This window comes from Typopeltis vanoorti, chromosome 19 (assembly GCF_054136105.1).
Source record: "Typopeltis vanoorti isolate ZY-2024b chromosome 19, IOZ_Tvanoo_1.0, whole genome shotgun sequence".
Classification (NCBI taxonomy): domain Eukaryota; kingdom Metazoa; phylum Arthropoda; class Arachnida; order Uropygi; family Thelyphonidae; genus Typopeltis; species Typopeltis vanoorti.
This window is the reverse complement of record NC_143567.1, coordinates 93,100,480-93,172,568: the sequence shown is the minus strand read 5'-3', so window position 1 is coordinate 93,172,568 and position 72,089 is coordinate 93,100,480. Positions and strand designations below refer to the sequence as shown.

At 35.3% G+C, this 72,089-nt stretch overlaps 3 protein-coding genes across 4 annotated transcripts in view; all 3 read right to left on the bottom strand.

Annotated features, from left to right (window-relative positions):
- The window catches only part of LOC150096353 (cytochrome P450 3A29-like), a 9,233-nt gene extending 6,659 nt beyond the window's left edge, over positions 1-2,574 (bottom strand). The window contains exon 1 of the mRNA XM_090409411.1: positions 2,345-2,574. The gene's annotated coding sequence lies outside the window, so the exon portion shown is untranslated. The remainder of the gene's footprint in view (positions 1-2,344) is intronic.
- An 11,925-nt stretch (positions 2,575-14,499) lies between these two features.
- Positions 14,500-38,981, bottom strand: LOC150096352 (cytochrome P450 3A2-like). Its single transcript, XM_090409409.1, has 2 exons — positions 38,832-38,981; positions 14,500-16,193 (listed from the first exon to the last, which is right to left on the bottom strand). The coding sequence occupies exon 2, from the start codon at positions 16,185-16,187 to the stop codon at positions 14,646-14,648; it is 1,542 nt and encodes a 513-aa protein (XP_090265535.1). The 5' UTR covers positions 16,188-16,193; positions 38,832-38,981; the 3' UTR covers positions 14,500-14,645.
- A 5,440-nt stretch (positions 38,982-44,421) lies between these two features.
- On the bottom strand, positions 44,422-61,823 carry LOC150096351 (cytochrome P450 3A31-like). 2 transcript variants are annotated; one of them, XM_090409661.1, is made up of 2 exons: positions 61,736-61,823; positions 44,422-46,274 (listed from the first exon to the last, which is right to left on the bottom strand). In XM_090409661.1, exon 2 carries the CDS (start codon positions 46,259-46,261, stop codon positions 44,729-44,731), a length of 1,533 nt encoding a protein of 510 aa, XP_090265787.1. In that variant the 5' UTR covers positions 46,262-46,274; positions 61,736-61,823; the 3' UTR covers positions 44,422-44,728. The 2 variants fall into 2 exon arrangements, with proteins under 2 accessions (XP_090265787.1, XP_090265788.1); XM_090409662.1 differs by having other exon boundaries at positions 61,723-61,807.
- Between the last annotated feature and the right edge of the window lie 10,266 nt (positions 61,824-72,089).

Here is a 72,089-nt window from a genome sequence, read left to right as displayed (position 1 = left end):
AAAGTATAAACATAAATGGATGGAACACGTTCAAAGAATGAAAACAGAAAGATTACCAAAACAAGCCTTAAAGTACAAGCCATTAGGAAAAAGAAAACCAGGACGTCCTCTTGAACGATTCAACGATGACTTCTAAGGTCGGAACAGGCCACTCTAGGCTTAAATCCTTGATAGGCATGAAGATGATTATATTTCAGTAGAGATCCTGTGCAACATTTTACTTTTAAATGCTCACAGACATATCGTGTGATCACGTTTTTGGGTCTGTGTATGTGTGTTAACGAATGAGAGTAGCAAACTGCCTAAGATGACAAGACATGGAAATAATCATCACAGACGATCATAAAAAAAACGATTGGATGAATTTGATCATTATAACTGCGACTGAAATACAGGTCGCATTCTCTTAAAGTTATTTTACTAGAATTTACGTATAATACGAAATTTCATTGAATTAATCATTTATTCAGACTGAAGATATTACTTTGTGTTTTCGAAACTTTTTTTCCAATACAAAGGTCCGTTTAAAACCAATAATGAAATGGGTGGATAAAATTTTTTATAAATTTTTGAAACTTAAATATAATTTTTTTGAAAAATTAAATGTTTGTAATGAGTTTGTAAATGAGCCTGTGTAGCTCAGTGGATGTGGCGTTTGCACACCACCGCACTAGGCCGCACGAAGGAAGTCTTGGTTTCGAGTCTAGTCGGCGACTAGAGGAAATTTTTCTAAAGCCTTTTTTCGACCGGTTCCCGAGTTAGTCGATCTCTGGCATGGGCAAGCAGGTTTTTCCTCCCGGAAACTCGGGTTTTTCGTCCTGTAAACTCAAGAAAATCGACCGTAGAACCCACATTATTTCAGACATTAAATATATCGCGGACATATAATTATTAATTAATGTAATTTATAAATTACATTCGGCATAAATTACGATAGTAATTTATGCCGAATATAAGTTTCTGACATAATACTGTGCAGTACTTAAAAATATTTCGTCCTCTCAAGGTTTCTGCCCAGTCAGTGATGAGAAACAACAGTTCGAATCTGCTGTCATGTCTTGATCAAAAGCTTTATCAAAGACTAATAAAAGGTGAGCATACGGACTCCTGGGCAGAGTTCATGTTAAATAGTGCAATACATGGTCGACTCACTCCAATGCCGCAGGTTAGTGTCAATTTCAACTAATTGGCTACGAAATAAATATAGATGCTTAATCTCCTTTATTTCGGTGATGTCGTTAGGTTTTATTATTATTAGATTTGTTAAAATGCAAAATAGAATAACTGGCTACCTTCATTTTTAACAATGTGCATAATAATTATAACTTTCCCAATTTCGAGATGTCCTCTTCAGTACCTCTCGTACTGTGCTAAATTATTTATTGTTTGATAATGAATGTAAAATTAATTTCTGGAATTTTAATAGTTGGCGATCTCGGTCTTCTGCTGCATTTAACAGATTTTCATTTGTCATTCCATTTTTATTTTTATTTTTTTTCTCTTTAATTGTACTCACTGAAATGATCCTGAAAGAAAACTGAAAATTCTGCTCTCTCATCAAGTGATTTATTTTTTTTTCCTTAGTGAATTCAATATCTTAATTACTAATAGTTATTCATAATATTGATAAACGCAACAACATCAACTGTCCTATCAAGGATTATCCCCATATAGGAAGTTGACTCTTTTGATGTACGAAAAACCTGAACTTCGTGGAGAAAAAACGCAACACTTTCGTATGAAATCAGTTACCTTACCATTTGATTCAAAACACCTGATAAAAGTTTCTTACCTCTTAGACGAGATTCGATCCAACCAAAGCCTTTCCATTATTAATGCTTGCTAATTAGAATAATAGGATATACCAGATGTTATGCGTTTTATGGCAGTGTATAATTTGAATAATTTTGAATAGGAAAGCGTTATGAGACACTCTTAACAGATGTTGAATAAAAGCTAAACGTTGTTCTAATTAAAGGTTGTTTTGGGAACCACAAAATGTTTTCTTTAAGACCGCATAAAATATAGTCTTATGTTTTTATGATATTGTAGTTTGTTTAACAGATCTTTAATATAGAAGTAGCATTTCTTTACGAAATGAGTTGATATAGGTACTTGTTACCTAGCCATGTCCTAATACTCAAATCGGTATGCGATAGCTGTTATTGAAACATTAATTAGCAGATTATTTATTTCTTTATTATTATGCACGAGTGTGCTTTATCATTTTACTTAGTAACCAAGGCTACGGAATCATCTTAAAATGTTCTTGTTTAGATTTAATCAGTTTAAACTTTAATCTAAATCTACTTTGATTAAAGTTTGATTCAGAATAAATACTCACTGGTGGGGAGAATTCAGATTTTCTGGTACGATGTGGATAATCTTAATGATTCCTATTCAGAGTATGAATTATCCTTTTTTCCTACAATATAATGTTCCTCAAAAAAGAAGAGAGATGATCTTTAAAAAACGTTTCGCTGTTTAGTTTTCAATAAAAAATATACACGACAATTTTATAAATCTTTATAAAAAAAAACAACAAGGGATGTTAGAATTTAAAATAATGAAAACTCTACATCTACCTTCGAGTACTTATTAAGCTTGCCACTTGCGCCGACGCGAACTGTAGAAAACTTTACGTAAGATTTAATATCAGTTACATAGAAATCCAGAATGGTCAGTTCGATTACATAATCGAGCCAATAGCTGTTCACGCGACAGTTTTATAAATACATAGTTACCAGATAAGAAAGTTTACCTTGACACTCATTCACAATGATGTCTGAGACTGCGTAAATCCTATTGGACTAGAAGGTATAAGTAACTTGTTTTGTGAGATGATTATATGCAACAAATAATAAATGTATACGCTGTCCCAGACAACTGTGCTATTCTTAAGTATAAGGCTACAAAGATACAACAGACGTTCCCCTCTAATCAGCAAGCAGTATAACTGATATATAATGAATATCAGAATAATCACAGAAGAGTTATAAAGAAAATGTCACAATACATGTCATTAATAAAAGAAATCATGCGATTTAAATAAAATAAAGGGATCTTTCTAATCATTTTAAGGTATTTACACAGTCATTTTGAAAAACAATATCGAAATGGACAACATTGCATAAGTATAAAATTCTTCTGAGGAGATAATGAAGCTAAATTTGAATTTGAATCATTTAAATTACATCACCTTCTGATGTAATCACAGGAACAAAAATCCATATTAAGGCTGAGACCGGCTAACTCACTTTCAAAATTGAAAGCCAAATATCACTGGGTCTTCACTGATGTTCTATGGATCCACTAGCACAGTTAACCGCAGGAGTAAATTAGAAAATGACGTGGATATAATGAGGTGTGTGTGTGTGTGTGTGTGTGTGTGTGTGTGTGTGTGTGTGTGTGTGTGTGTGTGTGTGTGTGTGTGTGTGTGTGTGTGTGTGTGCGTGCGTGTGTGTGTGTGCGCGCGCGTGTGTGTGTGTGTGTGTGTGTGTGAGAGAGAGAGAGAGAGAGAGAGAGAGAGAGAGAGAGAACGCTTATAATGCTATTGCGTTTCTTAAATCCTAAATAACTTAAAAGTTATATTATCATTACCGCTAGTTCTTAACAAGTGAATTTTATAACTGACATCAAAATTCTGTGGTTTGTAATGTTCATAATATAAGTTCCCGTGTTAGCTACAATTAAGAGGTACAAAATAAAAAAATCATTTTATTCTAGTTTCTTAAGCAGTATTGAGTACTTCATCAGAATTAACCGTATTATTAATATGAAAACAAATCACACCAGCAAGATTTATAATAGATAAACTGGCGTTGATGAAAGACTTTTTAAATAGCGATTGTGCATATCGTGTTGCCAAGTCGTAAACATGATTCATTGTTCATCGCACTATGTAATATTTATCATAACGTAGTTCCAACTTTCTTACGTTTATGCAGGCTAATCATGTCGGTTTAAGATAGTAGGTATTCTCCAGCATGTTACGTAGCAAAGTATTTAACGAAACTTGTAATCCCTCATGTCAAACAAACTCGCCTTCCTACAATAAGATCTAAGAGCATTTCATGTATGTCAACGGACATATATGAACGAGCTTAGCGACTTAACGAGTTTCCTTTACCGTTGTTCATAGAGAATATACGATTTTACCAGTAGTAGATCTTTTTCCGTTGAAATTTTTAAATATTTCCAAAATAATAATTTATCTTTAAATCTGAGGGCATACTATGAACAGAAAGAAGGTTTATCAATAGGTGCCTCAACTTATCCCATTTTAGAAAATATATATGGAATACGCCAAATATATGGCTACGTTATGTGGATGATAATGATCTTATCACGCCGGAATCTACTGTAGTTTATAATAACTGCCTGAATATCCTAAGCAGTAAACTCTCTTTCCGGCGTAAATTGAAGAGAAGAACAGAACACTTCCTTTGACCACTGTACTGATCTTTGTCACTTGACATGACTAGCAACAAACTATATTTCTCTACAAAAAAAAAGTTCAACACAGACAGTATATATATGCTACTTAGCAATATCCCCTGAACTCAGTAACGCAGTATCATAGAGATCCTCAAGAATGAAGAATGTACCGTATCTAGTGAAAACAACAAAAAATGAAAATAAAATAAAATAGGTAAACCCAGAGAAGTGCTTCTAAAGAATGGCTAAAATTTAAGAAATAGCAACAACATTTTGATAATTCTTAAACCGGTGCCATTCTTTACAAAACGAAGACAAATTCACCTTCATATATGATTATGCATACGAAAAAGAGGGCGGATGAGATAGGGATATAATTGATTGTTGAGGAAAATCTGAAGAAACAGCATCTTCCGCCAATATTGCGCAGTGAATTCTAGAGAAAATTTACAATCCATTTACAAACAGTGGAACGCAGACCATGAGATGGCAATTTACTGAGAAGTTCTCGATGTAGGGCCCTATCAAATAGTTTGGAAATCTGAACCGTAATAGCAGAACTGTCACCTAACCTTTCCATAGCACCAAGCTAGATGATGTGGGTATGATCTGCTGTGAATCTTGAGTCACTGTATCCACATAGATGGTCTGATTAGATGACTATCCAGTTCTTAATGATTACTGTAGGTGACTTCCTTTATTACTTTAGACAGGACTGAGTGAGTGAAGTAAGTTTATAGTTGGATAGTAGACACATGTATTTATATATTTATTTATTTTTGGAATTGAATGTAAATGGACTTCTTTCTATGCCTGTGACGTGGAATTTCATTGTAATAATATATAGCAGTGGTGTTCAACCTTTTTTACTACGCGAGCTACTTTTCTATAAAAAGTTATTCGGCGATCTACTCTCTTATATAGATCACGTTCCCCCAACCTGATATCTGATTACGCACAAATAAACAACTAAAAATAAACAACTAAAAACTTTATTTGTGTATTTATAAATTTATTTATCAATTTTAATTAATTTAATACAATGAATATTTTAATACAACAAAAAAAAATAAATTAGAATAAAATATTTATTTCTCTATTTTGGAAAACCACAGTTAGAAAAAACAACAGATTGATTACAAACTCACAAGTTACAGGAAATGCTGATTGATTAAAAAAAAAAAAAGAGTTAATGTGAAATTTGGCATTGTTTGGACCTCGCAATATTTTCATAGGCAAGTTGATATGAAGAAGTGGCCAATCGCAGACAATCATCCAAATGATCATTTGTAATTTAGTTCCTAAATTGATTTTTTATGAAAGTCATATTTGAAAAATCGGATTTTGACAAGTATGTCGATCCGAAACACGACAGAATTTTTCGCGCAATATCAGTTAATATTGGGAATTTTTCATGTGCATAGTTCCAAATGACTTCATTGTTTGTTGATTTTAAATGTAAACTATTCTGAATGTTTATTATCTCAAGTTCTACTTCAGCTTAGTTTATATCGAACAGCCCACTAATTTTATTTGAAATTTCTGTGATGTTCAAGTTTTCTTGAATTGGGTTATTGATAAAAGATACAATCATTTCAGTTTTATTAAAATCTTTAAATCTTCAATTTATTTCTCCCTCAACTAATTCTATTTCAAGAATAAATTCTTTTAAATCATAGCGAAGCATTTCTTGACTTTGTTCAAAGAATTTTAATAAATATGGGAAAGGTCTAAATTCGCGGTCATTTATATTTTTCTTTAATAAAAAGTAAGTATTGTTGGAAAGTTTTTATTGAACTTAACATATCTATTAAATTTTTATCTCTACCTTGTAACTTTAAATTTAAATTGCTTAATTTCGTACAGAAATTTACTAAAAATTATAAGTGTAACAACCATCTTTTATCACTCAATTGTGGATAAATATACCCTTTTCCATCAAGAAAAAAATTAATTAATACAAGAAAGCTTTCTAAAAATTGACTTCTGCTGAGCCAGCGAACATTATTGTACAGCAGAAGTTCCCTATCATCGTCTGCCTGTAATTTAAATAGCCGCCGTTGTAGGGCTTTTCCTCGAACAGAATTTACAATTTTAAATGTAATATCCAAAACATCTTTTTTTTTTTGTTTAATCTTTTACTACACCGTACTTGTTGGTGAATAATAATGTAATAATAACGTTAAAAAATCTGGATATTTGTCATCGTCTTTACATAATGAATGGAAGCCTTTACCTATCATTGCAGAGCACCATCAGTAGTAATAGACACAAGTTTAAAAAGCGGAAGTTTGTGTTGTTTCACAAATTCATCAAATGCCGAAAAAATGTCTTCTCCCCTAGTCCTTCCCAATAATAGTATAATTTTCAAAAGTTCTTCTTTACTTGAATAATCTTGAAAACCATGAGAATAAATACCATTAACTGAGCAATATCAGTGAGGTCGTTTGATTCATCAAATTGTAATGAAAAAGCGCACTGGTGAATGTCTGACATTAACCTGGCCTGGAAACTTTTCTCCGGCAATTGGAACTTTTCCTTTCGGTAATTTGAAACCTTGTCTGCGGCCTGGAAGTAGTCTCTCTCTAGCGACGTCTCGAAACGAGAAGCTCCTTTCTGGAAGCGGGAAACTCCTCTCTCAAGCAACGTGGATCCGGGCAGTCTCTCCGACAGCAATTCTGGAATCGGGACCCCTTCTGCTTGCTTCAGTCCCGTTTTCATTAGGCCTCCTCTGAGACCTCGCATGAAGTTTGGCAACCCCAAAGAATCGGTATGAGTCTTTCATCTTAAGTTTCAAGTTCGGCACGCCTTTTGTTCTCCTCCGCTTTCTTTTGATTGTAAGTTGACGGCTATCAGAAAGTTGCTTGAACTCTTTCTGACTGACTTCGGAGATGTTTACACTTAGAGCCTGCAAGCCTTTCTCATACATACACGTTTCAATAATAATCCTTCTAATGCCACCATGTACAGCTTCGGCGACAAAACATTGGCTTTGTTTTTAACACTAACATATTCGTATTAAAGTAGTATATACAGTTAGCTTCAAGAGAGTTATTTACAAAAACATCTAATACAAATTATACGAGACAAACAAAGTTTATTTTTTTACAATAGTCACATGGGACTTAACCTAAGTAAATGATCGACGTAATGCGGTTTGGAATATTTAATATTTAAGCTACAATCGAGTTTTTACACTTTGCTTATAATCGTATTCACTCGGCTCGCTGTTTGACTTTCACTGATCCAAATTAATTCATTTACCCGGACTTATAAGAAAATTACTGATTTGACAATTTTAAGGAAATATAAATAAACAATAGCAGTACACTTAAAGCGAAATAAAAATAATACAAAATAATGATAAATAAAATATATTTTGAGTTTTAATTAAATTTGCATGTAAGGAGGAATACACAAGAGATCGACCAAAAATCGCTCCGCGGTCGATCACAATCGACGGGTTGAACACCCCTGATATATAAGTTACAGATGTTGAATGGCAACGTTAATTCAAGAACATATCTCTTGAGCATAGTCGCTGGAATATCATCATGAGCAGATTCTGTATCGAGGTTATTCTTTCTGGTATAAAGTTAGAACATGCATTACACACTGTTCCTGGTAAAGATGGAAGTGATTTTCCTTTGTAATCTATTCGGAGATGGATGAGAATAATGATGCCAAGTGGCATCATTAGGTCCACTTTATCATTAGGTGATATTTCAATAATGTAATGTGGGTGAGTGTATGTCTGGACTCTTGTTTTTCCCGCGGGAAAAACGAGAGTCGAGAAGGGCAAAAGTTGCACGCAACAACTTCTACGAATGACAAGAAGGCACCACAGCGATTCGTGAAGGTAGGAGTTTTCTACCAATAGCCCTTTGGAAGTCAGACATTGAACTGTTATTGACTCTTTTGCAGGTTTAGCAATCATAAATTTAGGCTGTGAATTAAGTCAAAGTTTATCATTCAACATCCACGAAATGTTTCTGATTCAAGGTACAAGAAATGTGCCAAGAATATCCAAGAAAAACAAGCGACATGAAGTTTGTTTTTCTTGCAACTTCTGTTTTTCACACTTATTGAAAAACTACGACTTTCTGGGCGGCACAAAACTGGGCAAAATTGAAGCGAATGAGGCACGAAGGCCTTCATTACATCATTAATTTCAGTTACCCAACCCCCACTCTCTGGATCTTCTCACTTTGATGGAGGTGTATTTTGTTTATTACCTGCGATGACACTATTTCTAATTGAGTTTGCTCTCATATTCTGATATAAGTAAAAAAAAAGCAGGGAAATAGAGTTCTTGCTGCTCAAAAGAATACGAAGTTGTAAAGGATTAAAGGGAGCGGAAGTTAGACTAGAGATAAAATGTTTATAATTTTATGATTTGAGTTACTAAGAGTAAAATTAGTAAAATTAACTTTAACAATGTAGCTGCAGGAGAACTAGTTAAGAAAAGATTCAGATGAGCGGTGTGGATTTTCCATTGTTTTAGTTTAAATGAACAATTTATTTGAAATCATTGCTGAAAACAAATAATTCAACTTCACTTTTAGGCTGGTTACAGGAATTGGAATGGTGCCAGTTGGACTGGGGGACATTGAAATCATCAAAAAAGAAGGCTTTACTACTGGAGTTGTTGGATTGCAGGACATGAAACTTCAAGGATAATAATTCATAATGTGAGGATCGAAGGAACGGTAAAGATTACAGTTGAATGGTGCATCAGGAAACGAAATGCTAAGCCCCAGAAGGCGAAAAAGAGAAAAATTCGAAATTGGACAAGGAATTTCCGTCCTAATAACATCTACAAGTACCACTCTTGTATTGGACGAATCACACATAGTGTAGTTTGGACAATGAAAATGAAGTGTGGTTGTTGTAACAGGAATTTTGGGTTGGGTTAAGAAGAGAGAGAGAGAGATCAGGTGGGGTTGTCTGTAGATGATGGTTAATATTTTGGAGTGGAGATTTGTGAAATTTTTTATTAACATTGACAATATATGTAATTATGTCTGCTCTCATACTGTTGATAAAAGTTAAAGAGAAAAGCGTGAGGTGAGACGATATATATACTCTTAGTGATGCCTCCCGAATACAGAGAGCGTTCCTTTGCTGTGGTATAAAGCGGCCTCGACAGTGCCCTCTCTCCCACATATCACTACTTGCCTCGAAATTAACTAACCAGCTCATCCCTTATTTCTTAAGGATTTTTAGAGATATCAAATTCTGAGTGCCTTTTATTTTTTATTTATTTTAAGTTTAACTTTTTGTTTTTTAGCAGGAAATTAATAATATAGAAGATATTTTAAGCAATGTCAGTTAATTATTTCATCATAATAATATCAATCTCTGTAATTGGGATTACAGAGGTTGATATTCTTATGACAAGCTGAAATAATGTACAAAAATCAATGAAAGAGTAATTAGGTATCTGCACTTTCTCCTTCTTCTTTTTCTTTCTCAGATGGTGGGTTGAGTCGTCTATGTGCAAATCTTTGCCATCTTGCTCTATCTCTGGCCATTCCTGTCATCTCTGTGAAACTCAGTAATTGTGACCTTTCCTTTAAATACTGTAGCCAAGTTCTTTTTGGTCTCTCTCTTGATCGTCTTCCTCCATTGATTCCATTCAAGATTACATTTGGTAATCTCTGAACGGACATTTTCTGGAAGTGTCCATCTTAATTGCTGTTTAAGAATTATATGTACCATATCTTCTCTGTGGTTTAATTCGTGTTTGCCTTGCTCATTTGTTCTGTGTTCTGACCATGTAGTCTTATTTATATTTCTTAAGCATTTCATTACGAATGCTCTGATTTTCTGCATTTCTTTCTGTTTAAGTCTCCATATCTGAGCTCCATATGCTGCTGTAGTCATAATAACGGTTTTATGGAGTTTTCTTTGGAGGATTTTTGAAATCCTGTTATTTTTCCATATTTTGTTTAATTTATTCATATTAGACCACCCTATGTTGGCTTATTTTACTGTTTCTGTCTTTTCTAGGTGTTGAGTAATGAGACTGCTAGGATAAGTACATTGCTTTATTTGTTCAAGTATACGATTTTCTAAGTTTACTGGAAATTTATTCGTCTCTTCCTGTTTTTATTGTTTTAGTTTTGATTAGATTGATTTTCATTCCAAACGCTTTGTACTCTTCATTAAATTTTTTATTGTTCTTTCCAGTTGTGCTTTAGATTTTGCAGTAATAATAATATCTCCTACATCTCCACCGCTACTACCATGATGATGGTAGTAGCGGTGGAGACAGAGATTGTGAAGTAGACGTCCTTCCTCGATGAGTCTGGACTCCCTGGAGGTGTCACGTAATAATAATAATAATAATAATAATAATAATAATAATAATAATAATAATAATAATCTTTAATGTGGTTGAAATTGGTGGCATTTATTTGTAGACATGGTTCTTCAGCTTTGAAAATATATGTAATTAAGTTTGCTCTCATATTGATAAAAGATAAAGAAGAATATATGCGGTGAGACGATAGTAAATAGATAGTAAATTCCGTAGTAAATAAATTTGGTGAGAGCGGACAACCCTGCATGACTCCTTTGTCTACTTTGAATTTGTCAGTTTTTATTTTATTTTATTTGACAGTTGCTTTCTTATCTTTATAATAATTTGTAATAAAGATTTGTAGATCTGTATCTAATGTTCTAGATCTAACACCCAGTGCTTTTCAGACAGGCGGTAACTGTAAAAAAACTATAACAAATTAACTGGAAAAATATGGTTTATAGTAGACCTCTTAGATCTGAAGCTTGATTGGTCTTCTATTATTGTCTTGTTCATTACATTCTGGATTGTATTTTGAATAATGCGAAATTGAGAAATGATGGGCTAATCCTGAGGGGTCTGTTCTGTTGTTGTTGACATCTCCGATATGTTCTTTTTTTCGGATTTCTAGGCTACGTGAACAAAAAAAAGAACATATCGGAGATGGCAACAACAACAACAGAACAGACACCTCAGGATTAGCCCATCATTTCTCAATTTCGAACCATTCCATTGATTGGGACAACAGCTCCATGCCGTACATTGAAGAATATTTCAAATGCAGAAACTTTAAAGAAGCTGGTGGTACTCCGTACAGGAGACATTATCAGTAGAAATCAAGCCATGATATTAAAAGACATTTGGAAAACTTAATAAATTCACTATGTTTATCAGAACTGAATTACGCGAAAAACTATAAATCGCGATCTACTAACAATGATTAATTCTCCACGCTTTATGCTCTTAATGTCGCGCATCCTTTTCAATTTTTTAACTGATTTTAAGGTCGTTACTGCATTAGTTCATTCATTTAGTATAAAAAAGGACCAAATATCAACAATAAAAAAATAAAGGCAATAAAATTATATTGTAATGATGTAACTGATTCATCACGATTTATTGCTAGAAATATGCATTTTTGCAATTGAGGCATCTCTAGTTGTAACAGTTTTCGGAATGTGAAAATTTGAAATGAAGTAATTCGAAATTAAATTAAAATTGGAAAAAAATTCGAATTTATGATTCGTGAACCTAATACTGCAATATAAAAGCATAATTAATTTTACACAATTCTGCCCCTTTTTACAAAAATAAAATAAAATAAATAGGTAAATAAATAAAAATTATTAGGTTAGACTTGCGGGCCTAACGTGTTAAGGGAAGGTGGAGGTACTGTTGATAAATTTCGTGATATGAATTTGAGAAATTGAGAAAGAATGCACTTTGCACATACAGTATGTATGAGTATCCTTAGCGCTGCCCCTCTTTGCTCAAATTCTATGATTTTTTTTTTACATGTTTATCATCACTACTGGAAATTACCACATTCATATTTTTAAATACATACACAAGTCATGCGGGAATGTTAAATATGATTTGCCTGCCAAATACGAAACATGCATATTAGATTTTGTAGAAAAGCTGCAGAACATCGAATAAAGAAAATCTTTTTTTGGAATTTATCTATTTTATAAAACAAAATACCAAATAATAATAGTAATTACCACAACGCGACACTGTGGTACTAGATTAAGCATAGAAAATAGCTAAAATTTAGAAAGAGAGGTATTTTTCTGTTTGAAGAAACAGTGTTCTGAAGTTAGGACTAGCCCACTAAAACTTACCAATCTTGTCGCTGTAATATATTATTGCTACAGCATAGATTTGGCAGTTCTTAATCCCACTTTAATGTATTTCTTTTATCAAAAGATTGCATCTTGTTAGTATTATCAATGTGCAGCTTATCAGTGTACACTATATATGCTTCCCTGGTTGGCTGCTGTCCACTCGGGACAGCATATCCATTGTCCAGCCAATTGGATATGGGTTCAAATCCCACCACGGATATAAAGGTAAAAGGTACCAGATGAATATCATCCTCAGGTGTGAGATTATCACTGCGGCTTGAAAAAGTTCCATGTTTGGTCTCTGGAACAGTTTCCGGATTATTTAAAAATTTTAAATAATAATAATAAATTTAAAAAGGAAACTTAGCTTACCCATGGTGCGAAAGGCTTTAAGCCTATCGTACCAAGGGTGGGCTAAGTGTTTTTAATTAATTAATTAATATTATTTTATTAAAAATTCTTGCCTTAATAATTGCATTTTCCGTGTGATTCGTAGAAATTATTTCAGTTTTCCAGAACTCACCTATACCTACCATTCATTAACAATATTTCCGATCGTTTTGAATCCTCGTGATAATGGGCTTTTACTGTTAAGGCTATCTTCCTCATCTGTGTTGGAGACTTCAGTTGTAAACGCGAGCTTGGTAATCGGGTTTTAAACCAGTATATCATTTTCCTGATGTTTCAGAAACATAATGTTCCTCTATAAAGTTTGTATATTACTATGATGGCATCCTGTGTGGTAGCATCCTTGGGGCAGGGGTGGGTGTATATATGAGAAATTGACAACGATTGTGGTTTCTGAGTAAAATTATAACCAGGAAAATCTATTGTTATGCTCTTGAATCAATGGCTGGTTTAACTGCGAAAATTACTGTGGCTCCCACTACACCATTGTCATGAGAATTAGGGAAAATGCCCTTGTAAGAATTTATAATACAGTTCAAAACTGTACTGAACAGAATTTTCCATAGCTGGAAAACACATAACACTGGGTGATAAATCACCTGGAAGTTATTTTCTATATAACTATATATAAAACTTTTCTGCTTTTTATCTATGATCTGACCATTGATATATCTGCTTTCACTGTGCTCAGAAGGCTTTACGAAGGCAGTCTGTAGGCAATGCTAGGTGACTGGTAGTCTGTGTGCCACAACTTAGAGCGAATCCCCCGAATTGCTCTTCGAACTGATAGTAGGCCGGCTTTCCTCAGAAAACCAGAAACATGAAAAAGTGTCATATATGTGTATACATATATATATATTCTCTCTTTCTCTCTCTCGAACAGCGTTTCCCCTGGCCTAGAAACTTACTCGACAAACACTGCAAACACTGGCTAATCCTTAGCTCGCCTGCGGGACTTAATGACTTTCGGTTTACAACTTTCGCGGGTGAGATGCACATTAAAAATTTACAGTCGATCAAGCTATAGTAGTTTAAAAAAATTGAAACTACAAGATACAATAATAATTTTAATGGTATTTAAGAGACAGCTTTATTTTTCATTGTTATTAAGGCTATATAGCCAATATTGTAACTAGGCGGGTCACAGGTACAGATCCTAGGACGAAGGGGGCCTAAAATGGGGTATCAAAAAATAATCAGAATTATATTTTCAAATTTTAAATTTTGCCGCCTTGGGATTAAAAATTAAAATTTTAAAGTTAAAATTTAACCGATCTATTTCTATCATATTTGTTTGTTTTAATTTTTTTCCAAAAAAAAAAAAAAAGAGGGGAAAAATAAACTCTTGTACAAAGTCCATGAAAATCTAGTTGCGGCACTGGCTACAGCTATAATTTTATTAATGTCGTATGAGACAGAATGTATTATATGCTTAAGCTGCAGATTTTTTTGTTATAATTTTTATTACGTAAGTATCTTAACTACAAAATAGTTATTGAACTGGTCGCCTTAGACTTTTTAAAATTCATTTTTTTTCATGATTTTAGGAATAAAATTATCTCTTCATAAAGCATTACAATTGTGAAGAAATTTCGATGATTTTTAGAACTTCAGTTTGAAACTGCATCGAAATGCAAGTTTGGCGTTTATTATGTTCTGGGTAGTGCTTTTAAGTATACACCATTAGTAGGAGTTACAACAGCCACACACACACAAGTTAAATGAATGGGATCATCGGTTCTCTCGCATGCAATTAATTTGAAGCTTCGAATAAGTCTTGCTAAAACTAGCTTAGCTTCTAACAGAGCAAATCTTCTTCCGATACAGTTACGCTGCCCAGCACCAAAAGGCATAAATGCTATCGGATTAATTTCAGCTTTGTTTTCTGGCGAGAACCTGTCAGGATTAAAAGTCCAGGGATCAGGCCAAATGTTTGGGTCGTGATGAATGTCCCATACTGGTGCAACTATGGAGACTCCTTTCGGAATTATTTGTCCGTGGATAGTAATATCTTTTGCGCATTCACGCTCAACTAAACTTGCCAATGGTGGATAAAGCCTCAGGGTTTCATTAAGAACCTGATCCAGATATTGTAAATTCTGGACATCATCGTATGTTGGGGTTACTCCATCAGGAAGGTGGCTAGCAAACTCTTGATAAAGTTTTTCTTGAATATCTGGGTGCTTAATCAACATATATGACGTAAATGCAAGAGTCGTTGAAGTTGTTTCATACCCTGCCACGAGGAAAATAAAAGTGTTAGAAACAATTTCTTGATCGGTGAGAGAGTACTTATCTCCATCAGAATCGTCTGAATGATCATTTTCTGAAACGGAATCTAACATTAACTGAAGAAAGTCTATTCCGTGCTGTAAAGAATTATTTCGCCTGTATCGAATAACTTGTTTCAGATTAGATAAAATTGTCGATATCGTTCTTCCATTTTTCGTGAACATTTGGAGTACGAAGAGAACTTTTGCGATTATAGGAAACATAGTGGCAATGTCAAGGATAACACTATTAGCTGTAGTTACAAAATCTCTTGTTGCAATAAACAGGGGATCGTTTATATTTTCTTGACATTTGACTTTCATTGCAAAGGCGCTCTCAGCAATTATATCCAGTGTTAAGGTTTTATACATACGGTGAATATCAAACGCTTCATTGATCTCTGACTTTTCTTTAATACAGTTCATGAAAATATCAATTTTTTTATTCATAATCAGGATCAAATATTTGATTTTGTTAGTAGTAAATGCAGGAGATAAAGCTTTTCGGACATTTTTCCATTTCTCATTCTGGAGAAATAATATGCTATGAGCAATATCTTTACTCACTGGAAAAACATTCGGCCTGTTGACGAAGTTATGGGCTTGTGTAATCAAAATAGACTTTAAAATGTCCAGATCCTTTACGTATAGACGTGGGTTAGCTCCTATGTAGAAACCATAAATATTTCCATATGTCTTCTGCCACTCGGACATTGCATGATTTGGTGTGTCAGCTTTATGCAGCTCATACATATTACCTGAAAAGGAATGTGGTTCTGGTCCAGGTATCCCATAGTTTTTAAAGATTTGTAGAGTCAGATGCCGGTGAGCTAGCCAGTTTAGTATGTAAATTAACAATACAGAGTTTAATATGATTCCTATGCAGCTAGTGGCAATCTTCTGGAATAATGCGAAATCCATTCTAACCTGCAAGTAACAAAAGGAATTTTATAGCAAATGAAACTACTAGTTTATTATTATATTTTCATTAATGGTGGAATGCTTATTTAGATAATTAAGACTGATATGTTTTTTAATGCTTGATCATTTAGCTGCAAGCATCCACTTTTTTACTACTTTTAATTATTCATTAGAATCGTTTGTTTGTTACGTTTGCATCACATTCCAATCTGCTGGTTTGCTAACTTCGGAGAGTTTAATTGGGAGATAGACAGGAGTTACTGTTATAATAATCCCTTAAAAGGAGATAAAGGTGGTAATATATTAACACTGAATTTCAAGATCGTGAGATATGTGTACGAAATTCATAGCTAAGAAGCTGTTCTAAAGGGTAACTTCTTTATTGTCATCACTTATCGGAGGTCAGCGACCACCTTGACAAATTTTGAGCAATCCTCATCCACTCTAAACCGTCCCTCAGAGCTCATGACAGTTCTCTGTCTGATGTCTGCCAGCCAAGATTTTCTTCGTCTTCCTTGTCCTCTTCTTCCATTTAACTTCTCCTTTATAAGCAATTGAAGTATTTTATATTTTTCATTACGAAGTAGGTGACCAAGATATGGAGAATTTCTCCTTTTCATGGTATTTAAAAGTTCACGTGATTTCGCCATTTGTTCCAGTACTTCCTGATTGAACGTTTTTGCTGTCCATGGGGTTTTTAACATTCGTCTGTATAACCACATCTCAAAGACTTCAAGTTTTTTTATTGATGTTGTCTTCAAAGTCCAAGTTTCTGCACCGTACAGCAGTATAGACCATACATAGCATTTAACCATGCGTACTCTAAGCTCTAATTTTAAGTTGCGGTTACACAGTGTTAATTTCATCAGGAGAAAATGTTTTCTTGCCATTTCAATTCTAACTTTTATTTCCATTTCTGGATTGATTTCTTCATTTAACCAGCATCCGAGATATTTAAACTTTGTCACTCTTTCTATTCGTTTCCCATTTAAAGAAAGTGCTGAATAAAGAATTGGTTTCTTGCGTATGACCATGAATTTAGTTTGGTGATATTTATTTTTAATCCCATTTTTTCACTCTCTTAATTCACTAGTTCCAGAAGATTTTGAAGATCCTGAATATTGTCAGCCAGGAGAGCTGTGTCATCAGCATATCGGATGTTACTGATGATTTCACCATTTACATTAATCCCTTTCTCTTCCTTTTAAGATTTTTTGAAATATGGCTTCTGAGTATATGTTAAAAAGAAGAGGTGACAGTACACATCCTTGCCTTACTCCTCGTTTGATGTTAATGGGGTCTGTAATAATGTCATCAACTTGAACAGATGCCTTTTGGTTCCAATATACGTTTTGAATGATCCTGATGTCTTTACCATCTAATCCAATTCTCTTTAATAGTGCAATCGTTTTAGTATGTTGGAATTTATCAAATGCTTTCTCAAAGTCAATGAAGGAAATGAATACTTCCTTGTTTTGATCAATATATTTTTGGAATAAGATTTGAAAGCAGAAAAGAGCTTCTCTTGTTCCCAAACCGTTTCTAAAGCCGAACTGATGGTGTCTTCACATTTTCTGTATATTCTTTTTTGAATTATTTTCAGAAACATTTTGAGAATATGACTCATTAGGCTGATCATTCTATAGTCATCGCAAATGCGATGACTTTAGAATGACAAATTTTCGCATTTGCTTTTTTAGGTAGCATGATGAAAGTCGACTGTAACCAGTCTTGTGGGAATATGCCTCTATCGTAGACCTTATTAAATAGCTTTACTAATATAGCAATGTTGTCACCTTCTAATAACTTTACTATTTCTGCTGGTATTTTATCAGGGCCTAAGGATTTACCATATTTGGCTGAGTTCAGTGCACATTCTACCTCTCATCTTAGAATGCATGGACTATCCATCTGTTCATTAGTATTTTCTGGGTTCTGTCTGTTATCAGAAAAGAATTCTTCTACATATTTCACCCAGTCTTGTATTTTGTCATCTTTTTCGGATATTATTTCTCCCGTTTTGTTTCGAAGGACACATAGATTTTTTCTTAAATATATCTGAGGTCTCGTTCAGCTTTTTGTGTAGATTAAAACTGTCATGCTTTTCTTGTAGAATTTCAATTTCTCTACATTTTTCATTCATCCAGATTTCTTTTATTTTTGATCTTGCCTTTAATAATTTCTTGAACCTCTTTCTATTTTGATGGATTGTAATTTTTATATGATCTGCGTTGATCCATTGGAGAAAGAATTTCGTCAGTTATCCAATCTTTCTTTTTTACTGCTCTATCAGGACACAAGGTATTGGTATATTTCTCTATGAAGATAGATTTTAATTTGTTCCATGATTCATCAACCCTCATGATGTCATCATTTTTGATAAGTGCTACCTCTTGATTCAGATCTTGACTCAATTTGTTTCTTATCTCTCGGTTTTTTAACTTTTCTGAATTAAACCTTTTTTGTTGATGTTTCTAAAGTATAGCTTTCAGTCTAATTTTTAACACTGTCACCAGTAGATTATGATCAGAAGCAATATCCGCACTAGGATATGTTTTTGTGCTCTTTATGGAATATATTTGTATTATTATTCGGGATGGTAGCTTAAACCATGTGTTTGTGACTGTTAGCTCCTCTTCTTGGCAGAATTGAATAAGACGTTCTCCTCTCTCATTTCCCAGTCCATGTTCGCCAACTATATCTCCACTTCTACCATTCCCAACTTTAGCATTGAAATCACCCATGACGATGTTAATATCATGTGTTTTTTGTTTTTCATTAGTTCTTTTAAATGGTGATAAAATTCTTCGATCTTGGTATCACTCTTGTCAGCAGTAGGGGAATATACCTGTATAAGATTAATATCTTGTGGTTGACCTTTTAGTTTTAATAACATCATCCTATCTGAGTAGGGGATGAAGTTCAACAGTGACTTATTGGTATCTTTGTTTAATATTATTCCAACTCTATTTTGATGGTTGTTTTCACTACTTCCAGAGTGGTACATGGAAATCTCAATTTCAAGTCTTTTCATTTCCTGAATAGCATTTCTTAGCTTACCTGCTTCGTACAGGTTCTAACATTCCAAGTTCCTAGTTTTAGTGAACGCACCATTTTGAACCCGGAGATTCTTCGCACCCCTGTACCATTTAAGGACGCCGCGAACTCGGGGCCATTTGTGTAGATTTGCTCGCCATGGTGGTTATTTAAATGATAACAGTAGTTATCATTTAAATGAATGTGAAGCAAAGGAAGAATTTTTTTTCTGTGCGATTGAAGTCGAACTGTAACCTGATTGTGCCTATTCACCTCACGTATTGTATATCAAATTTAGAGGTAAATAAACGGAGATTAGCTATGCAAATTCCGATGAACAGTTACTATATTAATATATGTGGAAAAGGCCCAGCTGTTTGCTTGCATAATAGAGAGAGAAGTGGTAAGAAATAGGTCATTAATGAACCTAATTTCTCTCTCATTCCTACGCATTAAGAAATTTTGAACGCGTTCTTATGGGAGTACCATATCATATGTGTAGTCGCTTTGTGATTTGCAGAATTAATATTTCAGAGGTGAAGTGATGTTTAAATAAGAGAAAGCTAAGCTCTTGATTGCTGAGGACGAAAAGATTTTGATACGGTTAAGTATTTTGTGAAATTAGAGTTTTCCAAAAAATGAAATAAATCTTGCCGTCTTTACAAATTGGAGTTTTCCGAAGTAAATGTACAAAAAATGGATTTTTTTTTCTTTTTTGTGAAAATAAGTCGGATTGAGTTTCGGTAGCGATGAATATAACATCGCTTGAGAGCCCCATAATGGATAGTTAAGAGATCGAGTTTTAAAATTGGTGTTCGTAAAGGTTTGTTTTCATTCGTATAATGGCAAAGTTAGTCCAATGTGTCAATATACAAATACAGTATACTGTCGTAAGCAAACTCTGTATCGACTTGTTGTCAACAGTCGTAGCTTCTTAATTTCATTTATCTTTATTTCACCAAATTCGGCCAGACATGAATAATTGCTTAAATTAAGGGGATATTAAATCCCACATAGTTTTAAAACCGAATAAGAAACTCAAAGATTGGAATCAGAGAGTTTCTTGCCGAACATAGTAAACTATAAAGTATCGGCGACACTAGCGTTAGCCAATGTAAGTGATCCTAGTACGTAGTACAATACCGGAGGACTCGTTGCAAAGGTGGGGGAAGTTCAGATCGCTATTCTTAGGTATTTTCCATAATGTAAAAACACATTTCCTAGGAAATGTATGCTGTTATTACATTATGGAGGGAGGTCACTACCCAGACTGGTTTCAGCCTTTTTTGAGGCTTCATCAGTGAGTAGCTAGACCTAATGCCAAAGTGTATAGCGAAAAGAACTTATATACTCTGCGAACGAGTTTTCCAAACAGGTGCAACCATTAAGTTACTTAAGTATAAAGAGCTAATAAGCTTCATTTCGGCAATGAAAACATTACGTAAATTAAGGGGATATTAAATCCCACATAGTTTTAAAACCGAATAAGAAACTCAAAGATTGGAATCAGAGAGTTTCTTGCCGAATATAGTAAACTATATCCGGTATTGTACTACGTACTAGGATCACTTCCATTGGCTAACGCTAGTGTCGCTGATACTTTATAGTTTATTATATTCGGCAAGAAACTCTCTGATTCCAATCTTTTGAGTTTCTTATTCGGTTTTAAAACTATGTGGGATTTAATATCCCCTTAATTTAAGTAATGTTTTCATTGCCGAAATGAAGCTTATTAGCTCTTTATACTTAAGTTAAATGAATAATTGCTTTGTCATTCTCAAACATTTTCCTTAATTTTGTATTTTAGTGATTCCATCTAAATAGAAATGAAAATCTTCTGCCATAGCCAAACAATGTAGATGAAGAGCATGAACTGTTTAGGAAAGTTAACTTAGTGAGCGGAAAGTGGGTGATTTTCACAGACGATTTCAGTGTTGCCAAATTAGTCTACAAACTCAATTTCTCGTATTCTTCAGTCTTAGTATGCGTTGGGTGAACACGAGAATCACGAAGTTTGGATTTGAAAGCATGCGATTTTAATTGTCTTAGCAACTAATTTGAGACGATACCGTGAAGCAGTAACATTAATCACAGAGATAAATTGTTAGAGATTTTATTGTATAAAGTACTAATTAAATCTCATCTAGACTATTGTTTGTCAGATAGAACTGATTATATGATTGAGGCTTTAAACAGATGAGAGATATTATTTACCGAACTGATGCGAAAGCGATTTTTGAGATTGTGCTACAAAAAAGGACAAGAACCAAGACCATCTTGATATTTGTTCAAAGGACTGGTGAATAAGAGGATCAAGAGTATATTTTACATGGAGAGCAATAGGTGAGTGAAGTGTATTGACTGAATGTTGATTGAATGCTAAGTATTTAAATGAGTCTAACGTTCAATCCGATAGAGGTTGCAGGCAGGAAAGGCCTACCTTGTTAAGTTGGTTTAGTGTTGCAATATTCGTATAATCTTATACAATGGATATTATATTGTATAATATTAATTTTTATCTCCCCAAAGAACACGGTCTTGTCGTAGCGGGTGGGGATGTTGAGAGCTGTGCTGACAATAGCGCTGCTACCAGGCCCAATCTTGTCAGACAGATCTCTACTGAGGAGATCTCAAGATTAAGACTAACAGTGTTCCATCCCCTAATGGTGAAAGCAGAAGGAAATTCATATCGGATTAGTCGACTCCCGGTTCATCAAGGGCTTCAGATGGGATCTTAGGCATCACGCAATAGGTTGGCTACAGGACACCGCTCTCCTTGTTAGACAACCAAGACAGGAAGCTGAAATGTGACTGAAAGAAACCAAACGTAAAAAATAGACTGTAGATGGTAACAGGAAAGTTATGAAATGTTTTTACAGATCAACACCAAAATAAAAAAAAAAACTGGAATGCATATGTGCATATGCGCGTGCATACTTATGTTTTGGAAACAAAAATAACTAAAATCTGCAATAAGAGAACAAAGGCTTATTGACCAAACATTACATTTTCCCTGTCATAAAATATTCGCGGAACTTGAGCTGCAAGAGCTACGTAATAAACCAACATCTCCGGTAATATCAAATCATCAGGTGATAGATGTATCTAACTTCGAAGTTCAGCTTACTGATTGATCATGAAGCTAACGACACAACTCAGAATGTTTTGACAGAAGTACAGTGTAAAATGAAATTGTTTTGGTCCATATGAACTCCATAGATGACCGTATAAGACTACCAATATTAAAAATGTTACATAAAAGCAAGGTAAAAAACATATGTGTTTTATCACAACGCAAATGTTGTGATAAAACAATCACAATCAAAACTTTAAAGAAAGCAAATCAGCTCTTATACAGCACCGCTTGTGTCATTACAATGAAGCTTGACTGCAAACTGTAAACCCAAAAGATGAAGCAATCTGCACGTTGGGAGCAACTGAGCAACTTAAGAAGTCTTACAGAAGGCTGACAAATAATAGCATCATAAAAAAACTCATAAATATATGTATAATTTGGTCAACAAAACAATTGCAGAAGTTACTGAAGAACTAAAGCAAAGGATTATTTCGACTGCACAGAAAATTAAAAGATATGAAGGAAGAATTAACCAATATGTACAAAATATTCAATTTCGACTGAACCAACATCACTTCTTTCAATCTCTGCAGGGAACTACAAATGCATTCGCAAAAAAAAAAAAAAAAAAAAAAAAAATCGAATTTTCAAAGTCAATCTGGGACAATTCTATGGAATATAATGAAGATGCCTCATGGATTAAGGAAATTGAATCAGAAATGAAATAAATCAAATGCAAAATGTCATTATTACTAAAGAAATTATCAGTGCACAAACTAAAAAATGAAAAAAAAAACTACATTGCACCTGGCAAAGACGAACTACATGGATTTTGGCTAAAGCATCTAAGCAGTTATATGGCCGATTCGCGGAACAATTTAATTATTTGTTGCAATCAGGCTTAGTGGAAGACTGGATGATATTTGGGTACATTTTTCTATATCAAAGATAAGGATAAGGATGCGAACCCAAGTAACTGTCCTCCAATAACATGCCTGCTAACTACGCTTAAGTAGTTCACTTTCAATCATAGCAATTTCCGTATACCACTACTTATCAGATAATCAGATTTATCCGAATGAACAAAAAGGCAATTTTAAAAAAATTTTAAAAAATTTTAGAAATTTTAAAAAAATTTAGAGGAACAAAAAAGACCAGATTCATATTGATAAAATGATGGTACGAAATTCAAAAAGACGAAAAAGGAATTTAAACACATGCATAGATAGACTACAACAAATCATTCGATTCCCTCCCACATTCTTGGATTCTAAAATCGCTATAAATAGTGGAATCAGTAGAAACATGTGTTAGTTTCTGCCTGCTGCTATGAAATCATAGTAAACAACTTTAATATTCAACAAAGAACGATTCGGAGTATTAGCATTAAACCTGGAAGTTTCCAAGGTGATTTCTTGTCACCGTTACACTTCAACATTTCTTTGATACCTTTTTCTATTATTATGAAGAAAACCAAACTTGGATATGAAATTCCTAAATGTAATATTAAAATTTCATGTCTGCTCTATATGGATGACTTGAAGATATGTGGAAAATTGGCACAAAAAATAGATTCATTACTGAACGGTTCGTATTTTGTCAGGAACATTCTGAGAACAAAACATAATGGATTGAACACAAATGAACACAATGAACTCTTGTGGTGTACCAGTGATCCTATAGGCAGCTAGCATAGTGGATTGGACAAAAGAGGTCTGCACAAATTGGACCGCAAAACTCGTAAGATCATGACTATGCATCATGCATTGCATCCGTGATGTTGTGTTGACCGACTGTATCTAACAAGAAGAAGAGATGGACGGGGTCTGCTGCAAGTAAAGAAAACTGTTGAAGAAGAACAAATTAGTTTAAAAATTTACATCGACAATAACACTGATTAGTTGCTCCAAACCATTTCACAAGAAAGCCTTCCAAAAGCAATTGGAAATAAATTGAATTACAATAAATAACAGGAAAATAAACGATATGTGAGTTGGAAAAATAGTCTTCACTGCCAATTTCTTAGAAACACATTGACATAACCATGATTATGGCTACAATGTGGATCTTTTTAAAAAGAAACAGAATAATTCATTCTAGCAACTCAAGAACAGACCTTTCAAACTAATACAATCAAAGTAAAAATTGAGAACATCAATAATAACAATAAATGCAGATTATGCGATCAGAAAGATGAAACTAGACCATCTGATCACTGCCTGCAGCAAGATAGGCCAAATTGCTTTTAAATACCACCATGATCAAGTAGCCAAAATAATTCATTGGCGTCTGTGCAAAAAATATGGTTTTCCTACTTCTGATAACTGGTGGCGGCAGCATAAAATAAAGACAGTACTGGAAAACGAAACAGTAAAAATTATCTGGATTGAACATATTTTAGAATGTCAGCTGTCTTGTAAACTTTCATCCCCATCTAAACGATTGATTATTATGAATCGATACCTGAGATCCATAATGTGCAATAAAATATGTGGTTGTGGTGCTTTAATCTCTTCTATCTCGGAGATGTGATCGGCGTTTGGAACACAACAGACTTGACATCACAATTACCGAACATCGACAGGTTTGGATTATTGATATCGCAGTACCCAGTGATAACAACACTAACAACAAAGAACGGGAAAAAAATGACTAAATATCAAGATCTTGGAATCAAGGTTGGTCCGCCGTGGCTTAAACACACCAAACTCATCCCAATTCGTCAGAATTCCTGTTTTATAAAAAATAAAAATGGAATAACTTTAACTGTTTGCGATGATGTGATCATGAAAGAAAACTGAGAATTCTGCCTTCGTATCAAATAATTTATTTCTATCTTAATTAGGTGAATTCCCTCTCTTAATTACTTATAGTTATGCATAATAATAATAATGATAAGCACAACAGTGTTATTAATATTAAACATAATAATGTCAGCTGTCTTGTAAACTTTCATCCCCATCTAAACGATTGATTATTATGAATCGATACCTGAGATCCATAATGTGCAATAAAATATATGGTTGTGGTGCTTTAATCTCTTCTATCTCGGAGATAGTATCCTCTTTCTATAGATGTGTGTTCACAGTTGTGAAAAATGACAAATCTGAGTTTCTGGGAGAAATCCTATACAATCTCATCTATACCAACTGATCTATGGAGATGTTTCTTCATCACTTGCACAGGAATGTATTAATTTATTTTGCTGTGTCAAAGTAGTTAATATTAATTACATATCTTTCGAATCGTGCTTATTTACCTGAAGATCTTTGAGGGTTTTATAATATATAATAAAATATATAACAATTTTATCTCGTAAGTGTATGTTACACACAAACGGTAAAAAGTGCAGGCCAGAAAGGTAACGAGCGTGGTAAAAAAAAGCAAAAGCGGATTATGAAAGGAAACTAGCTTTGCAAGCAAAAGAGAATCCCAAACAGTTCTTTCAATATGCTGCAAGCAAGAAAAAAACTGTACACGGCAAAATGATTTTAAGGAATGACGATGGTAAGGAGGTCACTGAATCAGTCGATATAGTGCAGTTACTGAGCGCGCACTTTGCAAAAGCATATCATCCAGGTGGTGACATTGAAAAAATGAAGGAACCATTAGTTTATACGGGAATAGTGTATTAAGGTTCACATTAAGGTTCTGTAATAGACTAGTCTATTACAGAACCTTAATGTGAACACATCTGTGGGATTGGATGGTATACCGGCAAGGGTCTTGCGTGAAGCGGCTGAAGAATTATCAGTGCCCTTGACCATGTTGTTTAATCTGAGTCTCAGGTCTGGTTTAGTCACGAAGGTGTGGAAAGAGGGGAAAATAGTTTCGCTGCATAAAGGAGGATCCAAGACTACGGTTGCAAATTACCGACCGATCAGCATATCAGGAGTCGTTGTCAAGGTCTTAGAGAAAGTAGTCAAGGGAAAAATACAGGAATGAATTGATGAAAACGAGATACTGTACAGGGGACAGCATGGCTTTGTGAAGGGTAGATCATTCTTCAGTAACTTGCTCAAGTTTTATAACAAGGTGACGGCTAAACTAGATAAGGGAAATGGGTTTACAGTGATACTGCTGGACCTGGCAAAGGAGTTTGACAGGATACCACATGGAATACTAATCCGTAAACTACAACATATGGGAATAGATATAGGATTGGTGAGATGGATAGGTGGTTGATTGATGGAGAGAAATCAAAGAGTAGTTTATTCAGGAGTAGAGTCCAAAAGACGGCCTGTGACTAGTGGTGTGCCGCAGGGTTCTGTTCTTGGACCACTGCTGTTTAATCTGTTCATTAACGATATAGGGAAGGATCTAAGTGGAACAATTCATTTGTTCGCTGATGATGCAAAGTTGGGTAGGGAAATAGTGAATGCAGAAGATGTCAAAGTCTTGCAGGATGACTTAGATAGATTGGAGTTCTGGGCTAAGGAGAATGGATGTCAAGTTAATGTGACAAAATGTAAGGCTATGCATTTCCACCAACTAAGCTAAGGCTATGCTATTTACCATAGCTAAGGCTATGCTATCCACCAACACTCCCAAGTCCCTGTGGCCAGGGACTTGGGAGTGTTGGTGGATAGGGAGATGAAATTTAGGGGGCACATTGCAAAAGTAGCTAAATCAGCTCATCAACTCACTTGGTTATTGAAAAATACCTTGACGAGCAGAGACAAGCAAGTTATTGTACCTCTGTACCGAGCCTTGATAAGACCTCATCTCGACTACTGTGCCCAGATTTGGTCACCTCGGTTCCTTCTTGATGGGGAGGAGGTGGAGAGGATCCAGTGGCGAGTGACTAAGATGATAACAGGTCTATGGAATGAATCATATGAGAACAGGTTGAAGATTTGTGGATTGCAGAAACTAGTTGATAGGCGGAGGAGGGGAGATATGATTGAGACATTCAAATTGCTAAAGGGATTCTATAGGATTAATTCAGAGGATATTTTTGAGATCAGGACTGGTGGTGGGAGAACTAGGGGACACCTATGGAAGCTGGGCAAGAGTGTGGTTAGCAGGGGTGTTAGAGCTGGGTTCTTTACTTTTAGAGTGGTAAATGAGTGGAATAAGCTGCCAGAGTCTATTGCGGGTGCTATGACGGTGAACGAGTTCAATACAAAGTATGATAGATACTGTGAGAATGTAATCGCATAGTTGTGTGGACATGATGTTTAGAGCTTCCCTCGATGAGTCTAAGGACTCCTGGAGTCGCCCGAAATAATAATAATAATAATAATAATAATAATAATAATAATAATAATAATAATAATAATAATAATAATAATAATAAAAACAATACTCTTTGGATAATCGTAATCATTCATATTCAGACTATGAATTATATTTATCTATGATGCAATGTTCCGCACAAACGAACAGCGATTATCTTTAAAATAATATATATTTTGTTGTGGTGCAATAAAAAATACACGACGCATGCGAAATCTCCATAAAGAAGATGCGATTTCAGATAAAAAAAAAGAATGAACTTCTGCATAATGAAAGACATACCTTTGAATACTTCCTTGTCAAGTGCACCCAACATAACAATATAAAGTATTATAATATACTTACTTTCAAAGTTACATAAGTCATAAGTGCGGCCTTCAATTTAATGGAAAATTTATATAGCTTCCCAGATATCTCAATGCTATATTAAAGTACACGTGTCAGAGATAAGAGTAAATGTTTTCCCCCTAAACGAAAAGCAGTTATAACTGGTTTGTAATGAATATCAGAATAAATATTGTGACACGGAATAAAAAATTAATAGCCGAAGAGATATCCAGAAAATGCCAGAATACGTGTTCAATAAACGAAATTATATGATTAAAATAAAATAAAAAGCTCTTAATGCGGAGTAATTATTTTTAGAAACCAATATCAAAATGGGGGTCCACTGCATAATTATAGGATTTCTTGAAGAAGGCAATTAAGCTGAATTTGAATAGGAATCACTTAGATTACATTAACTTCTTCTGATTAAATAATGTAATTAGAATATTCAGTTCAAGAAAATAAGGAAGGAAATAATCACCATCTTATATCATCAGATCTGAAATATTTTTAAAATGAGAGATGCCAGTTAGCTGGGGAGCATTTCGTTTCAGCGAAAGCAACACAGGATATAATGTCAGTTTTTCTCTTTTGCGAGAAAAAAATTAATTAATTAATTAATTAAAAATCCTAATTTATCGTAAGTATAATCTATGCATTCCCATATATGACAGGCTACTCTGTTTCAAAACCAGAATGTGGATGTTGTCATGTCGATGACGATTTAAACAGAACAATGGCTATATTTTAGGCACTGTTCTGCGGATCATCCAGTACATGTGTGCACATTCAGGTGTGTGTGTGTGTGTGTGTGTGTGTGTGAGAGAGAGAGAGAGAGAGAGAGAGAGAGAGAGAGAGAGAGAGAGAGAGAGAGAGAGAGAGAGAGAGCTTACGTTACTGCGTTTTTTAAATAGTAAATAATTCAAATGTTATATTATCATTAACGCTAGCTTATAACAAGTCAATTTTAGAACAGACATCACGATTCTGTGGTTTGTAATGTTCATAATATTAGCTCTAGTGTAAACTACAGTTAAAAGATACGAACTAAAAATAATTTAATTCCAAGTTGTATTGAGTACTTCATCAGGATTGAGGATATTTTTAATTTGAAAAAAAAAAAGCAGGAGAATGATTTATAATACAGGGTGTCCCAAATGTAGCCATACATATGGAAAACGAGAAATTGTAGCTAAATGTACCTTTATTTACAGAATAATCATTACAAAACATAAATTAAAAAAATATAAAAAGTATAAAAAATATAAAAATATATATAAATATACAAATATTAAAACTATAAAATATAATATAATATATAATATGAGTTTGTTAATTTTTCCTATGTATGGCAACTTTTGGGACACTCTGTAGATAAAATATTTGTGTAATAATAGGTAAGCGTTTCTAATGGATAAACCGATGTTGATGAAATTCTTGTTAAGCTTAATATGCATATCGCCTTGCGATGTTGTACACATGATTCATCGTTGATTGGTAGTGTGTAATGTCTGTCATAACATAGCTCTATTTTCATAGCTCCTTTATCTAGGCTAACCATGGTTTGTTTGAAATAATGGTCATTCTCCAGGATATTATTACCTGGCTGAGAATTTAACGAAACTTCTAATGGCTTAGTACAAAAAAAAACAAACTTCATACCTCAGATCCCCAAAAAATTCATCAGTATGGCAACGGACAACATTTTGCATATGAGTGATATGATATATTATCGAGCTTAGTCGCTTAACGAGTCATTTTACCAGTGTTTCCAGAGAAGATAAAATATTGCTTCTGGAAGAACTTTTGCACTGTTTAGTTTTTAAATATTCTCCAGACAACAAATTCTTCCAAGTCGACGACTTACTATGAACAGAATGAAGGGCTATCAATTGGTGCTTTGGTTTCTCCCATTTTAGCAATTAACACTGTAATCAACATTAAAGAATTCCTGTTTAAGGCCTTGTGGAGAGTCATCCAGTGATCCAAATGCTGCGAATCTTCGCTGGAATACATTGTGCCTTATGCGGAAGCGATATCTGAAGGGGAAAAAAGTAATTCCAAAATTCAACACTAAGGGAACTGTATGCTGTACCCCGAATGTAGATGTAAAGCGCGATAAGCATAAATAACACATTTTATTCACATCCATTATGCATTCACGGCTGTACTCTTCTGTATGCTGGCTTTTCCGGTATGCCACAAACTGCATCCTGATGTTGTTCACATGCTGCGTTATGTTGTCTTTCAGCACTGGAATGTTATCAGGATGATCCCGATAAACATTGCCATTGAGAAATCTCCAGAGCCAGAAGTCACAATGGGTCAGATCAAGTGATCAAGGCGGTCATGCTGTTGGAAATGTACTGCTGATCATTCTCTCTTCCGTGAAATGTTCTCGAAAAACCTCCTGTACGTATCAACTGATGTGTGGAGGGGGCCCCCCATCCTGCATGAAAATAACTGAATCCAGACATAGGCACTGATGTAGCTGTGACACACACACACACACACACACACACACACACACACACACACACACACACACACACACACACACACACACACACACACACTACATCCTTCGCGATACTTCTCGGCAGTAACTGGGCAGGTCACAAGAACCGACTGGCGAATGTCCTCAAAGAAGAATGGTCCAATAATAAACAAAGTGTAAACCAGCACCAAAAAATAACTTTGAGTGAATGCAAAGGAATTTATTGGATTCAATATTGGTTTTGTTTACCACATACCCCGTTCAAATGAAAGTGAGCCTCATTTTCCCCACAAACTCTTTCACGGCCAAGCAGCCTCCAACTTCATTCGCGCAAGGAATGTTAACGCGAATGTCAGTCGACTTTCAAAGTCTTGCAGGTGCATCTGTTGTGTCAGGTTTATCTTGAATGGGTATAAATGCAGAATCGTTCCTAGCATTTTCCAGACAGTTGCGTGAGGCAGATCCATGTGTCTTGATACAGCACGTGAAACGCAGGAACTAGCACTGCTATTCATGACCTGCCCCACAACGGCTGTAGCAACTTCATTCGGTTGTTGTGAACTGATTGGTTTGCGACCACTTCCAGGTCTAATTCCACCCGATCCCGTTCTATTTTTCAAAACGATCAATCATTCGTCGCAGAGCCAATGGAGAAAGTGGACCTCGTCGACATTTGTTTAGGCGACGAAATTCGTATAGTGCAGGAACAGCATTGCGGTTGTTTAGGTAGCACAAATTCACGAACAAATCACGTTGGGACAAGATTAGTGTCCCTGTGGACGTATTGACAACCAGAATGAAGGAGAAAACTCCCGTATCCATCTCTTTAAACCCTCCTGATGTCTGTTGAGTTGCGTGATATGCAAATTCCATGCATTTGTTGTTCACAGGTCTCTTATGGTGAATTTTTGAACTACTTTTTTTCTAACGTATCTCTTCTGCATGATGCATAATGAAGTCCTGCAAAGTTTCGCACCATTCATATCACTGGGTGGCGCTCCACGAGGCCTCAAACAGGGACACTTTAATTTTGATCGCTCTGTATTTATAATTGAAAAATCACGCCAAACAAAAGCATATGTCTATAAGTACGTAACCCAAGAACCGCTCGAATTTAATGAAAACTGCTATATCTTTCAAGACGCGTACAGAATTTTTACAACACCGCTACTCGAGAGTTTTTTTTTTTTTTTATTTGAATGTCGCAAATATGAAGGTTCTCGAGTAGCAAACCTTCCTAAGATAAATTCTAATGTGTACAATTTTGAACTGCAATATAAATTTTTACACGAGCGAACTTTTCCTAAGTTTCATGGGAATGGTGTAGAGAGAGCCACAGTAATATTTAAGACAGTAGGAAAATTATTTAAGGGTTTAAAACACTATATACAAAGCTCGTGTTTACAACTCGAGTATCCAACACAGCTGTATACGAGATACAGCTGTACGTTTTATACATGTTGCTTGACAATAGCCTTTACATTAAAAAGTCCATTATAACGACGATTTAAAACAATCGGAAATGTTGTTTAATGAATGCCAGATATAGGTGAGTCTGGAAATGTAAAATAATTCCTTGGAATCACACGTCAAATACTTGTTTAACACTCCTATTAAGACAAGAATTAATAAAATATATAATAAAATTAATAAAGTTAAATAAAATAAAAATAAAAACAGCTACCAAATTATTTCTTTTTTATTGATTATTATTATTTTATATTTTTACATAATCCGGAAACTCGTTCTACAGACGAAATACTCAACTTTTTCAAGCCACTGCTGGCATCCAATAAGCAGCGATAATCTCATAACCGTCGATGAAATTCAACTCGCACCTAAAGACATTCACCAACCTTATTTTGTAGTGGGATTTGAACATACAAATGTAAATCCAAGGACTCATTGAGGGAGGGCACTCTACTGTATATCTTCCCGTCTTCACCCTATATTTCCTGCAGTAATTTCAGTTGATAATCTACTAACCTATTCAGGTAAAACTTGAAAGAAAGAAGTTTAAGGAACACTAAATTTATTCGTTCAGTAACTAATTTTCTTTAAAATGTCATAAAAGTATATAAAGAATATAAATTACATTCGCAAGCACTGATTAAATCATTGCAAGGTAAAGATACACAATTACTCTTTCATTGATTTTTGTAGATTACTTCAGGTTATAATAATAATAATAATTTTTTTATTACATTACATACATTCGTTACAGTTATTACATGCATTACATACATTTGATTACATATGATACAACATTATTTACATTTATAATAAATTTAGTTTAATCCTTTATCCAAATGTGAGCAAGCAAAGTTTGCGCATGAAAATATCTTCAGGACTGGGGTAAGGTAGTACAACACCGACCAACTCGTAGCAAAGGTGGAGCAAGTTACCATCACTCCTATCCCAGTATCTCCCATAATGCAAAACACATCTCCTTGTGGATATGTATAATGTTATGCATTAAGGGAAGGGCCAATATTTTCAGGCATAAGCTTTGTTTGCTCACACTTGGATAAAGGATTAAACTAAATTTATTATAGTCTAACCAAGTGAAAAATAAACTTTCAGTTATTTACATTTATTTACATATGATACTTACATTACATACATTTGTTTACATATAATACATACATTACATACATTGGTTTTCATGTGATACGTACTTTACATGCATTTAGTTACATATGATGCATAATTTTTTTTTTTTTGTCTTGGATGAGATGTAATTTCTCAACTTTCATCCTCGAAGCTTATATGTAAGCTTATCTGAGGATGACACCAGTTGGTTATTATTTATTGTTTTTTTTTGCTATGTTGGGAAGCTAAGTTAATAATAATAATTAATGTTACTACTACTACTAATTATTATTATTAAGAGAGAGAGAGACCTCTATGGAGTCAGGGACTCATCAAGGGAGGCCACATACTATATACACCAGCTATTATACTTATTATTGAATTCATTCACACTGCTTGCACTCACAACATTTAATGGCAAACCATTCCAGTCACGCACCACCCTGTTAGAGAAAAATCTAGCACTCACCCGCTTCTTAGGGTTATATTCACAGCTTCCAGAAATGACCACTTGTTCTTTCCACGGTCTCCACAAAATGAAAATGTCTATAAACAGAAATCCTGTATGACCCTTTTAGAAGTTTGTAAGTCTTCATAATATCATTCCTCTTTCTCCTGTTTCCTAGTGTCTGTAGTCTAGAAATTCTCAATCTATGTTCATAATCAGTACTACACAATCATGATATTTTTAACACACTCCTATACACCCTCTACACTGTATCAGAATAAAAAGGGAAACCAGGAACCCAGACCTGCGCACAGTTAGTCCAAGTGAGGTATTATCAAGGCCTTGTAAAGAGACAAAATGGCTTCCTTAACTTTACATGTCAGAGTTCGTTTCAACAATACAATTATCTTTTGAGTTGTATTTAGAAAATGTTATTCCTTCATATTCATTCTTTCCTTTACTTGCAGAATATCGATAGAATTTTTATGGATTTTCTTTATCTTGCAGAGCCAGTATTCTTTTAATACTTTGAACAAGTTTTCCGTACAATAGTTGTGACTCTCCTAGCCTGCTGCACACGGTATTCCTTCCAATTAATCATCCGGTTTTTAAGAATCTCTTTTTAATAAGATTACGCATTCATTTGACTCCTACCCATTTATTCTTCGAACTCTCTGGACATATTCTGATATTGCATCATTTAAGTATTGTTTTAATGCTTCCCATGCACTGTCGATATTTTCTCCATCCAGCAACCGATCCCATTCCACTGAACTCAATATACTCCTCAGTTGGTCTTATTTCCTGCTTTGTAGTTCAGCATGTAATCTTTTCTGAATGGAACATTCATAAACTTAGTCACTTCCCAAGTGAGTATCGCATGATCATTGTCAACAACCGCAGGCAGAATATTAGGACTTTAACTGAAATGCTCTCTGACACTATAAACAAATCTAACACGCTTTGACCTCGAGTTCCTTCTGTCACTTGCTGCTTGAGGAAGTTCTCTCGCAACAGCTCATTAAATCCAGTTTCATTCTTCTCATGAGATTTTACTGCTACCCAATCAATGCTTGGATAAATAAAGTCTCCCGTTATGATTATTCGTTTTCGCCTCCATCATCGTTATTTGGTGACACATTTCTTTATCACTAGCGACCGATCCACCAGGTCTGTACCAATGCCCCACTACATATTTGACCTTGTTAGATTCTATCTCACACCAGATGGCTCCAAACCCACTGCCACATGAAATGCCGTTACTAGTATTACAATCATAGGTCTCAACACTCACTGGATTCAAGTCATTCGGTATCATTAGCAGCACGTGCCATCCTCTCCTATTCTGCCTATCCTTCCTAAAAATAGTGTATCCTTTATACTCGATACTAGTTAGTATGTCTGATTCTGATAGCCAGGTCTCCATAATGCCTACAACCTGAGGTCCCAACATATTGACACCAAGGCAATAAATTCTCCTCTTATTGCATTGTAATTATAATGTAATTACAATTACAATTTTTTATTAATTAAAATTTAGCTGAAATATAGTATTTGCGTAAGCTTACTTGGTGAAATTATATGCTTGAACATTTTCCGCAATGCAATGGCTTTTTAATATCGCTATTTTTTAAATACCATTATCTTCAAAAGGTGAATTGGGAACGATCATATGACTGAGATTATATGTGAAAAAAGTGAGTCTTGTTCTATAGCAAGCACTAACTAATTTCTTGCGGTATTCGTCAACTGTTTTACTTCAATTTCCTACTGAATTACTTTTATGGATAAGTTATATGAATTCACTCTTCATTGTGAACAATAAACAAAGTACAAAATACTTAATTTCACATAATAATTTCGAAAAATGCCGCACACTAAAAGCGAATGGAATGGTACAAAATAATTAATAAGAACCAAATAAGATATGCTTTCCAATATAAATGGCTCAAGAAAGTCAGGTGGTTGAGCTATGAAGACGAATTTGTAATAAAAGAAGTAAATATATCATCTAACGCCTTTTATTCCCTTATATGGCATAGGCGAGTCTTTTTAATCCTATTTAGCTTTTGAAGACTGAGTAGGCAGTTCAGACTCCACTGGTAACCAATCAGATGTAGCTGGCTCAAGACTATACTAATTATAATCGGCAACCGATGAAGAGACTAGCAAACAAGTGCTACCATCTCTTGGTACCTAACCCTAGCATGATATGTTTTTGTCTGAAATAGTGTGGATTCCAGAGCTGATTTTCTTGAGTTTACGGACGAAAATCCTCCCGAGTTTCGTGGAGAAGAAAAAAAACCTTGCCCTTGCCAGGAATCGACTAACTCGAGAACTAGTAAAAGAAAGTCTTAGACCGGTTTCCGACTTAGGCTAGCCCCTATCCCAGAAGATAGACTTAAGTTCAAGTCTAGTCGGCAACTAAACTTGAAATTAAGTCTATCTTTCGGCGACCTAGCTCAGAGGATACAAGCGCCACTTCCACTTAGCTACACAAGCCTTGTACAGAGGATACTGTAATGTATTAAAAATATTCTGAAGTTGTCGACAGTAACTCTAGAGGACCTTTGAAAGTGGAGACATTCAGGTTTCATGAGGCCTAAAATTCTCACAAAAATGCTTTAATAGAGCCTTGTCCAGAACTCACCCCAAATACACCTCCACAAAGAAAGATAAAATCTTTGAAATTTTAAATGTCTTTTTAATACAGCATATTGTGTAGCTAAATTCAGTTAACCATTAAGTGACTTCAAAAAATTGACAGCCCTGATAAGCATGCTTGTCGAGATAGTTAATATTAATGAGATATCGTGAAGCTATTTGAAGAAGTCGTTAAGATACACAGCTTACTGATTAGAATAATAATGAGCGCTTGTAAAAGATATTATACATGTGATTAATGTAGTGTTACTGTGTATAATTTTAAGTTCAATATGAAAACGCCACAAGACATTTCTACCAGATGATGAATACAAGGAGTACAAACATTTCTCTAAAATCCCACAGAATGGTAAGTTGTTTTATGTTAAGGCGGTTTATTTTTCAGAATATGAGTTGTCTTGGGATATTAATTAATATTGTTGATTATCGGGTATGCTTCACGGTGAAAGCTGATTTGGTTTAGATGTATTTATTTTTCGTTTTTTTTTTTTTTTTTTTTTGGTTGGAATACTACTGTTACAATTATTAATCATCGTGCCAATTATTATGTCCATCCTCACAAACATTCATTGCACTCGTCTCGTTGGTCCATTTCAAATCATTTGAAATATTTAGTCGACATATTTATTTTGCCACAGTTTTCGTAAACACCACTACCGAATCATTCTAAAATATTCTAATACTAGAACATTATTGGTAAGTATACTACAAAGCTATACATTTGCATGATTTTAAGCACACTATGGACAATCTTCATAATTCATATTCAGCGTATGAATCATTCTTTGTTTTTCCCTTAAAATATAAATTTGCATACAAAAGAAACACAGATTGTGTTTAAAAATTTTGCTTTTTTTGTTTTCTAATAAAAATGCACGGCACATGCTAGATGTTCATAAAGAACAAGAGATTTCAGATTAAAAAGTACCGAAAAATCTACAATACTTAACGAAATATATACATTTGGGTTCATCCTTAATTTGTTACTTGCTTCGAACCATACTATACAAAACGTTACATAAAAATTGATTTCGATATAAAATTCCAGAATGGTTACTTCAATTATTTACTGTTTTTCAAATGACCAATTACCAGACGATGAACTGAACGCATAGCGACTTCTCACAGCTAGTGACGTTTTTCCGTTAAAAACGTTTATTCTATGCCGCTGAACTTTGAATTTCGATAAGATTCTTGACTGTTAGATTCACAATCTGCTTTTGTGAGATCTTGTGCAACTGAAGATCATGCGTGTGTGCGTGTGTGGAGCAATGACCATTGTCACTTCATTCACTTCAATGACCATTGAAGTGACTGAGCTGAAACAGTGAGACTGAGAGATAGAGTTTGAAGTGAATCCGTAACAGCGTGATAGTCTATGAACCGAATTGCTCTCCTCTGGACAGCGTCAAGAATTTTTAAAGAAGTTTTAGGTGCCTCACCCCAAACAAGTGAGCCGCAGTCTGAGCATGGACAAATTTGGGATTTTTACATAGTTAACACTTTTTTGAGTGTAAAATAACATGAACGAGAGAAAGAGAAAGCCTAGTTTTGGGGATGCTGGGGAGGCTGTAGTATTCTTGCCATAATGTGGCCTCGATAGTGCCTTCCGCATACCACTATTCGGACTCCCTCTTCAGAACCAACCTGGTGCATTGAACATTTTCAAGTACAGACTTGAAAATGTCAGAACAGTGACCCAAAATGCGGAAGAGTCATAAGGGAGGAGTTCCCTCACACCACCTCCGCAAATACCCCCAAAAGTTTATTAACGGATTTGATGTGAATAAATGATGTGAAAATTTCGGATAATCGGACCAAAATGAGGTCTTTTCCAGTTACGCAGAAACTGCCGCTGCATTGCAACAGGTAGATTTTCTATTCCGAAATAAACATGTCAAATTAAATGTGTGTAGCGTGATAGAATTCGGTATTACAACACATCCTTAAGCCATTTATTTTTATTTATTTTTTAGTTTTTAATTTGCATATGGAGTGCATATCTCTAAAATAGCCGACAGAAACCAGAGCTGATGAATTTCATTGAAACAATTTATTAAAATTAACAGATATATTTATTTATTTATTTATTGCCGCTGATTTATCGAAACGCTCTTAAAAATAGCCAAGTAAAGATTCCCCATCTTCAGACTCAACTTGAAGATGGAGCCCTGAGTGCATGTTCAATGCACTCAATTTATATTTTGCAACGAGTAAAACACTCAACATGTTTTACAAAATGAAAAAAAAGTCCTTACGCGTCTAGGCTATAATCTACCTGTGAGATACAAATTTATGTCCGTTATCATGTTGATGAAATCTTTTGAATTCTTGATACTGGAAGAATTTTTTGGAAGTCCTTACGCACACTCCATTTTCTCCTCCAATTTCAAGGCAACATCAGTTAATGCGGTGGGCCACAAGAAAGTCGCCAATCAGTGCACGATGCAAACCTGTCATCTGGTTTACAAATGCCCAGTTACTAGTAAGGAGGCTACCCGATGAACTGCGCAATCTCACTTCCATATATTTTGCCAAGTAATTACTGGAGGGGAGTCCGAGTAGTGGTATGCGGAAAGCACTGTCGAGGCCAGATTATGGCAAGCGACTGGTCACTCTTCGTACGGATGTCATGTCCAAGAGCCTATCTTCTCTCATTGCACGCTCCTACTCTATCCTTCCATCTAACCATGAACAAGCTGATGATGAGTGTTACACACAATGACAATGACACTGCGACAAAAATCTATATAACGAAATACCTACCTTTGGGTCATTACTTCTCCTGTCACTTTCTTTGAACCGAATGCACAAAAGGTTACATAAGCTTTGATGTGCAAATTACATAAAAATGGTTAGTTCGATTATTTGCTGGTTTACAAATGCCCAGCTACTATACGATGAATTTAACTGAAAGCATAGCGACTTCTGATTGCTAACATTTTCTTTTTTTGGGGTTGTTGTTAAAAGCTTTTATTTTAGTGGTTGTACTTTGAATTGCGATAAGATACTTTACAGTTACTTTAGCCGACCTTCTTGACACTCATTCACGGTCATCGTACGATTAGTAATCCAAGGGCATTTGTAGGTTGGCACATTGGATCCCAATGATAATAATAATAAAAAAAGTGAACCTATTTATGTAAAAAAGATTAAACAAAATCTGATTTGTAGAAAAAAAAGCTAAAACATAATTACTTTTAGCAATTTTATTGTTTCGTGCACATCTTTCGCCCATTCTCTTGTTCGTTCCCGACACACCAAGCTTTAGCAGCAGAGCTGCTTCGCAGTTTTTTTGTCAGTCAGTTTACAATTGATACTCGTTCTCAAACACAACATCAGACTGAAATAGAAGGAAAACTGAAGCTAGTGTTTGGGTCTGAGTTACGGAGCGAGCGAATATGTCATTAAGAAAAAGGAAGAAATCAAAAGAAGAAATATGTTTGTTAAAAGAAGTTATGAAAGTTTGGCGATGACAGAAGCGTCCTATGATATTGATTTAGTATTTTTACAGTTTTTAACTTTTTAACGTGAAAAAAAAATGGCGCAGGAACGTAAAAGGTTGGCCACCCCTGGACTAGACTTTACTCACTGTACTTGCACTTATTTCGTGAGTTCTTGTGCAACCAAATATCATGCACGCGTGCGCGCGTGTATATATGTGTTTTTCTTTAACCTTCAATCTAATAAGAAATTCGACATTAGCCGTCCGATCTAATAGGAGTCATATATAGAGCCTCCCAAATATCTTATGATTTTTTTAAATTTCAGGTTTCGAAGATAAACCTAAAGTTTTCTCTCTCAAAGAAAGGCAGTATTCTGGTTTATCACGATAACAAGTACAAATATTCATGACTAATCTCACATCAAATTAATATCGGAAGTGTTATAACAAAATACCACACATGACTGACGAACAGACGTCCCAAAATGTACAGAGAATCGCTCACGTAGAAAGCATACATCCTTCACAATACGATTAACGTAACTACACTTGCATAATCATATTAATGAATTTCCGCAAAATAATTATTTTCAAAAACTAGTATCGAATTGGGTGAAATCGCATAAAACTAAAGCTGAATGGAAATAATTTTTGTTGAAAATGTCAGCACATTTTTGTTCTTATACTTTATTTTGTGTGATGTCATAACTGTTTATTTTTATTCCTAAATATTTAATTTTAAGAACTTGTTCAAATCTTCTTCCTTTAATTTCTAAATTGCATCCTATGAGTGGGTCCCTTGGCAACTATCATTACTTTAGTAGGTATTTTTTCTGTTGATATTTTCATATTTTTTTCTTCTGTATTATTGAATTTATTTAATAATCTTTGTCGGTCATGTTCATGTTCTGTTAGTAAGACTATATCCTCAACATATTCAGTTATTCTTAGTTTTTCATTTTTAATTCGCATTCCACATTTTTCCATTTTTAAATAAGGGGTTTAATGAATCACCATTATAATCAATATATGTATGTTGTTTATTAATTAAAAATTTGTCTTGGTATTTGAACACATGAATGTTCACAAGACCTATAACAACAGAGTGCAATTTGTGGACAAGTGATTAAAGATTAATGTAGCCTGGTGATATGCTTCTTAAAGAGTGGGAGGTTGTACTCAGTTGGAAAAACAGTATTAGGGAGATTGTTTCAAAGAATAGAGATTGATGGAATGAAGAAAGCTGATGAGAAGTTAGTTACGTGTGTTCGAAGCTGGAGAGTGTATGGGTGTTGACCTGTGGCTACTCAAGTTCTTACGTAGAAGGGGGGGTGAATGGCAGCAGCCAATTCAGAGGAGCCATGCCCATGAAAATACCTATGGAGCAGGGTAGCGCGCCGAAACAGAGGCGATGATAAAAAGTGACTGAAGGCAGTCTGTGAGGGAAGGGTCACCTATTAAGCGAATTGTCCTCTTCTGAATATCATCAAGAATTCTTAGAAAGGTCTTTTTTGCTAAACCTCAAATGTGGGAACAGTACTCCAATGCTGGACGGATCTGAGACTTATAGAGTGTTAAGAGAAGAGAAGAGAGGAAGAGAAGTAGTGCGAACGGAAAAGAACACCAACCTATTTAGACCAAGGAGGCAATGTGAGTAATATGTTTGTGCTAGGGTAAAGTTGACGTGACAGTCAACCCAAGAAGAGAAAGTTGATCTTGAAAGAAAACTGGAACATTATTAAAAATGAAAAGGGATAAGATAGGAATTTTATTGTGGATAATAAGGCAAGCTTGAATTTTTTGGTATTAAATTTATTAATTTGTCTTCACACCGTTTCACTATGTAGAGAAGGTCAATGATCAAGTCACTGGTTACGAAAGATCTTTATGCATCTAACATTAGGATACTCCAGGCTTTATCTAATGATGAAGAGGAAGGAAGGGTGAACAGGATTTGAAGTTAGAGGAAAAAGGTCATTGACGTAAAGTAGGAAGAATTTGGGTGAGAAAACAGATCTCTGAGGCACTTCAGCACTGATGTGGAAATCTCATTTGAGGAAGCCATCCATCATGACACCGAAAGAACGACTAGTGAAAAAGTTGGCAATCAATCACAGAATGTAGAAGGGAGCCATAAGATGGCAGTTTATTTATGGCCCAGGTCAAATGCTTTACAAATATCGAGAGAGCGATAACATGAGTTTCACAGATCTTTCCATGGCCTGAGTCCAAAAGCAGGTGAGATTAGCTAGGATTTCGGGTGTAGGACGAGAATGGCGGAACCAATATTGGTGATCGCTGATTAACTGATGAGCCTCCAGGTAATGAAGAAGCTGGTTCTTCTTAACCTTCTCCCACACTTTTGAAAGTACTGAGGTTAAAGCAATAGGACGATAGTTAGATGGCTGATTTTTGTCTTCCTTTTCAGGTACAGTCAGATGTGGGCTTACTTCCATGCTGTTGGGAAGATGCCAGTAGAATACGAAAGTTTATATAGACGATGCAGGATGGGTATCAATTCTGGAGCACAAGTCTTGAGCACAACCGGAGGAATACTATCTGGACCAGGAATCTTATTAGTATCAAGATTAATTAGGGTTTTTCTGATGTCCTTTGGCAAAAGTTCAGAGGAGGCATGCAGTGCGCAGTTTGCGGAAGTACGGGAGGTGATTTGCTTTTGTCCTCTAGACAGGAGTTAGAGTAAAAAGCTGATGCTAAGAAGTCTGCCTTTTTCAGGATGTAAGACAGGTGACAACATAAGTTACGCCCAACAGTCTTAGCAAGCGACCAGAAGACTTGAGCTGAATGAAAAGGTGGAGATTTTAATATATAAGCCATTGAATTTTTATCATGGACGGCTGAGCCTCTTTTTTTTTCTTGAGAACACTGGTTCTCAAGAACCAGGTAGGGTGGGTTTGCAGTGGAGTGGGGAATGAAGGCTCTCATTCCAGTGACGATGATTTCGGTTACTAGTTCAGTGTAGGTGTTTGGATAATGAGATCGAAAGCAGTAATCTGACCATGGAAAAGCAACATAAATATTTCGAAGTCGTCCCAGTTTGCACAATTATAGCTCTATACGGTACTAGTCTGGGATTGACTCGGCGGAGGACGAACTGTAGAGAAGGAGACTTGAATAAAATTGTGATCAAAGTTGCCAAGCGGAGAGCCGACATCCACGGTATATTTGGAGGGAGAGTTGGTTAAGAAAAATGTTAAGAACGTTGGTAGAATGATGAGAATTGTCTGGTATTCTGGTTGGTCGATTGACTATTTGTGTTAGGTCATGACTGATAACAAATGATATAGCTTCCCTTCTAGCTTGATCTGTGAAGTTGGAGTAGGGGAGCCAGTTTATGTTATAGACGTTAAACTTTCAAAGGAGGACAATCTACAGATCTTTCAATTTTCGTCTTGATTACATTCGTTTTTAATCTTTAGTAGAAAGTATCAGACTATCTCTCTATTTTCTACTTTCCTTTCAATATCATTCAGATATTAACTATGGAATGCTTTATCTTTCCAACCCTCTGATCTTTTTTTGCCATTTCTCTTTGTGCTGTTTCTTGAAACTATTACATTTACTACTTTTTTCATTTTAAGCTTCAAGTAGCATCTTTTCTGTGCTTTTTGTTTTGATGTAATCACTCAATGCTTTCTTTTATTCTACTGTTTGCTAAACATCACTGCGTGGATGCAATGTGTTAATTTTCGTGTTTTGCGATCAACAGCATCACAATGGTCTTGTTTCCAGTACCGTGCTGTATATCTGATCACCGGGAAGGCCCATGTATTGATTGCTATTACAGTGTTGCCTCCATTCAGTATGGACTTTAGAACTTTTCTACCTCTTTTCAGATATTCAGACACTGCTTTCTTTTTTGGCTTTGAACTGAAACTATCGTGTACTTAATGAATTATTTGTGAGATTCATTCTTGGACAAGTTTTTAATTGTTTTTTCCATCTAAAAATGGATTCCTTTGCTGGCCATTATTTTTCCTGGAATGATGGAGTGTTACTCATTTCTCAAGTCCAAATTTCTTACTTCACTGTCTTCACTGACCATTCGGAGTGTAATTATCAATGACGAATTTCTTTGGATGATTTTTCGTTTAGTTTAAGATCATGCATGTATAACATATGTGATGTTTATTCTGCTTGCTTTGATGTTTAATATCAGAAGCGTTTTCCTTAGAATTAATGTTAGAGAAATTATTGTGAGGATACTGATTTTTCTGACATCAGTGTTAGGTACATTGCTCTCGTCGATCAGAAAAGAACTGAGTTCGATTCTCGTCGTGAAGAGATAAATATATACATATATGGGCTTTTTCATGGAAAAAAAGCTTTTTCCTGGAGAAATACCCTGCTATCCGACGCAGATTTTTTTCTCCAGCAAATTCGGATTTTTGATCCCTTATACAGGCAAATCGGCTATGTGAACACACACACGATTTACAGACAGTATATACTAATGATGGTGGTGGTAGCAGCGGTAGATGGCGCTGTATATTGATTATGGTAGAGTTACTTGGTTCGAGGACTAGTTAAGGGAGGCGGTGAGTTGTGATGAAGTAGTGTACCCTCACACGGTGGTCATTGGACTTGATGGTGTCACATAATAATAATACTAATACGCTTCTGGTTAGAAAAGGATGCAGTTGCTTCACAGGATTAGACAAAAGTATCTCTGTATTGAATATACGAAATGTTTCAGTGACAAGTCAAAAATAATTGTTCACCATTCTTCGTCTATACCGACTGAGCTACGCAAGCTCCAATATGTAGAGAGTGGTTGGAAAAAAATTCATATTTTGATTGTGGAAAACTATGGTGCTAATGTAATATTATTTTAGACCATTCACGAATGCACTTATGTAAGAATACAATGGTTTAAACTACAGTAGCATATAAAAATCTGAAACTAACAATTTTTAATATTGCTCTAATTACAGATACAGTTGCAATTATATAAACATTTATGTATAGCTGGAATTTTTGAGTTTTGCATAAGCTATAACAACTTTGATTTCAAAAGTACTTTGGATGCGAAACAAGCTAACGACTAAACAGCTCTGGCGTTTTAAACTTCGAATTCTTTTTTACTGATTTTTGGAGCAAAATGTCCGTATTCATTTCATCATTAAAATTTTGATTTTTTTTTTACAACTGGCCACCCTTTCTTTAGAAACAGGATCGATAACTTTCATGTTTAGTATTATGTTCTAGGTACCGCTTTTACATATACGCCATTATCAGGAGAGACAAAAGCCACAATCAAACAAGTTAAATGAATGGGATCATCTGTTTTCTCGCATGCAATCAATTTGAAGCTTCGAATAAGTCTTGCTAAAACTAGCTTAGCTTCTAACAGAGCAAATCTTCTTCCGATACAGTTACGCGGACCAGCACCAAAAGGCATAAATGCTATTGGATTGATTTTAGCTTTGTTTTCGGGTGAGAATCTGTCCGGATTAAAAGTCCAGGGATCAGGCCAAATGTTTGGGTCGTGATGGATGTCCCATACTGGCACAACTATGGACACTCCCTTAGGAATGATCTGTCCGTGGATAGTAATATCTTTTGCACATTCACGCTCAACGAAACTTGCCAATGGTGGATAAAACCTAAGCGTTTCATTAAGAACTTGATCCAGATATTGCAAGTTCTGCAGATCATCGTATGTTGGTGTTACGCCATCAGGAAGGTGGCTAGCCAACTCTTGATAAAGTTTTTCTTGAACATCTGGGTGCTTAATTAACATATATGACGTGAATGCAAGAGTACTGGATGTTGTTTCGTATCCTGCAAGAAGAAACGTGAACGCATTAGAAATGATTTCTTGATCAGTGAGAGAGTACTCATTTCCTTCAAAGTCATCACTTTTTGAATCAGAATCTAATATTAACTGAAGAAAGTCTACTCCGTGCTGTAAGGAATTGTTTCGCCTGTACTGAATAACTTGTTGCAGATTATTCACAATCATCGAATGCATTTTTCCATTTTTCGAGAATTTTTGCAGTATCATGAGAAATTTTATGATTACAGGAAACATAGTGGCAACGTCTAGGATAAAACTATTAGCTGAACTTACGAAATCACACATTGCAGAAAACAAGGGTTCGTTTACATTTTCTTGACATTTTACTTTCATTGCTAAGGCGCTCTCAGCAATTATATCCAGCGTTAAGGTTTTACACATACGGTGAATATCAAACGTGTCATTGTTCTCGGAATTCCTTTTGATACATTTCATAAAAATATCAATTTGTTTATTCATAATTATAGTAATAAGTTTGATTTTACTGGTAGTAAATGAAGGAGATAAAGCTTTTCGGACATTTTTCCATTTCTGGTTTCGAAGAAAAGTCACACTATGTGCAGTCAAGTTATTCACTGGAAAAACATTTGGCCTGTTGACGAAGTTATGGACTTCTGTAATCAAAATAGACTTAAGAATGTCCAGATCCTTTATATATAAACGTGGGTTAGCTCCTATATAGAAACCAAAAGTATTTCCATATTTCTTATGCCATTCAGACATTGCATGATTTGGTGTGTCAGCTTTATGTAGTTCATACATGTTACCTGAAAACAAGCTTGGTTCTGGGCCAGGAATTCCATAGTTTTTAAAGACTTGTAGAATTCGTTGCCTGTTGGTTAGCCACTGTATTATGTAAATGACCAGAACCAAAAATATAAGGATTCCTATGCAGTAAGTGGTACTTCCATGTAATAGAATGAAATCCATTCTTCACGTTAAGCTGTAAACAAAAAAAAAATTATTGAGAATATGCAAATAGTTTAGTGATGAACATTAAATATTGTATGTAGAATAATGATTTTTTAATGTTTACATTAAAAAATCATTATTTCGGGTACCACAACATATGTGGATGGGGTTGCGATTTATGAGAATTAATAGTTGATCAGAGGTAAAGTGTTGTCAACTGTAAACGATAGACTAGTTTATTGGCTTCTCGTGAATCAACGAGGGTAATATATTTATGCGCAAAATGTTAAAAGTTGTTTCTATTATTTATTTAAATTTAGTAACAGATACATATGCACTATCTACCATTAATTGTCGAGACGCCTGGTATTTGAAGTTATGGAACATTCCCGGTTTGTTAATAACATTAAAACCTGTGTACAGATAGTTGGAAGCAATATTTCATCGTAGCAGCTGAATACAGGTGCTATGGCAACACGGTGTGAACTCATTGACTTCGACTCAATTGGCACTCAACTGGACCATCCAACATCCATGGTTGACCATTTGATCAATAAATGGAGATGTTCTGGCATCACTAGTGCAGGAAAATACACACAGCGGCCGCTGAAAATGGCTGGCAGGTACAAGAGGGTGTTAAACCGTGTGGCACGCAAAACTGGCTACAATCGGCACAAATCATCGGTGTTGAGCTACAGACCGCCAGTACCAGCATGGTGAATACTATAAGAAAAGAACTCCATTTACTGGGTTTCTACGGAAGAGCTGAAGTGCACAAGCAGAACATCGCAACAATGAACAAGGCGACTTGTCTCGCCTGGTGCAAGGAGAGCGTGAATTAGACATTTGAACAGTGGAAAACGGTTGTGGGTGTGGATGCAGCCTGGTTAACGCTTGTTACCACAGTGTGTTGCATTCACAGCACAGTTTCGTGGTGGAGGAGTAATGGTGTGGGGTACATTCACCTGGTTTGGAATGGGCTCTGGCCTGTGCACAGTCCTGACCTAAACCCCATCGATCACCTGTGAGACGAATTCGAATGGCGAGAGCGAGTCCAGAGCGGCACGTCCTCGATCACTCGCTGAACTCAATGATGCTTTGATGGAGGAATGGAGATAAATTCCACCAGATGCCTGCCCCACATTGGTGGAAAGCCTTCCTCAAAGGGTACATGAAGTGATCAAAGTCAAAGGTGGACATATCCGATATTTGATTTTTTGCACTACAGGTTTATATTTCTGTAGCGTGATCTAAGGAGGGCAATTTCGGCTACTGTTCTAGGTGCGCTTGTATGGGTTGTAAAACTGATTGATTTTCTGGACTTTGTTCAATTTGGTACTGAAGCTGCTGTTCAAGTTGGCTAATGGTCTTCTTTTGGTGTTTCTATCAGCTATAGATTTGCGTGGACGCTTTCAGTTGGAATTTCAGATTAGACCACCATGTTTTCATGGGTTTTGTTTGATCTTTTGATTCCATCTGGGATTGACTCGGCGGAGGACGAACTGTAGAGAAGGAGACTTGAATAAGATTGTGATCAAAGTTGCCAAGCGGAGAGCCGACATCCACGGTATATTTGGAGGGAGAGTTGGTTAAGAAAAATGTTAAGAACGTTGGTAGAATGATGAGAATTGTCTGGTATTCTGGTTGATCCATTGACTATTTGTGTTAGGTCATGACCGATAGCAATTTTATAGCTTCCCTTCTAGCTTGATCTGTGAAGTTGGAGTAGGGGAGCCAGTTTATGTTATGGACGTTAAACTTTCCAAGGAGGACAATCTACAGATCTTTCAATTTTCGTCTTGATTACATTCGTTTTTAGTCTTTAGTAGAAAATATCAGACTATCTCTCTATTTTCTACTTTCCCTTCAATATCATTCAGATATTAACTATGGAATGCTTTATCTTTCCAACCTTCTCATCTTTTTTTTTTTTGCCATTTCTCTTTGTGCTGTTTCTTGAAACTATTACATTTACTACTTCGGGATAATGTTGGATAACAAGGACTGGATATTCTGTACGTATTCTCAGTGTTGCAGGGAGGTGTTGTTAAAGAGATCCAAACAGACGGTTTCTGGTTTGGATGCTTTGTAGGATATAGTTCCAGATTAATGATGCAGTAGGCAGTAGAGGAATAGTGTGTTTAGAGAGGTAGAATCTCTTCAGCCGAGCCTGGTATAGACTCCTATTAAATGCTGTAATAGATTATCTCCAGATGGAGGACCTCTTTTCTGGATCTTGGTTCCTCAACGCATCGACAAGTTCACTGTTGTTCACTATTTTCTACGGTGTGTTGGGTAAAGAGGTGCGTGTCCATTTTGAGGCCAAGGTGGATTGATGTCTCCAGTAATGATGACTGAAGTATTCTTGAAAGATGGAAATGTATGAAGTCTACGATTTCTGTTGGCAGTGCATCCTGCTGTGGTAAGTAGATAATGAAGCTATGGGTGGTTTGTTACTGCAAACCGGGCATGCAGCACATGGCCTGGTACTTTAGCGATGTTTACCTTGCAGGGGGATTGTGATGGATTTCCAAGCCGACAGCTGCTCCATGGTGCTGTTGAGCAGGTCAGTAATGGATTTCTTAAGGCCTTGGTGTCTACTTTGATGCCAGGTTCGATATCTTTTTCCCTTGAAAAGAATTAGATCAATATGATGCTGCGGTACTTGCTCAAGGATCAGCTTGTTGCGTATGACAGAGGCACATCTTATTGCATTTAGGGACAAAATCCTTAATGCCATTATGATAACGTGGATTTGGAAAATTATGAATTGATTTCTTTTAGTATTATTCATGGTATTTGGTTTCCAACACGTTGAATATATGCGTATGCGACTGCTGACCTCTGATCTGTTATTTTTGCATTTCCTTCCAGCTTCCAGCTTCCCTTCCAGCTTTCCTTTTCATTTTCCCGAACATCTGTGTTCCCTTGTTTATGGAGTTTAGCAAAGGGGAGTAATTTCGCGCTCGTGGTCTGAAATAGATACCATGACGATGACGAGTTTAATTGTTGACTTTCCGAATTTCGTTCCTTCTATTGTACCTGTTCTTCCTCGTTGGGTTGGTTGCTATTTGCAAGCGGTATGCCAGGTGAAGTTCCATCCTAAACATGAGTTTTCTTTCAGATAATGGGCCTTCATCGACGCAATTATTATTATTATTATTTTTTTTTTTTTTGTGAAGTTTCTGTAACTTGCAGTTTATTGATCAGCGTCTTGGGTCAGTTACTTGGATTGTTTACATGAACAAGGTTTCGTTTCGCTGCATACAGAGCCGGCGCTAGGGTCTTTGTCGCCCTCATGCAATGTCTATCTAAGCCCCCCTGTAACGATCCGGGCATGGTGGTTCTTTTAAGATAATAAAAATTTAAATTATTTGAAATTTCTTAAATAAATTTTGACAGAACAGCCACACGGTTCGTTGGTTCGCTAAATGTAACGAACCGGGGGTGTTGACTAGGCAGGATAATCGTTAAAAACCCGAATATTCAAAAAATTCTCAAAAGTTAAAGCAACTTTTGATAAAGCCACTTCACTTTAATTGTTGAATATAATGGTAGAGGAATTATAGCCTTCTCACCCACCCGAATCGCAAAATAAAATGAATTTTAATTAAAGTTAAAATGTATTTGAACTAAAGTTTAAAAAATTCTTGCATTTTACAAGTTACTAAATTCTTAGTAACTTGTAAAAAATTTTTAATAATTTTTATAAGTGGAACTATCTTTTAGGAAAATAAAAGAAACTCAAGATAGATGAGAAAATAAGAAAATAATTCAGAAATAATTAGAACATTTAATATAAGTATTCAAAAAATAACATTTTTACAGATTAACAGAAAATAAATTAAATTACATAAATATACTTGAATTTTTTTAAGTTAAAATGTTAGGGTTTTTGATTTCATATTCATAAAATTAGAAATAATGGTTTAACGTCTGATTCCTCACATATATCATTTTTAATAGCTATTAACGCCAAAATAACAAGCTTTTTTGTGACATATTAGTAGGTTTTAATAAATAATAAATTTCAACTTGGAAAAGAAATGTTCACGGCTCGCTACACTAACAGGTATGGTTAATAGTATTCTTAAAGCAATTGAAAAGTTAGGGAATGATAAATTATTGGACACAATAATATTAAGAATATCGAAAGGTTTTTCAATATTTAAATTATTCTTCCGAAATATCCCGGTAAGCACATAACTCGTCATATAGTTCTTTTGCATTTACGTTTTTATTGTCGCCGTCCTACAAGAGAATCTCTAAATCGTCACAATATTTTCGTAAATCTTCGTTATTAATTTATAGTATTCTATACAAGAAATTGAAATTATCATAATATGTTTTTAGTTGTTCAAAACGTTCTATTAACGAATACATTGCAACGTCTAGAAGTGTATAAAACACATTCACTCTAAATTTATCTTCTGACGATTGTGGTGTTTCGTCATGATGCTCGTAGTTAAATTGTCGTGTCTTCTTTCGTCGTCAGACTTCCGTACCAGTTTCAAATTCTTGTTCTCCATCCACCTCTTCACTCAGTACTTTTGCAGTTTTAGAACTTCTTTAAAATTTGTGTCTGATCGATACTCTTGTAAGAATATTTTTAAGTTTTCGATAGATTCTAAAGCAAGTGTAATGTTCATATTTTTGTCTTGAAGCATTTTACTCACAGGGTTTATTCTATTAAGTAAATCATGCCAAGTTATAAGAGAGCAAATAAATTTGTAGTCCTTTATTTTAGCACATAATGTTTGTGCTTCATGCTGAGTTTCTTTATTAAAATTTTCATTATTTAAAATTTCAAAACGCGCATCGTAAATTTCTCGTAACTGATATCGTAGAGGGCGGATTGCATTAATTTTACTTTCCCATCGCGTCTGATGGCGGTTTCAATGTTAATATTTTTACGATCTTTAAAAGGATTGCCCAGCGTTTGTAAGAGAATGAAAAGAAATTGTATATTTCTTGAATAATTGCAAAGAAACTAATTGTATCTGCATTCACTTTGGCTGCATCGTTAATGATTAAATTTAGAGTATGAGCAGCACGTAGCACATAAAAAGCTCGAGGATTTTTGTTTAAAAGCAAATTTTGGAGCCCATATTTTTTCCCTTTCATATTTGCCCCATTGTCATACCCTTGACCTCGCATGTCTTCAATGGGAATGTTCCATTTTTTCCAGTTGTTCCATTATTGTTGCACATAAACCATGTCCTGTGGAATCTGGTATATCTGCAAAACCTAAAACGTTTTCCCTGATCTTGACAATTCCATCACAGGAAACAAAGCGAATAATAATGGTCATTTGTTCTGTTTTACTTGCATCAGGTGTGCAGTCTAAAATTATGGAATAATGTTTAGATTTTAGATTTGATAATATAATTGTATCCCCGATTGCGTTACTTAAAGTTTCCAATATTTCATTTTGACTGTCTTTACTCAAATAGTGTACTCTATTGTTTCGTTGTAGGCTCCTTTCAACATGATTTTCTATAACGGGATCAAATTTCGCAAACATTTCAACTAATTTTAAAAAATTGCCGTTATTCCTTTCATATAATTTATCAGATGATCCGCGAAAAGCTAAATTTTGGCTGCCAAGGAATTTTATAATTTCAATCAAGCGTTCTAAAACACTCGTCCAATGTTTCTTTTCCATTGAGTCTGGAAATCAATAGTAGTTTTGTATTTTAAATTTTTATAAACTTCCTTCCATTTTAAAAATTTTTTCATGTTAGTTAAACTAGTCTCATGTCTATACAAAGTTGTACTTACATTTCTTTAATCGTTATAACCTTCTACAAGACTACTTGATTCGGTAGATGCGAAAGGTTTGCAACAAAAGCAAATAACATAATTTAATGTTTCGGAATAAATGAGCCATGTTCTTGGCACGAGCTCACCGTTTTCCATTTTTCTGTTATAATACGTGTCGCCAAATTTATGACCTTATGTATCTCTGGTATATATTACATTTTTCTTTTGAACACGCCCCATTTCAATTAAAACAGCTCGTAATTTTTCAGCACTATTTTTCCATTCACCTGGATCTTCTAAATTTACAGAGACTAATCATGTATTAGTTTCGTGGTCAACTACAACTAAATCTTCTCCTAACTGTTTTTCACTTAAAGCATGCGTCTTGTTATCTTGTTCAAAGTTGCAATAGTACTTTCATGCAAACTTGATGATATGCACGGTTCTTCAACTCTGATTTCTGATTTATCGAGTTGGTTACAATCTGCATCAGAATATTTTAATATTTTAACAAATTTATTAAGAGCCCAGTTTGTTTCTTAATATCTGCTTCTTTCGCAGCATGACGCTTACAATTTTGTGCACCGGATAACTTTTTTTTTTTAATTTTTGATTCCATTTCTATTTTATACCCACAAGATATTATTACACAACACGACACACAGACGAAATAATAGTCCGCACTGCGCTACTGTCAGTAGCCTACTGAGATGCGTACCCTATGACTGGTTAACTAGCAACAAATGTTTTGTACGAAAATTCATTTCTGCACATAAAAACCGTTCACCATTTCACTTTAGATAGACTGCAGTAGACACAACATTCTGTAGGCAAGCATTTATCCTGCTCTAGCTGCAACATTGTAAAGAGCCGGCTGATCAAAGAGGCGGAAATATACAATTTTTAAAAATTTTTATTCGGTATATCTGCCTTATTTATTTTAATATTGATCATTCTAAGAATTTTTTGTTTTCATGATAAAAAATTATGCTTCTTAAAAATGAACTTATGAACGGTTTCCCGGCGGCAGCGCCCCCTTCATAGCGACGCCCGCATGCACCGCATGATCTGCATGCCCCTTCCGCCGGCCCTTGCTGCATATCTGTTCCAAGTGGTTCGAGTGTCTGTTGCTGTGTCGTGGGAGGTGTAGGGACAGTTCTTCCTAACCTGACATTTTCGTGGTAGTAGAAGTACTCCGATATAACGGAAACGTAAAAAGTGCAGATGACGTCGTAGATACCTGTCTTGATGATCTTCGGCAAGTTGTTTATTCCATGATTGTGTGGAAAATGCATTAATGCTTGTCTTCGGAAACTTCTGATGTGATCAATTTCAGACCTTATGGTGGATGCTGACAGTAAGCCGATTAAGACGTTAAGCTAATAAGCCGAACTCGGGGGACTGGACGCCGTAGGCGCCATTGGGACAGAGCCGCCCCCAATATATACATATATATATATATATATATATATATATATATATATCAGACTGATAATTATCAGATTGATAACCTATCAGACTGTCATTGACCTGCTATTCAATTTTGGTATACACGGGATTTTGAGCATATATATATAAATTACCGACCGATTAGCATATCAGGAATCATTGTCAAGGTTTTAGAGAAAATAGTCAAGAGGAAAATACAAGATTGGATAGAAGAAAATGGAATACTATATTGGGGACAGCATGGTTTTGTGAAGGGTAGGTCATGCCTCAGTAACTTGCTCACGTATTATAACACAGTGACGGCTGAACTGGATAAGGGTAATGGGTTTACGGTGATTCTACTGGACCTTGCCAAGGCCTTTGACAGGATTCCACATGGAATTCTAATCAGTAAATTGCAGCATATGGGAATGGACATAGGGTTGGTGAGATGGATAGGAGGGTGGTTGACGGAGAGATATCAGAGAGTGGTTTACTCGGGAGTAGAGTCCACAAGACGGCCTGTGACTAGTGGTGTGCCACAAGGATCTGTTCTTGGACCACTGCTGTTTAATTTGTTCATAAATGATATAGGAAATGATCTGAGAGGAACAGTTCATTTGTTTGCGGATGATGCGAAGTTGGGTAGGGCAATAGTGAATGCAGATGACGTCAAACTTTTGCAGGATGATTTGGATAGATTGGAGGTCTGGGCTAAAGAGAATGGATGTCAGTTTAATGTGGCAAAATGTAAGGTAATGCATTTTGGAGTGAAAAGATTGGCGGCAGTTTACTGCATTGGTGGAACCGTGCTCCAGGAAATTGATGAGGCACGAGATTTAGGAGTGTTGGTAGATAAGGAATTGAAATTTAGGGGACACATTGCAAAAGTGACCAAAACAGCTCATCAAATCACTTGGTTGCTGAAGAATACGTTGACAAGCAGAGACAAGCAGGTTATTGTTCCTCTGTGTCGAGCCTTGATAAGACCCCATCTAGACTACTGTGCTCAGATTTGGTCACCTAGGTTTCTTCTTGATGGGGAGGAGGTGGAGAGGATCCAGAGGCGAGTGACCAAGATGATAGCAGGTCTGTGGAATGAACCGTATGAGAACAGGTTGAGGATTTGTGGGTTGCAAAAATTGGTTGATAGGCGGAGAAGGGGAGATATGATTGAGACATTCAAATTACTGAAGGGTTTCTATAAAATTAATTCAGAAGATATTTTTGAGAACAGGGCTGGTTGTGGGAGGACTAGGGGACATCCATGGAAACTGGGCAATAGTGTGGTTAGTAAAGGTGTTAGAGCTGGGTTCTTTACTTTTAGAGTAGTGAATGAGTGGAATGCGGTCCCTGAGTCTGTGGTGGATGCTGTGACGGTGAATGAGTTTAAGGCGAGGTATGATAGATACTGTATGAATGTCAAATAGTTGTGATGAATATGATTTGGGGCCTCCCTCGATGAGTCTAATGACTTTCTGGAGTTGCCCGTAATAATAGTAATAATAATAGTAATAATAATATATATATAACTCTGCATTGAATTGGTTAAGAGTTTCCTGTTCTTCGTGTTGAGGATATTCCATTAGGAGTCGGCTGTTCAGCTTCCTGAGTAGGATGCGGATATGTTGCTCGAATTCGGTACCCGAGAGATTCGAGTTTTCTCTTGTGTTCCATAGGTAAAAACTGTATTATTATTATTATTATTATTATTATTATTATTATTATTATACAAACACCTCCTGATGTCAAGACTCATAGATCGACACAATAGCATGATGCACTTTAATAGATATAATGGTTATTTTAATTTTAAATTGGTTCAATGTTTTAACACTCGCTACCTCATTTGGCAATAAATTCCATTCACTATCCACTTGCCACGCAGAAATGTTATGCAAACTCTGTTACGTACCACTCCTTTATTATTATTATTATTATTATTATTATTATTATTATTATTATTATTATTATTATTATTATTATTATTATTATTATTATTAATAAGAACGACCTCCAGGCAGTCCGGGACAGTCAGGGAGGCAACACACTACACGCAGGAGCTATCTTACTTATTCTTGAATTCATTTACACCGCTTGCACTCACAACATCCAATGGCAATTCATTCCAATAAGGCACCACTCTAAGAGAAAAATCTAGTCCTCCCACCCTCTTCTTATCAGCATTCATTCTTGGCTTCCAAGGATGCCCGCTTTTCCTTTCCCCAGCCTTCATAAATTGAAAAATTCCATCAACTGAATTCTGTATGAACTTTACAGAAGTTTGTAAGTCTCAATCACATCACCCCTCTTTCTGCTGTTTCCTAGTGTCTGGAGTCTAAAAATTCCAAATCTGTTTTCATAATCTGTATTCCATAATCCTGATATGATTTTTAAAACTGTCTCTTTTGGACTCTCTCCACTATATCAGAATCACAAGGGAAACTAGGAGATCACACCTGCCTTTAATATACCAAGTGAGATCTTATCAAGGCCTTGTAAAGAGACAAAATGGCATCCTTATCTTTACATATTAACATTCATTTCACCATCGAATTATCTTATTAGTTGTATTTGCAATCTTTGTTACATGGGCTCGAAACTTCAACTTCCTGTTTACTAACTTTCTACAAAATCTATAGCCTTACTAGGTTCTTCTAGCATAATCTCGCCAATGTAATACGTTATTGGATATATAATCACGCCAAAGTGAATGACTTTACATTTACTCACATCTATTTTCCCATTCCCACAATTCCAGCCTATTCAAATCCTTCTGCAAGTACCGCACTATCAGGTACATTCCTGATAGTGCGGTACTTGAATAACAGTGTACTAAGAACTGATTCTTGTATTACACCACTGGGTTAAATGTTGCAGACTAATATCCCCCGTATACTACTTTTTGATACCTGCCAGTCCGCCATTCTCTTATCCACGCTATAATCCAAACCAATATATATTCTCATTTATGCAACAGTTTGTCATGCTGTATTCTTTCAAAAGCCTTAACAAACTCGAAAAGTATCATGTGTATCCATTTTTCTTGTTTTGTTCAATTGCAACATTGTTATAGAATGCGAGCAAGTTGCAAAAACATGACCTTCCATTGTAAACACATGTTGCTCATTGCAAAGTAGAGATTCACTGTCAACTTTTTTGAATGCGAACACTAACCAAATTTTCCAAAATCTTCACCACCTCCTAAGAGACTAATTAGTCGACAGTTGGATACATCGGTCTTTGCACCACCCTTGTGCAATGGACTACCATTCATTCTTTCCAGTCTTTCAGCATCGACCCTGTTCTGAGACTCATATTAACAGCCCGGACAAAGGAATAGCCAGTTTAGCTAAACAATCTTTTAGCACATGTTATTTATCCCATCATTCCCTATTGTTGAATTCTTATTCAGTTTGTTCAACAGCTCTAATACATCGTCCTCATACTCCTGAGTTTCTCCATCCAGTGAAGAGGTAGCAGTCAGCTCAACGTTGCTTACACCAGGTTGATAGATTTTAACAAAATGGGCACATCTTTAGTTGAACAACCTCTTCTGCATCTATAACCCTCACGCCATCTGGATTTAGAAGAGTTATTCTTTCATATTCATTCTTTCTTCTGCTTGCATCATATCGATAGGATTCTTCTGGGTTGTCTTAAGCACAGAGAACGTTTCTTTTTTTCCTCAGACATTGCTTTCCGTACAACATTTGTGATTATTCTAGTCTGCTGCTTATAAATTTCATAACCAACATCATACTTATATACACGGTATTTCTTCCACATCATCATTTTCTTACGGATTTCTTGATTAATAAAATAGTACATTCGTTTGGCTCCTAACCTATTTATTCTTCGAACTCCGGGACACATTCTGATATCGGATCATTTAAGTATGGTTTAAATGCTTCTCATGCACTGTCGCAGTTCTTCCCATCCAGCAACCGATCCTTCCACTGAACTCAGTATACTCCTCAGTTGGTCATAATTTGCTGCTTTGTAGTTCAGCACCTAATCTTTTCTGAATGGAACATTCATAAACTTAGTCACTAGCCAAATTAGTACCACATGATCACTGTCACCAACCGGAGGCATAATAGTTAGGTTTTAAGTGAAACGCCCTCTGACAGTATAATCAAATCTAACACTCTTTGACATCGAGTTCCTAAAATCACACGCTGTTTGAGGCAGTTGTTTCACAGCAGCTCAATAAATTCATTTTCATTCTTCACGTGAGATTCTTCTGTTATCCAATCAATAATTAAAGTATCCGATTATGATTGCTCTTTTCTCGCTCATCGTTTCTACTTGGTGATGCATATCTTCATTACTAGTAACCGATCCACCAGGTGTGTAACAATACCCTATGTAATTGATCATGTTAGATTCCATCTCACACCAAATAACTTCAAGCTCACTTCCGCATTATTTACTGTTGGTAGCAGTACTACAATCATAGGTCTCAACCCTAACTGGATTCAAGTTATCCGACATCATTAGCAGCACTCCTCGTACTCTCCTATCCTATCTATCCTTCCTAAAATACTGCATCATTTACACTCGATACCAGTTAGTATGTCTGATTCTGATAACCAGGTTTCACTAATGCCTACAATCTGATTTCCCAACATATTAACTATGGCAACAAACTCTACCCCTTTGTTTCTGATACTCTTAGCATTCGTGTACAGACATAATAATCTACCTACATGTTCCTTTGTCTTCAGTCTAATTATACAATTCCAATAACGACTTGTTGTCTCTATCCCTTCCCTCCTTCAGTCCTTTGAAAAATATTTTCGGTTTGTTTGATAAGCACCCCTTATCAATTTATATGTCGCTCTCATTTAGCTCTTCTTCCACTTATTGACTGGGGTCTGTAGTTTACATTGTCTCGATCTGTCTTCATAGTCAATATTCCCCAAACCTGATATTGCTTTTGTGATTCATCTCTGAACATTTTTACACGGTTTCCTTCTCACCCAGGAACGTGGCTGACCAAATCGATGTGCAGTACTCCAGATGTGATGTAATCAAAGTCTTGTACAGCGGAATGACGGTATCCTTATCTCTACTTTTCAGTGCTCGTCTTAGTACACTAGCATTTCTTTGGACTGCTTTTATCATTTTTGCAATACATCTCTTGAACTTCATTTCTTTATCCACCAATATTACAAGATTCAGCGCTTCCTCCACTTCCTGTAATACAGCCTCTTTATTATGATACACACCTTTATTTATTTATTTAATTATTTGAGATCCTAAATGCAAAACCTGTGATTTACTGGTGTTAATTTGATATTCTCATTTGTCTTCCAACATTACCACTTTATTCAAATCGCTGTGAAGCACCAATATATCTGCATCATTCCTAATAACTTTTCCCAGCTTAGCATCACTTGAAAATAGGCTGAATATTAGCTTTCAGGCCACTCGCAATATCATTAACAAAAAAATTGAACAGCAGTTGTCCTAGAACAACACCCTGCGGTACTCCACTGGTAATCTCCTCCTGAGAGACATGGCACCTCTATACACCACCGTTTCATATTGATTTGATAGCCAGTTTGCTAGCTCATCAACCAACTGATTTTCCAATTCCATTTGCCATAACTTATGCAACACTTTATTATGTGCTAGCCTGTCAAATGCATTTGCAAAATCCAGAAGTATCACTTTATCACCTCTAACGAGAACTGTACTCACCTTATTATAAAATATAAATAAATTTCTAAAAGAATACATCCCTTTAACAAACCCATGTTGACCTCTATACAGAATCCTTTCCTTTTCCACCCAATCCTGTATTCCATTTCTGACCAGTCTCTCTAAGACTTTAACACCCACTCCAGAAATCGGAACTGGTTTGTAATTTGAAACATCTGTTTTGCTGCCACCATTATGCAATGGAACAATGTTGCCCTCTTTCCACTCATTAGGTTTTGTTTAGCACTCCAGACTCTCATTAAACAACCGAGTCAACGGAAGCGACAGTTCCTTAGCGCATTTTTTCATAACAGGTGGTGAAATTTCATACAGTCCAACAGCCTTATTCATATCAAGATGGCTTAAGCAATCATAGACTTCTATCTAATATACCTTCAAGGAAAGAGGTTGAAGTATCGATTCCTGAACTTCTGTTTCGTTAGAATAGTATAATTACCATCAGTATGAAAAACCATAACAAAATGTTCACTGAAAAAAGTCCACAATAAATTTTTCCTTGGTCACTCTTGCGTCATCTCTATTCATCAGAGTTATCTTCCCATAATCATTTGTTCTCTTTCTAACTGCATAACAAAAAAAACTCAGTGGGATTTTTCTTAGACTGTTTGGCCAGTCTCTCTCATAATCTAATTTCTCCCTTCTCGTTAGGCTTGTCACTCTTCTTGCCTGCACTTTATAGATTTCATGTAACTGTTCAGATCTTTATATTTTCTCCATAATCTTCTCTTCTGCAATTTCTGCTATTCATCCATTTAACACCTATTTTGTTCATCATTTTTTATGTAGTCATAGAGACTGTTATTGCCATCATAAAATGCTTCGTAACCATGACCCATGCCATATTAATTACTTTTCCTTCATGTTCATTTTCCATAGAAGTCCTTCAAGTTGTTTTCTGAGGTTTCCATAATTTCCTACCCTAAAGTTCCACACGTGCCCTTTTTCTGCATGCTTTCGCGCCTCCCATGTCAGGACTAAATGATCACTCTCATCATCTGCTGGCAATATTCATATGTTGTTAGCAATTACCTTATCCGAAGTTATCATTAAATCCAGTACATTTTGCCCACGGGTTCCTTCCATCACCAACAGTATGAGATAGTGTTCCCTTAAGAATTCAAGTAAATCTTTTTCCTTTCTCCCCTAAGCTATTTCTTCTTCCCAATTTATATTTCAAAAATTGAAATCCCCATTAATATAATGCTTTGTTACTAGCTAAACTAATTTTCCTATACATTTCTTTCTCATTTCGTTCAACATTCCAAATTCTGTAACACACTCCAACTAAATATCTCTATCTAGTAACACTTACTTCACACAAGATACTTTCAAAATCACTCTCATTTTACCCCCCTACTTCTACAGACCTACATGGACGCAACTCATTTGCTATCATCAGTAATACACCACCTCGTTTTTTATAATTTTTGTCTTCTCTAAAAATGCTATATGCCTTCAACTTCAATGCCAGTCAAGATATCATTTCCAGTCAACCACGTTTCCGATATTCATGTTATCTGAGGCTAGACTGTAACAATCAATACTATAAACTATTCTGATTAATTCGTTATACGTTTCGTATTGGTATATAAACAGAGGATGGAATTTAAAAGCTTTACCTTTGATTTTCTATTTTCCACTGCCTCCCTGTCAACATTATTTCTGACAGCCATCCTCATTCCTTCATCTTAATAACCCTCGTTTCCCTGGTCTCATACCCCCGCATTTTCATGAAACAGTATCTTCTGTAAACGTTTACTCCCGTGATTATTTAAATTCCACCCATCAGCAGCAGCATATAATTCCTTTCTCCCATCAAACTCATCCCATACATCCATACACACACACGCTAGTCCTCTCTTCCTACACATTCTAGCTACCATTCGTTCATCATCAATGCACTTCTGGTCAATTCTCCATTATCATATCTGGGCAGCACTATGACTATCATAGCACTCTTAAATCTTACAGTCTCCAACACCCTCCTCAAATTCCTTGCCACAAGATTTACGCTGCCTCTCAAATCATTCGTCGCAACCATTACAATCATTTAATCTACATTCTCACCTCTCTTTATAGCTGTTGTCACACGCTCGTGTTCTCTTCTCTGATATGATAGCTTTCGCCGCAATGAAAGAAAGCTACATATATTTGCGTGTGTGAAATCAATGGAAAGTGCGAAGTACGAAGAAAAAGAAAGAAATAGTACGGAGAGACAGGAACGCAGAATCTACTCGGATCAATTGGTATTTCGTAAATCAGGCTTAGCTGTATGCGACAAACTTGGAAATAAGAAAAAATTATTTTTCAGTTCAATATAGATATCTGATGGCGGGGTATTTACTACGAAACCACATTCCCATAATATTTTCTGATTCTCTGGGCGATCTGAACACTGTGAATCGTTTCTTAAATATAATACCATGCAAAATAGGAAAGGATTTTTTAATCACTTTTTAATTATATTACAAACTATTCAAGACACGTACCCTTGACGTTTACATAAAAATTGGAATGGATTTCAAATAAAAAAATAAGCAAATCAAAATTCTACGTACATAAATACATTACCTTCGGGTACTCTTTAAATTGCTTCTTGTGCCCAGTTGTACAACTCGATAGATAAGATCAGGTTTAAAACTGAAGCGTTCAGCTCGACTCTAATCGAGTTAGCAACAGCCATCGGTTTTGGCTATTTCATAGTAACCTGATGCAGTTAATCTTCCTAGTATTTATTCTTACAGGGAACTTTGAATTTTGATAATGATGCTTCAAGTGACCTCGGTAAACACAGATTTTTTATGAGTAGAGTAGAGTACGAGAAGGCTATTACCCTTCGCGGTGATTAAACTAGTTTTGTTAGAAGCTGACTCAACGCTGTTACCGATTTTTTTGGGGGATGTTATTGAAAATTATAATACTAATTTTTTAAGAGAGGGATTGTCAGTACCTTAATACTGACCACTTGAGATAGATAATGATCTACATAAAAGCTCTCTTCTGGACGAAGGGAGCCACCAGGCTTGCTGGTGCCCGAGGGGGAAAATTAATAATATTTGGGTGTTACTTAAGAAATATTTGGTTTAGGAGTAAGAATTGGAAGATCAGAATATTAGTCACTACATAATAATGATTTAATACTCCATTAAATGACGTTTTTAATTATAATACACATTATGAACAAAATATGGCGGTATACGCGATTAATGAACAAAATCCACAGAGCGTAGAGGTAATTCTGCATCGCAATGACGTTGAGCCCATATGCCGTACAGTACGCGATTTAAGAAAACTTTCTGCATAGTCATATTTCTGTATTTATACAGTTATTTTGAAGAACCAATATCGAAACGGATATACGCATAATTATAAAACGTTTTATAAGAAAACGCTGAATGTGAATTTGAACATGAAGCATTAATTAGATCAGCTTACCATATTCTAGTTGAGAAACACACTCTTAAGAACGTTTCCTGAAAAAATCTAATACTTTTAAAAAAAAAGAATGTGATCACCAAAGATTTCATTGAATATCTCCAAAATTCTCAGCCGACGAAACTCAAATTGTGAGATCTCACTATTATGTCTGTGAATTTTGCGTTTTCTGGACAGTTTGTCTGTTTGTTTGGGAGCAGGATAAACACTCATCATCATCAAATTCCTCACATGTATCTTCAAAGGGTGTACATGATATTATGATAGTACTACATGAAGAAATTAAAAGAAAACACTGGCACTTCCTTATGAGACCGCTGATGAGTTGGACCTCTTTTCAATGGTACACGTGCGTACCACAGTAAAACTTTATTTAATTTATTGTACAGATATTTCGTCTTATTTTGTGAGATATCAGTTCACATGATATTCACACTGATACTGTTTCGCAAGGACAACAATAAGAAATTTGAATAAAATAAACAGCATAGCGCATGCGTTACATTGAATTTCTCTATACATGCAATCGGACATTCTTTAGGTAAACACTGTTGTGCTGATAAAGTTTGCTAATATGAATTTAAAAATTGAACTTAATAATACCAATTTATTTAATACAGTTCAGGATAACAATTTCCCACACTGTAGGAATGGGCAAGGCCGTCATTATGACTAAGGTTTTGTGGATTTATTTATTCATTCATTCATTCATTTTTATGGAAAAAGCAGCTACAGGTCAATGTACAGAACAAAAAACCAATCCAGGGCCTCATCTGTCACCTCGTGGATATCCTGGAGACTAGCACCATGAAATTAGCGCCTTGGGCAGTCATTCACAATATGAGTGATCATCTGGACTACAGGAGAATAGTCACAATAAGGGTGGTCTGATAGTCTCCATTTATGCAGTAGGTAGCGACATCTGCCCTGGTTAGTTCTGATTCTGTAGATAGATGACCAAATCTTCCTAGAAAGTGCAAAACCAGGCTGTGGAGCACAGGAATCGTCAACCAGGAAACCATTTATTGGAAGATTGTTGAACAAGTCTTCTCTCCACATATCAGGTTTTGATGGTAAGACAGCCGAAGAGAGTTCGTCCATGGACCAGAAAGGGTTTCTTGATTTTAGGCGAAGACTAAGTGGATTTATGAGAGTCTGGTGCATTATTTTATTAATGAGCAACCCGCTGCTCATTAATAAAATAATGAGCAACCCGTTGCTCATTATTTTGTTAAATACTTTTATCGAGGCTTGTCTTCTCCGTATATTATGATAGAGGTGGAGCAATGTTAGATAGGACAGGCAGCCAGGGGAGAGCGGCGCTTCTCAGTGTTCCACTAATTGTGCGCATGGTACAGTTTAGCTGTTTGTCTATAATGTTAGTGTGGGCATTTGGTTTCCAGACAGGGGCACAATATTCTGCTGCAGAGAATACGAAGGATAATGCAAGCTGTGAGATGATATTATTTCTCGTTTTAATTTTGTTGGACAGGTTGGTGATGTGCCTTTTATAGGTTAGGCTTCTGTCCAGGCTCACTGCAAGGTATTTTGGGTGAGGCTCATGTTCCACCATTACGCTACAGACAGGGAGGCTGAGGTGTCGATTGTCCTCTGCGTTGTTCAGGTGGTACGCTGTGGATACATTTTTTGTTGAATTTGGCTTCAGGAACCACTGCTTGAAGTACATCCTCCAGGACGTTTACGTCTGTGTTCAAGATTGTTTTCAGGTTGGAAAAGGAGGTAAATTGGTATAGGATCATGAGATTATCGGCGTATATAAATTTGTTTGAGCTGGTATATTAAGTCAGACATGTTAATGTTAAATAGTAAAGGGGGATAACACAGAGCTCTATGGGTAGCCGTTGTAGAGGAATCTGGGCCTGCTCTTTTTTCCACCAATATGGAACCTGATCTTGCTGTTGCAGAGAATAGATTCAAAAATCTGGAAAGTTGTTTTGCACCTTACGATATTGCTTAGTTTTAAGAGGAGGCCACCTAATCCATACTGTGTCATAAGCTGATGTTAGGTCGATGAAAGTGACTCCGGATTTAAGTTTCTTCTGGAAGCTTGTTTCACTGTTCTGGGTCAAGATTTGGTCAGAGCAACTTCTTCCCGGCATAAAGCCAACTTGTTCAATAGAGAATGCTCTTTCGATGAGTGGTGAAATCCGTTTAAGGGGAATTTGTTCAAAGATCTTAAAGGTGGAGCAAAGCAAGGAGATAGGTCATAGATGTTTGACATTATTTGGATCTTTTTCTGGTTTGGACACACTTTTTCTGGTATGGCAGAGTAACAAGAGAAATTGGCTGTACAAGTTCAGGAAGATCGGATGCCATCTTCAGATTTTTTCTGATGGAAGATTGCACAGTTATTTTCCTGATAGAGCTGGGACTTATCTTGAAGATTTTCAGAAAGTGATTAGCCATTCGATCAGGAGTTATCACTGATGATTTTTATGTTGTTGGTTCTGCCTCCCTCCTAATTTTCTCAGAGGTGACCAGCTGTCCTGATATAAGTTTATACAAAGAACTGCGTTGGAACTTTCTTTGTATAAACATTCATGTTTATATATGGGTTTATGTAATGGTTTGGGGTTTTCTATTGGAGGCTGTGGCTAATATTTTCAATCCCATGAGGTATCAGGCAAGATTAGTGAGGAATCATGAGTCGGATGTGGTCTTAATGTACATTAATACGTTTATTGACTGATATTCGATTGTTCATAGTAAGATGAGTTGCATGAACATAGTATTTGGGCTAAGTAACATCATTGGTGAGAATTTTAGAGAAACTTACTTTTGGAGAAAATAACGAATTATGAATTTGTCAATGGATTTCTATCAACAAACACGTTCACAGAAGCCTTTACACAGAAGTACAGAAGTCCTGTGGATTTCTTCTTGCCTTGATTGCTGTTTAATGAAAGTTGTTAGTTATTTTGTGTATGTCATTCCTGGGCTACATCCATTTCGTACAGTTGATTGTTTGATAGCTTCCGGTTCTTGTGTTAGAAATTCTTTGAAGAAAAATATTTTGTGTATGCAAAGGATTTTATAATGCCATACCTTTGCGATAGATAGTGCGCTGATGTATTTTGGATGTAGTGTCATGTAAAAGTGTGCTTTCGGTCGACAGAAATGGAAATAGATTCATCATATTCCGTTTGATGTGTATGCGTCTAGAAAGAAAATTTCTTTTAATGATTCTTTTTCTGTAGTGAACTTAATACAATGATGGAGGTTGTCTGGTTCTGTGTGATTCCAAACTGCAAAGGTATCATCTATATATTGCTGACAAATACATGATTTTCAGTTGAGAGAGAAGATTCGTTCTTCTAGGTGTTCAGGATAGAAGTTAGCTATGCGAAATGTTAGTGGTGGGTCCATTGCCGTTCCTTAAAATTGTTTGTATTAAGTCTGTGGAATTTCCAATAGGTATGAGTGCACAACTACGTTTATGTGTAGAAATAGAAACAAATCACATGCTAGTTTGCAATAAATGACAGAGTACGCTGCCGATAATCTATTTGTACAGTGTTGTCAGCTGCACAGATGAAAAGTAGCCTCTTGAGAACTCTAAGAACAATGTGAAATTAATTATAATCCAAGGAAGCTATTGAGGTAATGTCTTTGTACAAGGAAAGGGTAGACAAAAATGTAATTAATTTTCAGATAAGAAATCTTCTTGGCTGATAAGTAAAGCATATAAGCAATAGATAAGGTAAGAGGAGAGTAATACCATTAAGATATGTTTTTCGAGAATAATGGATGAAATGTTAATTGAAAATATAACACTTGATAGTTATCAAAACCGCATTGAAGAACAGTATGATAAGACGTTATATCAAAGTTTAAGACGGTTGAGTTGTGAAAAGAATTTTACGTCAATGAGATAAGATTGTTTGTCTTATTTCTAAGAAAAAGAAGAGGGGTCGATGCGATAAGGGGAGAACTGTGGAGCATTTGCATTTAGAGGTGAATGGAAAAGCTTATGAGAGAAGATCATCCTCCGTCAGCAGTTACTGTTTTCTTAGAAAGAAATATTTAACCGGCGATGCTAAATCACACTACAAACCTTTTACATTAAATATTGTAATACAATTTACACAAAATATTTTTGTTCAAAGTCTAGAAGCGTCAAAACAGGACCCTAGTTAGAAAATAATAATAATAATAATAATAATAATAATAATAATAATAATAATAATAATAATAATAATAATAAGCCCTTTTTGATGGTGCAGAGAAAAGTATATTTGCATAAAAGGAATGACATATTACTGTCGCAGTGAAAATTTTTATCATCATCAAATTTTCTTATTTGCCAAGAATTTTTAAAGCTCTAAATGAATATTTTTCTACTGTGATAACCTCTAATAGTATAGCAGGCACTTGGAGTATCCGCTTATTGAAGGCCTTTTTTTTCCAAGAGCAGAGTTTTAGCGCCACGCGAGAGCCTTTCCATACAAACGCAATCTAATACTTATGTCACTTTCGCTACTTCTACTAAAGTAATGTAGGTTTGCAAATATATCACAGACGGTTACACATTTAAAAACTTACAATCGAATCGATTAATCTACAATAGCTTATAAAAATTCAAATACAAAATAGAGTAACCATTTTTTAATGTGCAAAAGCTACAGCTATAATTTTCTTTAATTTTCTATAATTTGTTTACGTCTTTCACTTCTTTTTTGAGTAATGTATTCTCCCTCCGTGTTTGAATGTGACACTGATTGATGTTTCATCTGTTCTCGCAAAATTATTTACTCACTCCGCCTGTTTGTAAACATGGAGCACAGGTGTCGAATTAAGAAACAACTTGGTTTCTGTCTTGTCAATGACAGTGTGTAATTCTTTGTAAAACATGTAATCTTAAAATCTCAAAACCATATCAAGAATACTACACCTTTCTGGCCGTAACAATAACTCTCTCTCTCTCTCTCAGTTTATAATTATAGTAAACTGTAACTGTTTACTAAAATTAAACTGTTTATAATTATAGTAATAATTATTATTTGAACCTAAACTGTGAATGTAATCGCATAGCGCACAACTGAATAAACAAAGCTGTGTATATTGTTAAACAGTTTATACTAAAAATCAGGAACGTGTTTTGAATAAAGGGCTATAATAGAAAAAATAATATGAGGACTATAATTATTTTATTAAGTAAAATAAAACTGTAACACGTAGTTTGTATTTTCGCAATCACGGCTTGAATGTATATGAAGATACCTGGTGGATCTGTTTCGTAAGATAATTCGTTCCAAGTATTTGACATGGCAAAGTCCAGCATAAGGATTTTATAGTAAATGTTTTACGTAGCGTTATGTATTTGATACGCAGGGTATTCTTTTCGTGATAAGTCTGCGGAGTTTTATACCATTTATATAATTCTTATATAAACGTGTAATATATTGTATAATGTTAGTTGTTCGTGGAATAAACCGCTCTGTCTCTCTCTCTTCCTCTGCCCCCCTCCTCAATGAGTTTGATTCCAGGAGGGTTATAAATAATAATAATTCAGTAAGAGATCATGTATAACAATTATTTTTAATTCTCATTACCGAGGCATCGTTTCTAAACATTGTGTTTATTTGGGTATTGTACGGAATAACCATAACAAAATGCCTATGGTGTCTAAGGAGAGGAGTATGGAAATCAAAAAGAACTAGTCTTTGCACTTAGTGAGTGTTTTTATACATGAAAACGAATAGAGATTTTTTGTCATACTGTTTAGGCATCTTGACATACATCTGTATAATTTTGCCACAAAAAATCTCTGAAGAAAGAGAGAGAAACTGGGAGAAAGAAAGAAAGAGAGAGATCTAAACATCTTTACGTAGAGTTCACATAATAGGAAAGTTCATTAAATACTATATAATTCAATAGTGCAGATATGATGTTGTATCATTTTCGGACTTTTTGTACTTACAAATAATCCGATTAAAATCAAAAGTGAAATTGTTGAATAAATTTTTGTAAATTTTAAAATAATTTCTTACATAATTTTTATAGTTTTTAAAATAAAGTTTGATATCGTGGGTGCTAAATACCAAACTTTATTAAAACATTTTTAGAGTTGCTACACGCGTACAGACGGATGATTAAAACTGATCTAATAGTTGATACATTTTGCTTAGCGCATTTAATGCTAAGGCTTAGGCTAGGTTTAGGCTAAGTTTCTGTAATTTTGCGGTTTCACAACAATAATTCTGTTGTGAAATCCACCTTTGCCTTCGATACTTTCTGTACATTTATGTTAAATATGAATAAATTCTTTTTAAAATTTATGGAATTTTCAACCGTGTTAAAAAAAACTTTTTATTATCCGACGTTTCGATCTTCCCACCAAGATAATCATCTGGAGCATACATCAATATACAAAAAAACGCTGAAACGCTGAGTTACATTTAACTGTAAGCTAAAGAATCAATGATTTGATCACATGTTATTCTACTGGCATGACCTCTAGTAAAAAAAATACATCAAGCTAAATTCTATTTATGATGACAGGAATAAACATTCCTTCAGATGATTTTTCTTTCAGAAACAATGATGTCCTATTTTTAGTATTATAATTCTTATTTTTGCTTTTAAGATACTGGATTTTCTACAGTCCTGTTTATAATTGTTCTTAGTGAGGAACGTTCTGTGGGGCGAATATATACCTTCCATATGTTTTGGATTTTTAGACCATTATTATTGTTCAGATTAGGGTGGTTGATAATAATCTCACATACTTCCTTAAATTTCCGTTCATATCATGTTTTAGTGCGATGTAGACAGATAGTGCTTTTCGAAAAGCACTAGCTTGACTTACTTGTCTGTTTTGCGTACTTGGGAAAAAGGATTAAAACCTAGCTTATAAAATTGCTTGGTATCTTTAACATATACAGGGTGTTCGGGATAAATTTGACAGTTTCGTAAGGAAAAAGAAAATCTTCTTTGTATCTATTAAATTTAATGAATTGACAAAAAAACATTACAGGCAGAGTTAATTACAATACTATCAACAAGATTTACTCAAAATAACCACCATTAGCATCGATCACAGCTTCAATTCTGCTTCGGAACCTCGAACAAGCTGATGCTACAGTCTCCCTGGGAAGGGCCGCAAAAACTGTTTTAATTTTATCCATTAACTGGGCTTTTGTATTACTGGAAGTGCGATTGGTGTCTTTTTCAACTGCGCCCCATACAAAATAATCCATGGGGTTAAGGTCTGGGGAGTTTGGAGGCCAAACATTTGGACTGGTGAAGTCGTAGAAATTTTCAGACAACCATTTTTGACTTTTCCCAGAGGTGTGGCAAGGGGCCGAATCCTGCTGCCATACATACGGCCTACCATTGGCTACCCTTGTTATCCAGGGCTTGACTACAGTTAGCAACTCCACGAACAAAGCCCGAATTCCAATGCCAGGGTTCTTCAACACCTGTTCCTGCAGATTTGCGAGGAATTCTGCTGTACGAACGCAATCAGATCGTCTGCTAGGGATCTTTCTTCTTGCTACATCCTCGTAGTCACCATTGCAAGTCTCTAGTTCATGCCTGATTGTTTTTACTGTATTCAGGGAGCATTCGGCAGCAGTCGTAATATCCTTATTTTGATGGCGGGCACGAATCATCATGATACAAGTTATTCTCTTCCATGATTCAGGTGGGTTCCAGCTATCCATCCTTTCTGACATCTTGTATATGAATGAAGAAGGGTCCAAACTTTTAAATGAAGAGAAGTGTGTGTTAATACATGTAACTTACGGAAAAATATAATTAATTATAAATATGTCAAATTTATCCCGAACACCCTGTATATATATATATATATATATATAATTATTCATTTAGTTATTATTAGCAAGTATTAATGACCTAATCCTATGATAGATGCATAAGCTTGTTTCTTTGTTTGTTTGTGTATGTTTTAGGGAAACGCAAACGATGCTACTGCGTTTTGTAAATTATAAATAACTCAAACATTACACGCTCATCATGACTAGTTTATAAAAATTCAATTTTATAACCCTGCATTCTGTAATTCGTATTGTTTCATGAATTATCTCGGGGATAAACCACAGTTAAGAGATTCGAAGTCAAAATCGTTTCAATCTACTGGTTTCTTACTCTGTACGACGTTCTTCATCGGGAAGAATGATATTTTTAATTTGAAAACAAAAAGCAGAGTGTATAATGTATAATTTATATAATGTATAAACTAATGTTGATTCAATTCTCGTTAAACTGAGGTTCATATCATGATAAGGAGTTCAAGTGATTCATGGTTGTTCTGTGCTATGTAATACCTGTCATAACGTAGTTCCCAGGCTTTGTGATCCTTTGTATAGGCCAGCGCTTCCCAAACTGAGGGCCGCGGCCCCCTTGGGGGCCGTAGATTTTGTTGAGGGGGGGGCCGTGAAATAATGAAAACAAATTTAAAATGTTTTAAGACTAAGTAGATTTTTTTTATTTTAAAACAAACGTATTTAACTTTTATTATTTCTTTTTTGTTATTTTTTATATTTTAATGTAAAAATTCACACATTGGTGTTGGTTCACAAACTTTGTTTCCTGCGTATTTCGGCGCTTAACGAATATTAGTAAATATTGCTTATTCATATGTTTCATTTCAAAGCAGTGGTTAATTGTATTTACTTCGAATGTTCTCCAGGGACGTTCCAAATCTTCCTGTCCCTTTCATAACGTGTTCGTAATCAGGGATGTTGATATTGACTTTCTATACATATCAAAACTCGTTTTATATTATCACTGTCATCTGAGCTAGTTTTCTGTTACCAATAAAAGTTTCGCATATACTTCACACATGAAAAAAAAGCTTAAACAAGTTCATGTGGGGATATAGTAACTCGCTTGCAGTGGTAAACAACATGCCCTCCCTTAAAAGCCACTATACTGCGGAGGCAATAAAAACAAGTACTTTTATTATGCCAGTGAATAAGGTATGAGCAGTCTGTGTAATATATTTCTCAACAAATAGTGCAATTAGAGACAACTGGGATAAAAACACACTAATCATATGTCCCCCATACAGAAACTATGCTGTATAGATTGAAACAAAACCATATGTTGCATGGGCAAACACAGTATCTAACTAAAAACTATTGTTATTATTAGATGTATGTGAGTTCGATTTCCCAAGGCAGCAATAAAATTCAACTGAACGTGTTAAAATTCGTAAAAAGTGTTAAAACTAAGTAATATATATATATAATGAATGTTATGGCAGTTTCACATATGGAATTCGGTTGAAGAGAGTTAGCAATTCAACTCAATTGTCAGCTATGCTTTTATCTTTCGGTTGTGCGATCTTTTGTTAATACCGCACCAATCATATGCACGTTTTAATAAACAGACTGCCTTTGCTGTCTGTTTCGTGTTAGGCTTAATTACCGTAAAAGGAGAAAAGTCACAAAAGTGAAAAATGTTCCTGGTCCGGGGATTCCCTTATTCGGGTAATATTCACTAA

Bases quoted from the DNA above. Each gene is read 5' to 3' on its own strand.
- LOC150096352 (XM_090409409.1), bottom strand. From the start codon at position 16,187: ATGGATTTCGCATTATTCCAGAAGATTGCCACTAGCTGCATAGGAATC.
- LOC150096351 (XM_090409661.1), bottom strand. From the start codon at position 46,261: ATGGATTTCATTCTATTACATGGAAGTACCACTTACTGCATAGGAATC.